This window comes from Heptranchias perlo, chromosome 17 (genome assembly GCF_035084215.1).
Source record: "Heptranchias perlo isolate sHepPer1 chromosome 17, sHepPer1.hap1, whole genome shotgun sequence".
NCBI lineage: Eukaryota > Metazoa > Chordata > Chondrichthyes > Hexanchiformes > Hexanchidae > Heptranchias > Heptranchias perlo.
The window spans coordinates 43,661,102-43,733,190 of record NC_090341.1 but is presented as its reverse complement, the minus strand read 5'-3'; the positions used below and the strand labels follow the sequence as shown (position 1 = coordinate 43,733,190).

General features: G+C 42.6%; 1 protein-coding gene across 1 annotated transcript; it reads left to right on the top strand.

Moving 5' to 3' along the window:
* Window positions 1-27,988: 27,988 nt before the first annotated feature.
* borcs6 (BLOC-1 related complex subunit 6) lies at window positions 27,989-49,303 on the top strand. Its single transcript, XM_067998925.1, has 4 exons — window positions 27,989-28,492; window positions 34,925-35,079; window positions 36,361-36,444; window positions 41,887-49,303. Exons 1-4 carry the CDS (start codon window positions 28,084-28,086, stop codon window positions 42,010-42,012), a joined length of 774 nt encoding a protein of 257 aa, XP_067855026.1. The 5' UTR covers window positions 27,989-28,083; the 3' UTR covers window positions 42,013-49,303.
* The last annotated feature ends 22,786 nt before the right edge of the window (window positions 49,304-72,089 follow it).

Here is a 72,089-nt window from a genome sequence, read left to right as displayed (position 1 = left end):
CTAAAAGTAGTGATGCAGATGAATAGGGCCATGAGAAAGGTAAACCAAGCACTGGGGTTAGTTTCTAGAGGGATAGAATTAAAAAGCAGAGAAGTTATGTAAAACTTGTCTAGAACCTTGGTTAGAGCACATATGGAGTATTGTGCACAGTTCTGGTCTTCATATTATAAAAAAGGTTATACAGGCATTGGAGAAGGTGCAAAAATGATTCACAAGGATGGTGCCAAACTGAGAGGATATATTTATCAGGAAAGACTAAACAGGTTGGTGCTCTTTTCATCAGAAAAGAGAAGGCTGAGGGGTGACCTGATAGAGGTCTTTAAAATAATGAAAGGGTTTGATAGGGTAGACGTAGAGAAATGTTTCCACTTCTGGAGGAGTCCAATGCTAGAAGTCATCAATATAAGATAGTCGCTAATAAATCCAATAGGGAGTTCAGGAGAAACTTCTTCACCAAAGAGTGGTAAGAATGTGGGACGCGCTACGACAGGGAGTAGTTGAGGCAAATAGCATAGATGCATTTAAAGGGGAGCACACGAGGGAGAAAGGAATAGAAGGGTATGCTGATAGGGTTAGATGAAGGAGAGAGGGGAGGAGCATAAATGTTGACATAGACCAGTTGGGCTGAATGGCTTGTTTTTGTGCTGCAGTCTTGATGATGCAACTATAGCATCCCAATTGCTGCCCTGGCTGAGGTCACCTAACTCAACAGAGACCAGGAATTAAATCTGGAGCCTTCTATTTTTTATGAAACTATTACTTTTCGTAGGTCTACAACATCAAGCAAGCTAATGCAATGAGTCTCCAACTGGCAAACCCTTAAGAGTGCTTGGGAAATGAGTCTGGCCTGACTGGTTATTTTAAAAAGTTTTCACCGCACACATCATAAACGACAACTACTTGCATTTATATAGGGCCTTTAACATAGTAAAACATCCCAAGGCGCTTGAAACAGTAACAAACCATAATATTATCGAAGAGATTTACTAGAATGATTCCAGGGATGATGGACTTTAGTTACTTGCAGAAGCTGGGGTTGTTCTCCTTAGAACAGAGACGGTTGCGAGGAGATTTGATACAGGTATTCAAAATCATGAAGGGTCTAGACAGAGTAGATAGAGAGAAACTGTTCCCATTGGCAGAAGGGTCAAGGACCAGAGGACATAGATTTAAGGTGATTGGCAAAGAACCAAAGGTGACATGAGGAAAAACTTTTTTTTACACAGCGAGTGGTTAAGATCTGGAATGCACTACCCGAGGGAATGGTGGAGGCAGATTCAATTATGGCCTTGAAAAGGGAATTGGATAAGTACTTGAAAAGAAAAAAATTGCATGGCTACGGGGAAAGGGCAGGAGAGTGGGACTAGCTAGATTGCTTTTGCATAGAGCCGGCGCAGACTCGATGGTTCGAATGGCCTCCTTTTGTGCTGTAACCTTTCTATGATTCTGTTATAAAGCTCCTGAAACATCAGGACCAGCTTTATTACAACAACTTGCATTTGTACAGCGTTCATGTGCAGGAGATATCTCAGCCCTTTAAAAAACAAAAAGGATTCATTCCATAAGCATGGGGAAATTGGAAGGGAATAGTGGCTAGGATGGAGAACAGAAGACAGGGTCAGAGAGAGGATTTTGAAAGTAGGTAGGGAGGTGGCAAGGTGGAGGGGATTAGATTGAGAATTCCAGAGGGCAGAAGCGTAGTGGCTGAATGAGCAGCTACCAATGGTGGAGTGGTGAGAGTAGGGGGTGAGTGCAGTGTTAGAGGAGCAGAAGGTGTAAGCAGTGACACAAGGCAGGAAGAGATCACTAAGGTAGGATGGGGGTGAGACCATAAAGAGATTTGGAAACAACGATGAGAATTTTGAAATGGACTCTCTGGGACATGGAGTGCCAATGGAACTTGGAGAATGGGAATAATGAGATTGAGAACACAGGCTGTGACATTTTGGATGAGTTTAAGGCTATGGTAGGTCGATGGGATCAGATCAGTTAAAAGGGCATTGGTGAAGGTATGCCTTGAAAGCCAAACTACAAATATAAACACTTCAAACATTATTTTAAATAAACAATTTGCTCACTCTATCTTCACATTTCCATGCCGTTTTCTCCTCTTCTCCATTTTTTCTCCTGCCTTCTAGCCCCCACTCTCCACTTTTGCTTGCTTTTTTCAGGCAAGTGTCAGCCTTACCTCAGAGGTAGCACTCTTGCCTAGGACAATATGTCAAGGAACCAACTAGGGAACAGACTATTTTAGATCTTGTATTGTGTAATGAGGCAGAGTTAATTAGTAATCTCACAGTAAAGGATCCTCTGGGGAAGAGTGATCATAATACGATAGAATTTCACATTGAGTTTGATAGTGACCTACTTAAGTCCAAAACTAGAATCTTAAACTTAAATAAAGTCAATTACATAGGTAGGAGGGGCAAGTTGGCTAAAGTAGATTGGGAAATTAGATTAAAAGATATGACAGTAGATAAACAATGGCAAATATTTAAAGAAATATTTCAATATTCCCAATGAATATACATTCCATTGAGAAATAAAAACGCCACGGGAAAAGTGATTCATCCGTTGCTAACTAAAGAAGTTAAGGATAGTATTAGATTAAAAGAAGAGGCCTATAATGTTGCGAAGGAGAGTAGTAAGCCTTAGGATTGGGAGAGTTTTAGAAACCAGCAATGGACGACCAAAAAATTGATAAAAAGGGATAAAATAGAATATGAAAGTAAACTAGCAAGAAATATAAAAACGGATTGTAAGAGCTTCTACAAGGATGTAAAAATGAAGAGAGTAGCAAAAGTAAACGTTGATCCCTTGGAGGCTGAGACAGGAGACATTATAATGGGGAATAAGGAAATGGCAGAGATGTTAAACAAATATTTTATATCTGTCTTCACAGTAGAAGACACAAAAAGTGTACCAGAAATAGTAGGGAATCAAGAGGCTAATGAGTGAGAAACTTAAAAGTAATTAATATCAGTAGAGAAAAAGTACTGGAGAAACTAATGGGAATAAAGCTGATAAATCCCCTGGACCTGATGTCCTACATCCTAGGGTCCTAAAAGAGCTGGCTGCAGAGATAGTGGATGCATTGGTTATGATCTTCCAAAATTCCATATATTCTAGAACAGTGCCAGCGGATTAGAAGGTAGCAAATATAACCCCGCTATTCAAGAAAGGAGGGAGAGAGAAAACAGGGAACTACAGGCCAGTTAGCATGACATCAGTCGTTGGGAAAATGCTGGAATCTATTATTAAGGAAGTGGTAACAGGGCACTTAGAAATTCATAATATGATTAGGCAAAGTCAACACAGTTTTATGAAAGGGAAATCATGTTTGACAAATTTATTAGAGTTTTTTGAGGATGTAACTAGCAGGGTAGATAAAGGAGAACCAGTGGATGAAGTATATTTGGATTTTCAAAAGGCATTCAAAAAGGTGCCACATAAAAGGTTGTTACGCAAGATAAGAGCTCATGGAGTTGGGGGTAATATATTAGCATTGATAGACGATTGGTTAACGGGCAGAAAACAGAGAGTAGGGATAAACAGGTCATTTTCAGGTTGGCAGGCTGTAAGTAATGGAATGCCGCAAAGATCAGTGCTTGTGCCTCAGCTATTTACAATCTATGTTAATGACTTAGATGAAGAGACCGAGTGTAATGTATCCAAGTTTGCTGATGATACAAAGCTAGGTGGGCAAGTAAGCTGTGAGGAGGACACAAAGAGTCTGCAAAGGGTTAGGTGAGTGGGCAAGAAGGTGGCAGTTGGAGTATAATGTGGGGAAATGTGAGGTTATTCACTTGGGAAGAAGAATAGAAAAACAGAATATTTTTTAAATGTTGAGAAACTAGTAAATGTTCGTGTTCAGAGAGATTTGGGTGTCCTCGTACAAGAAACAAAAAGTTAGCATGCAAGCAATTAGGAAGGCAAATGGCATTTATTGCAAGGGCATAGGAGTACAAGAGTAAGGAAATCTTACTACAGTTGTACAGGGCTTTGGTGAGACCTTACCTGGAGTACTGTGTACAGTTTTGGTTTCCTTATCTAAGGAAGGATATACTTACCTTGGAGGTGGTGCATCAAAGGTTCACAAGATTGATTCCTGGGATGAGAGGGTTGTCCTATGAGGAGAGATTGATTAGAATGAGCCTATACTCTCTGGAGTTTAGAAGAATGAGAAGTGATCTCATTGAAACATACAAGATTTTGAGGGGACTTGACAGGGTAAATGGTGAGAGGTTGTTTCCCCTGGCTGGAGAGTCTAGAACTAGAGGTCATAGTCTCAGGATAAGGGGTCAGCCATTTAAGATTGAGATGAGGAAGAATTTCTTCACTCAGAGGGTTGTGAATCTTTGGAATTCTCTACTCCAGAGGGCTGTGGATGCTGAGTCGTTGAATATCTATCTCTTGAACAGTTCAAGGCTGAGATAGATAGATTTTTGGACTCTAGGGGAAATCAAGGGATATGGGGTTCAGGCGGGAAAGTGGAGTTGAGGCCGAAGATCAACCATGATCTTACTGAATGGCGGAGCAGACTCGAGGGGCCGTATGGCCTACTCCGACATCTATTTATGTTCTTATGTTGCCTCTGAGTCAAAGGTTGTGTGTTTAAGAGACAAGAGCATATAATCTAGGCTGCCATTTCATTGCAATACTGAAAGAATGCTGCATTGTCAGAGGTGTCACTTTTTGGATGAAATGTGAAACCGAGGCTACGCCTGCTCTCCCAGGTGGACTAAAAGATTCGATGGCACTATTTGAAGAAGAGCAGGCGACATTTCAGTGCCCTGGCTGTCTAGAACTCACCCACCCCTCTCCTTGCCTGAGTCACAATGTTGCAGAGACAAAGAGACAGAGGTAGAAGCAGAAGATGATTAAATCATACATGACCTACCCACTGGTCGTGCCACATAAATGCTGCCCAGTACTCAAAAAGATTGGACATCCCTACAGTTGGTCGGCACTTCTGCTGAATAAGCACTGAAGATGTATATTTCATTAACATGTCAGCACATCTAAATATTTAATCATCGTAGGGTCACAGAATTTTACATCATCGAGAGGCCATTCAGCCTATCATGCCCGTGCTAGGTTTCTGATGGAGCTATCCACTTTGTTCCATTCCTATGCCCTTTAATTTTTTCTTTTTCAAATATTTATCCACTTCGCTTTTTAAAGCTATTATGAATTCTGCTTCCATCACTATTTTTGGTAGAGTATCCCATTTCCGAACAACCCTCTGCCTTAAAAAAAATCTCCTACCCCTCCCTTTGTCCTTTGGTGATCTTCAATGTATGCCCTCTAGTAGATCTACAGACCAGATTTACTTTATAAACCGATCATAATTTTGAACACCTTTGTTAAATTTCCTCATAATCTTCTTTGTTCTAATGGAAAGAACCCCAATTTCACTAGACTTTCCTCATAATTAAAGTCTCTCATCTCAGTAACATCTTATCTGAACCCTCTCCATGGTCTTGACATCCTTCCAAAAGTAGGACAACCAAAAATGAATATAATATTCTTACTGTGGACTAACCAATAATTTGTATAGATTTGGCATAATACTTTCCTTTTGTACACTATGTACAATTTTGTACACTATTTATAAAACCTAGTATCCAATGTTTTTTTTCCAGAGCTTTATCAACTTGTCATCCCACTTTTAAACATTTATGTATCTGAACCCTTAAGTCTCTCTGCTCCTCTACTCCTTTTAAGTTTTGCCATTTAAGTGTATATGTCCTGTTATTATTCTCCTTCATGTGTCCTTCCTAATGTATCACCTCATGTTAAATTTCATTTTCATCTATCTGCCCAATCTACCACGCTTATTTCTGTACTGTTTGCAAATTTTGATATCATGCCCCATGTGTGGAATATAAGTCCTGTGAGTTATCTATTTTATGGGTTTTGGCTTTAATCAAAAAGGCTGCAAGGTGTTTTGTTTCAAAGTATAATAGCTTAATTAAGATGTTATAATAAGTAACGAACATGTTAAAATATAAGAGTACAATTAAACATACAACCTGCAAAGTACAAGAGTACAATTAACAACGACGACTTGCATTTATATAGTGCCTTTAGTGTAGTAAAACATCCCAAGGCGCTTCATAGGAGCGATTATCAAACAAAATTTGACACCGAACCATATAAGGAGATATTAGGACACCAAAAGCTTGGTCAAAGAGGTAGATTTTAAGGAGCGCTGTAAAGAAGGAGAGAGAGGTCGAGAGGTTTGGGGAGGGATTTCCAGAGCTAAGGGCTTAGGCAATTGAAGGCGTGGCTGCCAATTGTGCAGCAATTAAAATGCGGGATGCGCAAGAGGCAAGAATTGGAGGAGCGCAGAGATCGCGGAAGGTTGTAGGGTTGCAGGAGGTTACAGAGATAGGGAAGAGCGAAGCCATGAAGGGATCTGAAAATAAGGGTGAAAATTTTAAAAATCGAGATGTTCCCGGATCGGGAGCCAATGTAGGTCAGCGAGCACAGGGTGATGGGTGAATGGGACTTGGTGCTAGTTACGATATGGGCAACAGAGTTTTGGATGAGCTCAAGTTTATGGAGGATGGAAGATGGGAGGCCGGCCAGGAGAACATTGAAAAGTCTAGAGGTAACAAAGACATGGATGAGGGTTTCAGCAGCAGATGAGCTGAGGCGGAGCAAAGATGGGCGGCCTTAGTGATGGAGCAGATATGCGATCAGAAGCTCATCTCAGGGTCAAATAGGACGCCAAGGTTGCGAATGGTCTGGTTCAGCCTCAGACAGTGGCCAGCGAGAGAGATGGAGTTGGTGGTTAGGGAACGGAATTTGTGGCGGGGACCAGACAATGGCTTTGGTCTTCCCAATATTTAGTTGGAGGAAATTTTTGCTCATCCAGTACTGGATGTTGGACAAGCAGCATGACAAATCAGAAGACAGTGGAGGGATTGAGAGAAATGCTGGTGAGGTAAAGCTGGGTATCATCAGTGTACATGTGGAACCTGACGTCGTGTTTTCGGATGATGTTGCCGAGGGGCAGCATGTAGATGAGAAATAGGAGGGGGGGCCAAGGATAGATCCTTGGGGGACTCCAGAGGTAACAGTGCGGGAGCTGGAAGAGAAGCCATTGCAGGTGATTCTTTGGCTATGACTGGATAGATAAGAATTAAACATACAACCTGTAAAGTTTATCACCTTACAAGGCTTTGAGGTGCACCTCTCGAAGGTCTTTGATATTAATTCAGTGGTCCAGCCTTGCTACGAGAATGTTCTAATCAATACAGAGATGTAAGAACATAAGAAATAGGAGCAGGAGTAGGCCATATGGCGCCTCAAGCTTGCTCCGCCATTCAATAGGATCATGGCTGATCTTCTACTTCAACTGTTTTCCTGCACAATCCCCATATCCCTTGATTCCCTTAGTGTCCAAAAATCTATCGATCTCAGTCTTGAATATACTCAACGACTGAGCATCCAAAGACCTCTGGGGTAGAGAAGTCCAAAGATTCACAACCCTCTGAGTGAAGAAATTTTTCCTCATCCCGGTCCTAAACGGCCGACCGCTTATCTTGAGACTATGACCCCTAGTTCTAGACTCTCCAGCCAGGGGAAACAGCCTCTCAGCAACTACCCTGTCAAGCCCTCTAAGAATTTTACACTGAGATCACCTCTCATTCTTCTAAACTCCAGAGAACATAGGCAACTTATATACGTTTTTAGACACATCAGGGGTGATTTTAGGAGGCAATTGCGGGTGCATTGGGGCGGGCGGCTCCGAAAATCGTGGAAATCCAGTTTGGGTTCAGAAGTCGGCTCCAACCAACCGACTTCTGAGTTTCCCAGGGACCCACCTGTGTGCGCAGGCGACCCGAAAACGGAAGTCCCGCCGGCAATTAAAGCTGGCGGGATGATAGTTGAAGAGCCAAATGTACCTTGTTGAGGTACTTAAGGCGCTTTACCTGTGATAGATGAATTAATTAGAAAGATTTTTTTTTAAACTTACCTGGGTGGCTTGCTCACCGCTTCTGAAGGGCCGGATCAAGCAAGAAGAAACTAAATAAATTAAATTAAAAAACATGGAAGGAAGTGAAAACACTAAATGAACCTACCTTTGAAACCTGCTCCGATGTCAGATGTCCAATGTGCCCCTCTTCATTCCCCCGATGTCCCCTCATCACCCCCCCCCCCCCCCCGATCTTCTCCTCTCCCCCCCCTCCTCCGGTCTTCCAGTCCAGCCTCTGATCTTCCATTCCCCACTCCCACCCGGTCGTCCAGTCCAGCGCCAGATGACGTCTCGCTCTCTTTCCTTCTCGCGTCCCCCGCGTTGCAGCTCCTGATGGCAGCCAGCCTGTCAATCAGGCTCGCTGCCGGGCACGAAACCCGAAGAGGACGTTAATCACTATCTATCAACGTGCGATCATGTCAGAAACGGTAAGTGTTGTTCGTGCGTGTTTGTCACGCGCACCTACACCGCCCCCCCCTCGCCACCGCCCGCTGCCAACCCGCCACCAAAGTAAAAAATGGGTGGGTTGGGGGTGGAGGGACATTGAAAATTGCCACCATTTCAGACCCGCCCCCCAACCTGCCCATTTCCAGTTTTCACCGGGGCTGGAAGAGGGGTACGGTGACCAACCCGCTCCCAGGAGGCAGGTCAAGCCTTAAAACTGTTCAAAGAGGCTTCAAGCCTCCATTTTTCTCGAATTCCCGATTTCAACCCTGGGAGGGGCGGGATTCCAGGGCCTTCTGTTTTACACCTCGTGAAAGGAGGCAAGAAGGCCCGAGACTAACAGGTAGGTACCAAGAAAGGACAGCTTATGGGCTCGAGTGAGCAGGAGTGCTTCTTCCAGGCCCAACTAGCCTACCTGCACCGGTAACCCCCATCACGGAAGCCCCCCGGTCGCAGACCCTCCCCCCAATCACGGACCCCCCCCTCCCGATCCTCCCCCCTCTGATCCCCCGACCTCGTTCCTCCCCCCCCCACTCCGATCCTCCGACCCCCGATACTCCCCCTCAATGATCGGGGACCCCCGTAATGATCCATGATACCAACACCCCCATCCCCCGTGACTGACCCCCGATCCCACCCCCCATGACTCACGACCCCCGTGCCAACCTATGTCCACCCATGCCAACCTATGCCCACCCGTGCCACCCCCTCCCCCCAATCCATATAAACAAAGACTTACCTGAACACGTCCTCTCCCTGGCTGGTCTCCCATTCGACTGAGACCAGCCTGTCAATCAGGCCAGTCAGTTGGACTGGAAATCGACAAAAAAAAAAGACGTCCTAACCGGGTTTGCTGACCTCAATTTAACCCCCTCGCCCCTTCCTGGCTCACTTTTAAAATTGAGCTCATTAGCTCTATATGGGCTACCCATCAAACATCCTCTCTGTCTCATACCATCCGTCCTACTCCTTTATGCACATATCTGACTTTACCACCTCCCTCATGATTAGTTACCTCCGAGTCATCAAGAAGTCTTGTCTTTGTCCAAGGCATTTCGCACTCCTACCAAAGAATGGATAACTCCCTTTACCCATCTTATGAGCAGGAGATGAGAATGACACCAGATGCTCATTACTCAAAGGGGCCCTCCCTGCGCAAGGTCATAAAAAGCTTGTATTGGATGAACAGAAAACCTTTGCTCACAGGGAAAACTAACATAATGCTTTTCCCTAACAAGGTTAGCAATATTATAGAAAGCTTGTATTTTCTTACAAGTCCCATCACTCACCCAACTCTCGTGTTTTAATGAAAAAAAAGTACTCTTAAAGATCATGACATAGAAAAGTATTTTTTAGACTCAACTGTATTAAGTCTCTTTGTTGCTGTATTTTGAGATTGAGTTTGTTTTCTGTGATCTCTGTACAAAACAAAAATTTCTTTGATAAAGAAACATGGGAGGATTGAGCGGTACGGAGCAAGCAATAAAGAGAAAATGCTAGAAACACACATCTGAAAAGAAAAAACAGGTTCAAACAAATGATTTATACCTCAAAATTGTAATCTCTCTTTTTTTCTCTTCAGATGCTGAGACCTGCTGTGTATTTTCAGCATTTTCTGTTTTATTTCATATTTTCAGAATTTGCATTTTTGTTTCTTTTTATTAGACGATTCATTGGCACTGCTCTTACCAGAATGCCAGCCTTGAAGAAGTTCTGTTCCACTCTTCATCATGATCTCCATTTATCTCTTTTGTCATGTTCACTGTCATTGTTATCTCTTTTCCTGGTTGTGATTGTCATATTTCTTTTTTCAGCACCTGGATCAGGTTCTGACTCAATCCCTATGGATTCCAGCTGAACTTTCACCTTTCTTCTTTCAGGTCATGATCACCAATAATTGATATTCAAAGTTACTCTGAACACCGCTCTCACCCTTTTATGCAATTCACCCTCTTTACCCACTCCCTCGGTTCACATCATCTTTTGTCTCACCTGTTTCAACAAACTTTTTTTTCTTTCCAATAGCAAGGACCAGGAGGTGAAGCATCTTCTGAATGCCAGAAGAACCCACGAGTTATTTTCCCCTTCACCTTCTTCTGGATCAATCTTCCTTTCTAATCCCACTCCTTTTCAGAAACTTCTTTCCCAGATTTTCACTATCCTCTGCAATCTATCCCTATTGGACTCGGAACAATCTATTATCATGAAGTGACTGTTCCATCCCGAGCCTCCAAATCAACAAATTCCGAGCTTGAAATGATGCTGAGCTCTTCTTTCACCAGCTTTGTCCCAGTATTTTCTTCTGTGCTCCCCACTGGGATTATGATCCCTTCTCCTCTGAGCTTCCCAATCCTTCTGGCATCTTTTAATTTCAAACTGCAGTCATTTGAGTTTCTCCATTCCCCATCTCACTTAGTATGTCTCCCACTGAACTTCTAGCTCTCAATTCTCTTAGTTCCAACACCGTTAGTTGTTGTGATCAAACCTGCTAATGATCATGTCATTGTTGTGTGGTGCAAACAGCAACTATCTGAATCCTCTTACCTCCCTGTGGCCAAAAGAGGGTGCTGTCAGACAACGAGTGAAGAATGAGTGAATACCATATAATAAAATATAAACCATCCACAATTCTGCCAATAAACAAATAGAAATGAAAAGCAGTAGATTTAGCAAATTTTATTCAATAAAGAGAAAACTTTTGAGAAGCAGTATGATCTTTGTTACAAACAAAAAAAGGTTTTGAAAACTTTGAATAAATCATTCCCCTTAAAGGACTATTCCTACAAAAGTTCATCGCAGTTTTCATAAGTAGAGATAAACTGAGTATATATTACAGTATATTACAACTTTAACATTATCTATGAAAATTAATGCTTTTGCTTACCTGACAGCTCAGTGGATCTACACAGTAACTGAGCTCTACAGGCCAGGATTGTCCCAGGTTTAATGGCCAGACTGTACTGAGTTTGCTGATCTGAACCAGGGCAGCAGTAGAGACACTACATTTCACCCCACTATCCTGCGTTAGATAGAGGAAAATCATCCATGGTTCCCACTCATGAGTGGTTGTCACCGACTTCTGCTAAAAGAATGCTTGTTTTGATGCTGGTTAAGGGCTGCGATGCCTCCTGCAACTGATTGGCTTGTGACACTGCTAAGACTCACACGTGAATAATAGCCAGTTAAGAAATTAGTGGCCGTGAAATAGTTGACCAGCAAGGAGTCAATGCCTTTAAGAGAGCAGCAGAGGGAAGGAAGTTGGCAAGGAGAAAGAATTTCATGCCTCCACTGCCTGTGATGAATATAGGAACATAGGAACAGGAGTAGGCCATTCAGCCCCTCGTGCCTGCTCCGCCATTTGATAAGATCATGGCTGATCTGTGATCTAGCTCCATATACCTGCCTTTGGCCCATATCCCTTGATACCTTTGGTTGCCAAAAAGCTATCTATCTCACATTTAAATTTAGCAATTGAGCTAGTATCAATTGCCATTTGCGGAAGAGAGTTCCAAACTTCTACCACCCTTTGTGTGTAGAAATGTTTTCTAATCTCGCTCCTGAAAGGTCTGGCTCTAATTTTTAGACTGTGCCCCCTACTCCTCGAATCCCCAACCAGTGGAAATAGTTTCTCTCTATCCACCCTATCTGTTCCCCTTAATATCTTATAAACTTCGATCAGATCACCCCTTAACCTTCTTAACTCTAGAGAATACAACCCCAATTTGTGTAATCTCTCCTCGTAACTTAATCCTTGAAGTCCGGGTATCATTCTAGTAAACCTGCGCTGCACTCCCTCCAAGGCCAATATGTTGACGAACCGGATTCTTTCCCCTCAGTCTGGTTCAGCAAGAACTGATTCGAGTACACCGTAAAGTTCAACACAACTTTAATAGCAGATCTTAGTCTGTAGCTTCAATTCAGATTCCTGAGAGAATCCGAACGATTCATACCTAAAGACTCATACCTTTATACAAATCAATAGGGGTTGGAACATCATTAACACAAGAGTCAACACCAATCATAAGCCGGGCACAGGTTGCCATGCGGGGTTACATTATTTCCGGCCAATCATAGACAATCCATGTGCTGACCATGTTGCTATTAGACATCAAAGGGGATACTTCCTCACCTTCCAACTTGGAATGTTCTTCCCTGTTCCTTCTGTTCCTTATCTCCCAACCTGGAATGTCTTTCAACTTTGGCTAAGCTCGTTACCTATATTGATCTGCCATAAACATGGAGACATTCAGACCAGTCCTTGACTCACATCAAAGACCTATCATTGATAAGACAATACAGGCCTGCTGACTAAGCAAACATATGGCCCAGCAGGAGGGCCAGGCCACCTGTATCAATCTCAGTTACTAACTAATTAACCCTTTCTAACCATTTTGCATTCTGCTTCTTTGCCACGTAGGCATTTTAACATTTTACCAAAAACTGACCCCGTAGGGATTCTCAATGTCATTCCGAAGGTGCGGTGCCCAGAACTGCTCACAGTACTCCAGGTGCGATCTAACCAGGGTTTTGTATAGCTGCAGCATAACTTCTGCCCCCTTGTACTCTAGTCCTCTAGATATAAAGGCCAGCATTCCATTTGCCTTCTTGATTATTTTCTGCACCTGTTCATGACACTTCAATGATCTATGTACCTGAACCCCGAAGTCCCTTTGGACATCCACTGTTTTTAACTTTTTACCATTTAGAAAGTACCCTGTTCTATCCTTTTTTGATCCAAAGTGGATGACCTCACATTTGCCTACATTGAATTCCATTTGCCACAGTTCTGCCCATTCACGTAATCTATCAATATCGCTTTGTAATTTTATGTTTCCATCTACACTGCTTACAATGCCACCAATCTTTGTGTCATCGGCAAACTAAGATATGAGACTTTCTATGCCTTCATCTAAGTCGTTAATAAATATTGTGAATAATTGAGGCCCCAAGACAGATCCCTGCGGGACTCCACTAGTCACATCCTGCCAATGTGAATACTTACCCATTATCCCTACTCTCTGTCGCCTTTCGCTCAGCCAATTTCCTAACCAAGTCCGTACTTTTCCCTCGATTCCATGGGCTTCTAACTTAGCTAACAGTCTCTTATGTGGGACCTTATCAAATGCCTTCTGGAAGTCCATATAAATAACATCCATTGATATTCCCCTGTCCACTACTTTAGTCACCTCTTCAAAAAGTTCAATCAAGTTTGTCAGGCACGACCTACCTTTCACAAATCCATGCTGGCTCTCTCTGATTAACTGAAAATTCTCAAGGTATTCAGTCATCCTATCCTTAATTATAGACTCCAGCAATTTCCCCACAACAGATGTTAGGCTAACTGGTCTATAATTCCCTGGTTTCCCTCTCTCTCCTTTCTTAAAAAGTGGAGTGACATGTGCAATTTTCCAATCTCGAGGGACAGTTCCTGAATCTAGAGAGCTTTGAAAGCATGGAGAGCAGAAGCTGCACATTTCCTTCTCCAACCACCTCCACCTAACATGTTTCCCTAGTTCAAAGTATCAAGTAAGGTCATATGCAATAGTTACATATTTCAAGGTCAGAAGACTGGCCCTCTAACCTCAAACGCTGAGCTCCTCCTGTGCCCGATGTCCGTTTTTGCCAGGAAAAAGTGGGCCTCATTGTAGGCCTGTGGAAAAAATTATTTGCATAAGGAAATTATTTAAGTGAGATCCCACTGTGAATGTTTCAACTTTGGGCATCTGCAGAGAGTTGCTTGTCCATATAAAATAGATGCACCTTTGTGAAAATAACATCAAACAAATCACAGGCATCTTGTTTGCCTGGGGCAGCACCTTCACCAGTCTTCAAGGGGTAAGGACTCAATAGCTTGAAAGGGATAATGATTTTTTTTGGAGTTAGGAGGGATTCCATAACTTTTGCATGTCATTGATAGAACCCAGGTGGTCATCAGAGCTCCACATTAGAATGTTTTCATGAACAAGAAGGGTTTCCACTCTATAACTGTGCAGGTGATTAGTGATCAGAGAAATACAATCCTACATGTTAATGCTCATTTCCCAGAAAGCAGCCATGACATGTTTATTCTGTGGCAGTCCACCGTGTTACAACTCTTTGAGGGGACCTGAACATTAATTGTTAGGCTTTTAGGAGACCATGGCTATACTTTGCTGTCCAGGCTCAAGACATCAATCAAGAATCCCCACACAGACACAGAGGCTCATGCCAGCACCAAAGTTAGTATTGGCAGAGAATGACCAGAGAGCTGATGCCTCCCAGGAAGAGGAAGAGGAAGAAGCAGACTACTTCGAGGGAACTTAGGAACAGGAGTAGGACATTCAGCCCCTTAAGCCTGTTCTGATATTCATTTAGATCATGGCTGTTCTGTACCTCAACTACATTTACCTGCCTTTGATACCATTACGTAATAAAAATCTGATGATCTGAGTCTTGAAAATTTCAATTGATCCAGTATCCACAGCCTTTTGGGAGTGAGAATTCCAGATTTTCATTACCCTTTGTGAAAAAATGCTTCCTGATTTCATTCCTAAATGGCCTAGCTAATTTTAAGATTATACCCCCTTGTTCTGGATTTGCCCACCAGAGGAAATGTATCTACTCTGTCGAATAATCATCTACTCTGTCGAATCCTTTTATCATTTTAAACATCTCAATTAGATCACTTCTCAATCTTCTAAACTCATGGGAATACAAGCCAAGTTTATGGAACCTCATAATTTAACGTTTTAAGCCCTGGTATCATTCTAGTAAATCTGCCTCTCCAAGACCAATATATCCTTCCTGAGATATGGTGCCCAAAACTAAACGCAGTATTCCAGATGGGATCTGACCAAGTCTCTGTACAACTGCAGCATAACAGCTTCCCCTGTGTATTCCAGCCGCTTGAGATAAAGGCAAACATTCCATTAGCCTTTTTGATTACCTTTCTTACCTGTGCACCAGCTTTTACCCAGGTTCCTTTGCTCCACCACAGTTCCTGTCTCTTGCCATTAAGAAAATATTTTGATTTGTCTTTCTTGGATCCAAAGTGGATGACCTTACTTCTCCACATTGATTTCCATTTGCCACAGTTTTGCCCATTCATTTAATCTGTCTATGCTTCTTTTTAACTTCCTGCTCCCATCAACACAACTTACTGTACCTCCTAACTGAGTGAGCTGATGTCCAGGCAGGCTGAATGCAGTGAAACTCCTCAATTGCCAACTACTTTCAGTGAAGGACAGCCTTTGGCTTTGTGCAATTGTGGGTCAGCAATTAAAGCACATATTCCAACTCGCGTGAAAACAGCACAAATTCCATCCGTTCAGACTGATTTACTCTGGTCCTGCCTATGCTATCTTTAAGAACCTTTCTAACACCAACCCCAAAAAGCTCACCATATGCAACTAAGAATTAAAATGAATCTATTGCTGTCTTCCCACAATCCCCAATATTCTCCAAGCTCTATGCCTCTGCTTCTCTTTAGTACCCTTATAAGGTGTGTCCGTTCTACCTTAAGACCATTACAAAGTGCTCCCCGAGTGAGATAAAACAATTGTAGAGGTAGATTGTTCTGGGGAGCTGCGAGACTGTTCCAGTGGCTGTGGCCTAGACCCTCTGGGTGCAGGGTCATGTGATGTCCTTGCATTAGCTATACCACATGCAATGATGCAGTGGCTGCCTGCTTTGACTAGTTCTCAATTTTTCCAAAGCCCTGGCTGAAGAAGGAATCACAGGATTCATAGAACTCTGTGCCATGCTTGGTCTCTCAGTGCAGAGGAACATGAAGATATTACATACTCCATGGTACTTTGCATTTGATTAAGTCCCTCCTATAGAATTGCAGTGATGTCAGAAGTGCACTTCTACAAATTTGCTGATGCCTGCTGCAGGCTGATGAGGATGAACTCAAAGAATGTTCTTCATGCAGAAGCAGAAAGCTTTAATACTCTTCTGAAGACAGGGCCAGTAAGATACCAATTTCTTGCCCTTGCTGCTGATTGCATGGGCTTGCAGCCTGGCCAGCTCGTTCATCTTCCTCTCCTGCTACTTTCACTTGCTCCTCCTTGCTTGTGTATTGTGCTTCACCTGCTGCTCCTTCCTCTAACTCACTAACTATACTTTCCAAAGTTCTAGTACGTGCTAATGCTAAGGGCAGGTGGAGTGTTTGTCACAACATTCTGTGAGGTGCTAGTGACACCATTCCCTCTGGGCTTCTTATTTTGGGAATGACTTACAGGAAAACAAAAGGAGTATTATTTAGAATGCATTCTCCAGACAATGGGTTGCAAGACAGGTAAGTTGATATTACTTCAGTGCTTCATATGGATGAGTGATATGTGTGGGCCCTGCTGTGAAGATTGGGCAGGACAGTGACAATAGGAAGCATCATAACATATGAAGGATACTTGCTGGGTGGTGCCACCTCCACCTCCACCTCAAACTAGCCACATCGAATACACTCCATAGCTTCCTTGTCACATAGGTGAGTGCTGTCTCTTCGTAGGTGGTCAACTGCTTCATTATGGCTGAGCTATCTTCTGTTCCTTTCCTATTGTTGGAAATAAAGCATATTGATGCACGTTTATGAATGAGAATTTATCCTGTCTATGATTGGATGGTAATTAATCTCCATTCTGGTCCTAACTGTAAGCATGCTGTGCAGTAGATTCATACTGCATAGCAGTTGGGGATTATGTTTAGAAGAATGAGAGTTTTGATATATCAACTATAATAGCAACTTTCAAAAGGGAATTGGATATATACTTGAAAAGGAAAAAAATGCAAGGCTATGGGGAAAGAGCAGGGGTGTGGCTAGCTCTTTCAAAGAGCCGGCACAGACAATGGGCTGAATGGCCTCCTTCTGTGCTGTATAATTCCATGAATAGTTAGTTTGTGAATGAGCAACGGAAAAAGCATCCTTGTGTATTCAGTACTTCCTGTGCGGTCCAGATTTCACCCAGTAATTTACATCCTGTTTTAACTGACAGTTCTTTTGTGGGTAACCTGTGAAGAGCTCTGTGCATAGAAGTCTGTGTCCTCATATCAATGTGCTATGCAACTTCAATAGAATGAAGGTGGGTGGCATAAAAAAGGCAACGAGTGTGGAACCTTTACAGCTGCATTCGAAGAGGATATAGCCAATGGACAATTTTAAATATTCAGTTGATTGTTGTCTTAATTTTCAAAGGGAATTAAAAAGTTTTTCTTCTTCAAGGACAGAATACCCTTCCACTGCCCCAAACAAAGTTTACACATATGCTGCCTAGAAATTAGCTCAGTATTATTATTTTTTTTAAATCTGCTGTTTTGAGTGGAAAACAAATTGTTCCCTGGATAATTCTGCTGCGAAGGGAGCATTTATAACAGAGCCTAGGGGAGGCAAACAATTAATAATGAACAACCATTTCAGCTGTTCTCCTCAAGGTGACAATCTACTTAGAATCAAAGAAACATATAGCATAGAGGGAGGCCATTCAGCCCATCATGTCTGTGCCAGCTCTTTGTAAGAGCTATCCCACTCCTCTGCTCTTTACCCATAGCCCTGCAAATTTATCTTTTTCAAGTATATATCCAATTCCCTTTTGAAAGTTTTAATGAATCTGCTTCCACCATCCCTTCAGGTAGTGCATTCCAGATTGTAACAACTCGCTGCGTAAAAACATTTCTCCTCATTTCCCCCCTGGATTTTTTACCAATAATTATTAAATCTGTGCTCCTTTGGTTACCAACCCACTTGACAGTGGAAACAGTTTCTCCCCATCTACTCAATCAAAACCCCTCATAATTTTGAACACCTCTATTAAGTCTCCCCTAACCTTCTCTGCTCTAAGAAGAACAATACCAGCCTCTCTAGTCTCTCCACATAACTGAAGTCCCTCATCCCTGGTACCATTCCAGTAAATTTCCTCTGCACCCTCTCCAAGGCCTTGACATCCTTCCTGAAGTATGGTTAGCAGAAGTCTTTGACTTGGGCTTTCTCTTTTTTGTAGATTAGGTATTGTAGGGTATAACTTGACACAACTCTAACAAGGAAGGTTTACAAATTTGACTCTGCTAGTTGCTGGGAACACTTAACTCTTTTCTGCTGGGGAGTCATGCTTCCTTTTCAACGGTCTTTGTAAAGCTGCAGAACACAACACCTTTTTTTGTTCACAGGGCAGTAAATGTAGATCAGACTCCCATCAGAAGTGGTTAGTTTTTTTAATAAATAACTCCTTTAAAAGAAACTGGAGGAATAGCTTGTGACAAAACAGATTAGGATATAGGGATAAGTACAAAGACAACCAAATACAAGCATTTTGGTTTGGATGCTGATAAGGCCACGGGATTACAATTTGTTAGCTCTGAGTATAAGAAATTTTGATTTTTACTCTTGGATGTGAATAATCACAATTAAAGCTTCCATTACAAGATTAAGAACATAAGAAATAGGAGCAGGAGTGGGTTATATGGCCCCTTGAGCCTGATCTGCCATTTAATAAGATCATGGCTGATATTCAACCTCAACTCCACTTTCCCACCTGATCCCCATATCCCTTGATTCCCTTTGAGCCCAAAAATCTATCGATCTCAGTCTTGAATATACTCAATGATTGAGCTTCCACTGCCCTCTGGGTTAGAGAATTCCAAAGATTCACAACCCTCTGAATGATAAGAACATAGGGCAAATTGAGGAAAGACCATGATGCAATGCACATTTTAAAAATGTCATGAGTATATGATTAAAGTGGAATAAATGTTTACTATTACAGTTAATCATCAGTGGCATTACCATGGACAAACAAAAATTCTCTCTTCCAATAACGGCCTTTGCTTCTTTCCCAATCTCTAATTCTTTTCTCATCCCTTTCCTGGTCTTCCACTCTGATTATCATGCACTTCCCTCACTGTTGCGTCTGTGTAATTCTTTTTTTCACAGTTTTTCACTCACTCTTTGTGATTGCTCAGATACATGCCAGATTTCTGCAGTCTCTTTTTCAACGCCTCCAATATCTCTATATTGCTCTCACATAGTTCCCTTTTACTGATGTACACAATGTATATTCCAATTTTTTATTTTCAGGTGTGGTGGGATAAGGCTGTCTTTATATACAATTGACAAGGAAAGTGGGCTTGCGGAGGGACCGGATGGGTGCAGCTAGGAGGAAGCAAGAAGTTGGAGTTTGACTGGGTTACATGGGCCGTAACCTGGGGGCGGGGGGGTTAGACATAGGAGTAATCATGAGTGGTGGGATCTGGGAATACCCAGTGGGTTGCAGTGTGAAGTCAATACATGCGAGGGAGGAGCGGGCAGTAATTCTCTGCAAGCTTCAGGACCCGACCTCCACTTCATCCACTCTCTTACGACTGAAATACTAATTCCCCTCCCACATGCCCACACATTACTCCCAATCCAAGGGATGTCCCTTCCACTACTCATGGATCCCCATACCTGATCTTCCATAACCCAAAAGCACCTTCTCCACCTCTACAAACCACACTGGTAAATTTTTTCATGCCTTGAAAACCATCCTAGATACCTAAATCCTTTTTTTTATTATTCGTTCATGGGATGTGGGCGTCGCTGGCAAGGCCAGCATTTATTGCCCATCCTTAATCGCCCCTGAGAAGGTGGTGGTGAGCCGCCTTCTTGAACCGCTGCAGTCTGTGTGGTGAAGGTTCTCCCACAGTGCTGTTAGGTAGGAAGTTCCAGGATTTTGACCCAGCGACAATGAAGGAACGGCGATATATATCCAAGTCGGGATGGTGTGAGACTGGAGGGGAACGTGCAGGTGGTGTTGTTCCCATGTGCCTGCTGCCCTTGTCCTTCTAGGTGGTAGAGGTTGCGGGCTTGAGAGATGCTGTTGAAGAATCCTTGGCGAGTTGCTGCAGTGCATCCTGTGGATGGTACACTCTGCAGCCACGTTGAGCCAGTAGTGAAGGGAGTGAATGTTTAGGGTGGTGGATGGGGTGCCAATCAAGCAGCCTGCTTTGTGCTGGATGGTGTCGAGCTTCTTGAGTGTTGTTGGAGCTGCACTCATCCAAGCAAGTGGAGAGTATTCCATCTCACTCCTGACTTGTGCCTTGTAGATGGTGGAAAGATTTTGGGGAGTCAGGAGGTGAGTCACTCACCGCAGAATACCCAGCCTCTGACCTGATCTTGTAGCCACAGTATTTATGTGGCTGGTCCAGTTAAGTTTCTGGTCAATGGTGACCCCTAGGATGTTGATGGTAGGGGATTCGGCGATGGTAACGCCGTTGAATGACATGGGGAGGTGGTTAGACTCTCTTGTTGGAGATGGTCATTGCCTGGCACTTGTCTGGCACGAATGTTATTTGCCACTTATCAGCCCAAGCCTGGATGTTGTCCAGGTCTTGCTGCATGCGGGCACAGACTGCTTCATTATCTGAGGGGTTGCGAATGGAACTGAACACTGTGCAATCATCAGCGAACATCCCCATTTCTGACCTTATGATGGAGGGAAGGTCATTGATGAAGCAATGACGAATCCTGCAACTCCCTTTTCGAGTGCATACATGTTTGTTTTTTTTAAAAAATCCTCCACACATTATCCTTCAGTATTCCCTCCACTGCCATCCTAAATGCTGTCTTCACACTTGCAGCTCTCCCCAACAATCTTTAATGCTCACTACCAAACTCCCAGCAACTCCTAAATTCTAACCTCTTTCATCCACTAATCTTTCAGCCACCCCGGTCCCTCAACCCGAACACCCTTTTTTCTAACCACTAATCTCTCTGTAGCCACATTCTGTCTTGCTCTTTTGTCCCCACAGCACAAACATCCCACCTGTACTCCCTCTGCTTTTCACAAATCAAATGTCACCCACACACAAGGAACTCAAAAGTAACCGCATCCCCTTTGGAAACAAATCTTCCTCTTCCACAAATGGGGCAGATTTTATAATAGAACACTCTGGGCTCGGAACTTCATACAATGGCAGTGCTAATCAGACTATCAAGCACCATAGTTAGTAGCTCAATTCATGGTTCACTTGAATTTCCAGCCATTGGGTGAGCTGCATAGCAGCTCCACTAATCTTTGTGCCCAATGTTCTGAGTCATATTCTTGGTGCACAATTCTCCTTGCCAGGCACATTCCTCGGAAGATCTTCCCCATGCCAACTTCATGACGCCCACTGTTAAGACACTCACTAACACAACTTTAACCACCAAAACATAATATGACACACAAATGTAAAATTTCATGAATATCTTTATTTTATCCATATACAAAATGCCCCATACAAATTATATTAGATACACACAAATTATGCCTGCTCACCGATAGTCAGTTTGGGTTTAAGAGTGCGCAGGCAGAGAGGGAATGGGTGACCGCCAAACAGACAAGGAGGACCAGGCAGGTAGTGCAGGAGTCCTCTGAGTGCATCTCACTCTCTAACCGGTATTCTGAATACTGGTGAGGGCAATGGTTCCTCTGGGGAGTACAGTCAGAGCGAAGTCCACGGCACCATGGGTGGTGCAACCGTATTGGGGTGGGGGAAGAGGAAGGTCAGGAAAGCATTAGTGACGGGATTCCGACGTGATTCCAGGATGGTATGTTGCCTCCCTGGTGCCAGGGTCAAGCATGTCACTGAGCGGCTGCAGAACGTTCTGAGGGGGGAGGGTAAACAGCCAGAGGTCGTGGTCCATATCGGTACCAATGACGTAGGAAGAAAAACGGATGAGGTACTGCAGGCAGATTTTAGGGAGTAGGAAAGAGATTAATAAGGAAGACCTCAAAGGTAGTAATCTCCCAGTGCCATGCGCTAGCGAGTACAGAAATAGGAAGATCGTGCAGATGAATGCGTGGCTGGAGAGATGGTGCAGGAGGGAGGGCTTTAAATTCCTGGGGCATTGGGACTGGTTCTGCGGGAGGTGGGACCTGTACAAGCCGGATGGGTTGCACCTAAACAAGCCTGGGACCAATATCATCCGGGGAGGTTTGCTAGTGCTGTTGGGGAGGGTTTAAATTAGCTTGGCAGGGGGATGGGAACCTGAGTGTAGATTCAGTAGAGAAAAGCAGAGCTGGAAATGGAAGGCAGGAAATTAGTAAGCAAGTTTGGAAGACAGAGGAAACAAAGGCTAGAAAATAGACAACAAAGGAGTTTGGCAGTGCTAAATGATGTATACTTCAATGGAAAGAGTCTAGTGAATACGGCAGATGAGCTGAGGGCACAGATAGACACGTGGAAGTATGATGATATAGCTATTACTGAACCATGGCTTAAAAAAAGGGCAGGAATGGCAGCTCAACATTCCTGGTTACAGGGTTTTCAGACAAGATAGAGAGGGGGATAAAAAAGGAGGGGGTGTTGCAATATTGGTTAAGGAAACAATTGCAGCTGTAAGGAGGGATGATATATGCTAGGACGATCAACTGAGGCCATATGGGTTGAACTGAAGAACAAAACAGGGGCAATCACACTGCTGGGAGTGTACTAAAGATCCCCGAACAGTTAGAGGGAGATAGAACAGCAAATATGTAGGCAAATTTCTGAGAAATGCAAAAACAATAGGGCAGTAATAATTGGGGATTTCAACTACCCTAATATTAACTGGGACACAATCAGTGTAAAAGGTATAGGGGGCGCAGAATTCATAAAATGCATTCAGAACTTTTTTAGCCATTACATAGCAAGCCCAACATGAGAGGAGGCAGTTCCGGACTTAGTTTTAGGGAATGAAGCTGGGCAGGTGGAAGGGGTATCAGTGGGAGAGCATTTTGGTGGCAGTGATCATAATTCAGTTAGATTTAGCATAGTTATGGAAAAGGACAAAGACAAACAGGAGTAAAAGTTCTCAATTGGGGAAAGGCCAATTTTACTAAGCTGAGATGTGATTCAGCAAAAACGGACTGGGAACAGCTACTTGAAGGTGAATCAGTGTAAGAGCAGTGGGAGGCAGTCAAGGAGGAGATAGTGAAGCTTCTAAGCAAATATGTTCTCACAAGGAAAAAGACTGGGACTCCCAAATCTAGAGCCCCCTGGATGTCAAGGAGCATATAGAGTAGATAAGGCAAAAAAGGGAAGCTTATGTCAGATGCTGTGAGCTCAATACTGCAGAAAGCCTAGCGGAGTATAGAAAGTGCAGGGGTGAAATTAAAAAGGAAATTAGGAAAGCAAAGAGAGGGCATGAAAAAATATTGGCAAGTAAAATCAAGGAAAACCCAAAGATGTTTTATATATACATAAAGAGCAGGAGGATAACAAAGGAAAGGTTAGGACCTATTGGAGACCAAAAGGGTAACAAGGACAGTCAACATGGATTTGTTAAGGAAACGTCATGTCTGACTAACTTGATTCAATTTTTTGAGGAGGTAACAAGGAGGATCGATGAGGGTAGCGCAATTGATGTAGTCTACATTTATTTTAGCAAGGCTTTTGACATGGTCCCACTTGGCAGACTGGTCAGAAAAGTAAAAGCCTGCGGGATCCAAGGGAGAGTGGCAAGTTGGATCCAGAATTGGTTCAGTGGCAGGAAGCAAAGGGCAATGGTCGACGGGTGTTTGTGTGACTGGAAGTGTGTTTCCAGTGGGGTTCCACAGGGCTCAGTACTAGGTCCATTGCTTTTTGTGGTATATATCAATGATTTAGACTTAAATGTAAGGGGCATGATTGGGAAGTTTGCAGATGATACAAAAATTGGCCGTGTGGTGAACAGTGAGGAAGAAAGCTGTAAATTGCAGGAAGATATCATTGGACTGGTCAGGTGGGCAGAAAGGTGGCAAATGGAATTCAATCCAGAGAAGTGTGAGGTAATGCATTTGGGGAGGGCAAACAAGGGAATATATGATAAATGGGAGGATACTGAGAAATGTAGAGGAACAGAAGGACCTTGGATTGCATGTCCACAGATCCCTGAAGGTAGCAGGACAGATAGATAAGGTGCTTAAGAAGGCATACAGGATACTTTCCTTTATTAGCCGAGGCACAGAATATAAGAACTGGGAGGTTATGCTAGAACTGTATAAAACGCTGGTTAAGCCACAGCTAGAGTACTGTTTACAGTTCTCGTCTCCACATTACAGGAAAGATGCGATTGCACTAGAGAGAGTACAGAGGAGATCTACGAGGATGTTGCCAGGACTGAAGAATTTTAGCTATTTGGAAAGATTGGATAGGCTGGGGTTGTTTTCTTTGGAACAAAGGCGGCTGAGTGGAGATTTAATTGAGGTGTATAAAATTATGAGGGCCTAGATAGAGTGAATAGGGAGGACCTATTTCTCTTAGCAGAGAGGTCAATAACCAGGGGGCATAGATTTAAAGTAATTGGTAGAAGGATCAGAGGGGAGTTGAGGAGAAACTTTTTCACCCAGTAGTGGGGGTCTGGAACTCACTGCCTGAAAGGATAGTTGAGAGGAGGAATCCTCGTCGCATTTAAAAAGTACTTGGATATTCACTTGAAGTGCCGCAGCCTACAAGGCTACGCACCAAGAGCTGGAAGTGGGATTAGGCTGGATGGCTCTTTTTCAGCCGGCAGACAGAATGCGCCGAATGGCCTCCTTCTGTGCCATAAATTTGTACAGTTCTATGATTCCACCAGGACTACTCGGCTCCAGATCCTATTACAGCCTTATTCCAAACATGGTCATAACAGCCGAATTCCAGAGGTGAGGTGGGAGTGACTGCCCATAACATCAAGGTAACATTCAACCAAGTGTGGCACCAAGGAGCCCCAGTAATAACAAGACAATGGGGATCAGGGAGAAAACTCTCCAGTAGCTGGTGTCATACCTGGCATAAAGGAAGATAGGTGTTGGAGGCAAATCATCTCCACCCTTAGGACGTCGCTGCAGAAGTTCCTCAGGGCAGTGTCCTGGGCCGAAATATCATCAGCTGCTTCATCAATGACGTTCCCTCCACCATAAAGTCAGAAGTGGGGCTGTTCACTGATTATTTCCCAACTCCATTCGCAATTCCTCAGATAATGAAGCAGTCCATGTCCACATGCAGCAAGACCTGGACAACATTCAGGCTTGGGCCGATAAGAAGTAATATTCCCGCCACACTCGTGCCAGACAATGACCATCTCCATTAAAAGAAAGAGAGCCTAACCACCGCCGAGTCATCCAGCATCACATCCTGGGGGTCACCACTGACCAGAAACTAGACCAGCCATGGCTACTAGATTCGGTCAGAGACTGGATATTCTGCAGCGAGTGGCTTACCTTGACTCCCGAAAGCCTCTCCACCACCTACAAGGCACAAGTCAGGAGTGTGATAGAAGGCTCTCCATTTGCCTGCATGGGTGCAGCTGAAACACTCAAGCTGGACACTATCCAGGACAAAGCAGTCCACTTGATGAGCATCTCATCCACTACCACTAGCCTAAACATCCACCCCCTCCACCACCAGTGTACCATGGCTGCAGTGCGTACTATCTATGGGACGCACTCCAGCCAGCAACTTGCCAAGGATTCTTTGGCAGCAACTCCCAAACCCATGACCTCTACCACTAAGAAGAACAAGAGCAGCAATGTCATGGGAACACCACCAGCTCTAAGTTCCCCTCTATCACAATCCATCCCGAGTTGCATATAATGCCATTCCTTCATCGTCGCTGGGTCAAAATCCTGGACCTTGCTACCTCAGTATTGTGGGAGCTGCTTCATTGCACTGACTGCAACAGTTCAATAAGGCAGCCCACCACCACCGTCTCAGTGCAACTAGGGATGGGCAATATACGCCAGCCTCATCAGAAGCCTTCACATCTCAAGGATGAGTTTTTAAAAATTAGAATACGCACGTTATATAAAATATTTATACATACAACTCACACGTGTCCAAACATTTGTGTTCGTGGGCTGTAAAGTTGGGTATCATAAGGCATCGGGAGCCACGTGTAATATTTCTTCCATCTTTCCAGTAATTTCTATATATCTCAATTCCTGACATTAAGAGATAGTGGAAGTTCTGGTTGAAGATTTTGTGTTAAAAACAGCATTCTGCAAACCTCCAGGCCCACAAAATTCAAACAAGCCAGCAGCTAAGAAATACAAGCCCAGATGGACCGAGTTATCTGGGCCTCAAGTGCTGAATTGCCAGGATTCAGGGTTGCATATAGCCTTTGGGCTGCAGGTTGGACATCCATGCACAAGGAAAGATCTCATATTGTGGAAACGCCTGGCCCCTTGCTCATACACATACCAGGGTCACCCTCAATGCTCTTACTCCTAAACTCCAAGGACTCTGTAGTCCTTCAAAATCTCACTACAATGTTGCCAACGTCCAGCACCCCCAACCCGGTTCTACCCAAATCCAGGACCTCCTGATGCCAAAACCCACAACCTCCTACAGTACCTCAGACTCAATGATCCTGCCGTCCAGCCAGATCACAGCATCCTCTGCCCAGTACTCCCTAACCCCACAGCATGCCCCCCTCCCCGCTGCCAGATTACAACAACCCCATTGTTACCACATTCCTTAATTCTCCTCCCCGAATACTACACCAAGCTCCACTCCTACCAAACCCAGAATCACCCCCAGCACTACCACACCAGTCTTCCCAAGCCCAATACATGCCTATCTTCCTGCAACAGCTTGCCTTGCTGTATTCTCTATTTAAAAATGGTAAAAGTAAATTGAGTATATAGCAAAAAATAAAATAAACTCATTTTCAAATTTATCAGGGCCACTGATTAATGGTGAACCCATATTTGGGGGGGGGGGGGTGAATCCCATGAGTAGGTGGAAATACCCAGCTGCTTTCAAAATTCAACCCCGAAACAGAGGCAACACTCCCAGAATACTACCTAACAAAAATACCATTTCACCCGATTCAGTCACCTCTGCTGACCCTGATAATAACAACAACAGGCTGGACTACAGTGCAGGGATACCCTTGTTTCTACAAAACAGCGTATCTTCCAACTCTGGCAGGGCAAACGCCACAGAGATCCTCTATACATAGGTGTGTGTGAAACAGAAACTGCTGGAGATACACAACAGGTCTAGTATGCCTTTTCTTAAATAAAACCTATAAGGAGACCAGTGTCATCAAACAAAAGTGCCCCCCTCCCTTTAGAGGGGCACAGCCATTAAAGATCTAAACCACAAAAAAAACTTCTAAAATGAAATGATATTACGCCTGGTATCCAGTATGCAAGTCTGGTATGTGTTTAGACTCCACAGGAAATAATCCCCGTCCCTCCCTATGAAAAAAAGCGGGTGGAACGACTGTGAAGCCAGTGTTATGATTCGCTAGCCGGGAGTTTATGCTCAGATCCAAGTTGGCGGCTCGTACCATGGCAGAGGGTAGGTAGCGCTCGCGCTTTCTCCTTTCACTTTACTCTTCGACAAACTATCTCGTCTTTTCACCCCAGAGCGCCTCTCGCGCTCGCAGCCTGCGGTTTATTTTCCGAATCTCTCCTTCACTGCTATCGGCTGCTGAAGGGCCGGAAAATGGTTTCCTGCTCATTTTTCTTAATTGAAAGAGAGACAAAAGTCACTCCGCGCTTCTTTGCCCGCATTCAAAATGGCGTCTCCGGCTTCTGTTCCGGGGGGGGGGAATCACGTGATCCCGTTCTGCTCGGAGGTCGCGGGGCGACTCACTGCGCGTGTGCCGGCTAACGGATCTTGCGCGCGCCCTGGTTCGGTTGCCAAGGGTAGGAGTGAGCGCGGCCGAGGCTGGAGTGCGAGTCGGAGCAGGTGGTTGCTCCCCCTCATCCATGGCAGAGGCCGAAGTGGAAGCAACTGTCGGCAATCCGCCTTCCGAGACCTCGGAGAGCGGGGAGGAGACTTCGGAAAGCGGCGCCGAATCGTCAGAATGCGCTGAAGGGCCAGCGCCGCCGCTGCAGTCGTCGTCGGGTCCGTGCCGCAACAAACCAGCGGCCAATCCGGCAGCCCGAGAGCGGGTGTGCGGCCGCCTGCAGGACAGTAAAAGCCTGGACGGGATCAGCGAGGTGTTGCGCGGCATCCGAGGCCGGGATAGCAAGCTGGAAGGGCGGAGGGCGACCATTTCAAGTGCACTGGAGCTGGAGGGCACGATTAGCCACGACGGGGACCTCACCCACTTCGTGGCGAACAACCTGCAGCATAAGATCAAGATGAGCTCGAGGCAAAGCCTGGACCTGGACTGTGAGTACCGGGGGCTTCCTCAAACATACGGCCTCCGCATCCGAGTAAGCAAGCGGCACTGGGCATCACTTGCGACGTTGCATGCCTCCAGTTTTGTTTTTTGCAAAACATATGCACACCCGAGGGACTTCCACAATGCAGCAAGTTAGCGCCTCATCCACTTACATGGGGCGACCAGCCAACACTGATGGGGTTTGTAAGCGGCTCAGTAAGTGTGCCAATTCCAGGTGGCTTAGTAACATTAAGAGATGGCCCAGTACTGAGAGAGTTTCACTGTAAGTGGTACGTACCATCTTTAGAATGAGATGTAAAAGATCCCTTGGCAGTATTCGAAGAAGAGCAGGGGAATTCTTTCGGGTTCCGGCCAATATTTATCCCTCAACTGACATCACTAAACAGATTATCATCTCATTACTGTTTGTGGGACCTTGATGTGTGCAAATTGACGGCGTTTGCTACATTACCACAGTGATTACACTTAAAAAAAAGTTTTTCATTGGCTGTATAGCCCATTGAGAGGTTGTGAAAAGTGCTATGAAGTGCAAGTCTTTTTTTACCCTTCTCGCACCTTTTTTTAATATATAGGATAGTCTGGAATTTGCAGCAGCTTTTTCTGGTGGGTGGGTGCTTTTTTTTTTCAGTGCCACTGGCTAAGTTGACACCTGTAATTAGAGTCCTCTCTGCGTTTGAACAATTTCACTTGGTGCCAGAATTGTCCCCCTTTTCCTGTAGGAGGGATTCAGCAGGAAAACTGCAGTTCTCACGTATGCGGTTTATGCAAATCGCCTTTTGGCTAAGACTGGAACCTTCCCCGTTACAGGTAGGATGAGAGGTTAGACCACCTGTGGCCCAAAATAGAGCTCTGGCAATAAGTGTTTTGGTAACTGTGGTTTATGTTTACTGTGGGTGGCACTTCCTGTCAGAGAGAGGGCATAAGTGCCTTCAATGTCATGAGCAGTGAGTTGTTTATACTGCAGTGTTGCCTCACTCAGCAGTCCTGCTGTCAGATGCAACTTGTATAAAGTAGTGTATTGGATAGCTGTGAGGATAACTAATTTGGAAAGTAGGAATGTCACACTGGTACTGTAGAATTTGTTGTAAGGTCAGAGCAAAGTTTTCATCCTTTTTAGAATCATAGAAATTTACAGCACAGAAGGAGGCCTATCGTGTCTGTACCGGCAGAAAAAGAGCTATGCAGCCTAATCCCACTTTCCAGCTCTTGGTCTGTAGCCTTGTAGGTTACGGCACTTCAAGTGCATATCCAAGTACTTCTTAAATGTGATGAGGGTTTCTGCCTCTACCACCCTTTCAGGCATCGAATTCCAGACCCCCACCACCCTATGGGTGAAAAAATTTCTCCTCAACTCCCCTCTAATCCTTCGATCAATTACTTTAAATCTATGCCCCCGGTTATTGACCTCTGCTAAGAGAAATAGGTCCTTCCTATTCACTCTATCTAGGCCCCTCATAATTTTATACACCTCAATTAAATCACCCCTCAGCCTCCTTGGTTCCAAAGAAAACAACCCCAGCCTGTCCAATTTTTCCTCATAACTAAAATTCTATGGTCCTGGCAACATCCTCGTAAACCTCCTCTGAACTCTCTCCACATCTTTCCTGTAATGTGGAGACCAGAACTGTATGCAGTACTCCAGTTGTGGCCTAACGAGTGATTTATACAGTTCTAGCATAACCTTTCTGCTCTTATATTCTATGTCTCAGCTAATAAAGGTAAGTATCTTGTATGCCTCCTTAACCACCTTATCTACCTGCCCTGATACCTCAGGGATCTGTGGACATGCATTCCAAGGTCCCTCTCTTCCTCTACACTTTCAGTATCCTACCATTTATTGTATATTCCCTTGCCTTGTTTGCCCTCCCCAAATGCATTACCTCAAACGTTTCTGCATTGAATTCCATTTGCCACCTGACCATTCCATTGATATCTTCCTGCAGTCTACAACTTTCTTCCTCACTATCAACCACATGGCCAATTTTTGTATCATCTGCAAACTTCTTAATCATGCCCCCTATGTTTAAGTCCACATCATTTATATAAACCACAAAAAGCAAGGGACCTAGCACTGAGCTCTGTGGAACCCCACTGGAAACAGCCTTCCAGTCAAAAACACTCATCGACCATTACCCATTGATTTCTGCCACTGAGCCAATTTTGGATCCAACTTGCCGCTTTCCCTTGGGTTCCATGGGCTTTTACTTTTCTGACCAGTCTGCCGTGTGGGTCCTGGCCAAAAGCCTTGCCAAAATTCATGTCGACTACATCAAACGCACTACCCTCATCGACTTTCCTTGTTACCTTCTCAAAAAATTCAATCCAGTTAGTCAGACATGACCTTCCCTTAAAAAATCCATGCTGACTGTCCTTGATTAATCCGTGCCTTTCTAAATGACTATTCATACTGTCCCTCAGAATTTTTTCCAATAATTTGCCCACCACCGAGGTTAGGCTGACTGGTCAGAGTCTCTGCTATTTCTTCCCTTGCCTCTCTTAGTCTGGGATACATTTCATCCGGGTCTGGCGATTTATCTACTTTCAAAGATGCTAAACTCCTTAATTCTTCCTCTCTCACTATGTTTATCCCATCCAATATTTCACACTCCTCCTCCTTAACTACAATGTCTGCATCGTCCCCCTCTTTTGTGAAGACAGACGCAAAGTACTCATTAAGAACCATATTCACGTCTTCCGCCTCCATACGCAGGTTACCTTTTTGGTCTCTAATAGGCCCTACTCTTTCCTTAGTTATCCTCTTGCTCTTTATGTATTTATAAAACATCTTTGGGTTTTCCTTGCCAATATTTTTTCATGGCCTCTATTTGCTTTCCCAATTTCCTTCTTAATTTCACCCCTATACTTTCTATACTCCTGAAGGCTTTCTGCAGTATTGAGCTCTCGGTATCTGACATAAGTTTCCCTTTTTTGCCTTATCTACCCTTTCTGCTCCGTGACATCTAGTGGGCTCGAGATTTGGGAGTCCCACCCTTTTTCTTTGAGAGAGCATATTTGCTCAGAACCTTCACTATCTCCTCCTTGACTGCTTCCCACTGCTCTGACACTGATTTACCTTCAAGTAGTTGCCTCCAGTCCACATTCGCTAAATCACACCTCAGCTTAGTAAAATTGGCCTTTCCCCAATTGAGAAATTTTACTCCGAGTTTATCTTTGTCCTTTTCCATAACTACGCGAAATCTAACTGAATTATGATCACTACCACCAAAATGCTCTCCCACTGATACCCCTTCCACCTCCCAGCTTCATTCCCTAAAACTGAGTCCAGTATTTCCCCCTGTCTTGGGCTTGCTATGTACTGGTTAAAAATGTTCTCCTGAATGCATTTTTAGAATTCTGTGCCTTCTTTACATAGAACGTTCTCCAGAGGAGGAATATTTAAATGAAGATCCATGACCTCTATGTGCATTACTCATTTACTGTTCTTCCACGCTCCAATCAAATTCTGAGACCTGCAATTTCAATCGCTGAAGAGAGAATCCAGCTCTATGCTTTCGAACATATGAATTAAGAGCAGGAGTAGGCCATTCGGCCCCTCGAGCCTGCTTTGCCATTTGATAAGATCATGGCTGATCTGATTGTGACCTCAACCCTACTTTCTCGTCTACTTACTATAACCTTTGACTCCTTTGTTAATCAGGAAACTATCTAACTCGGCCTTAAAAATATTCAATGACCCTGCCTCCACCGCTTTCTGGGGAAAGGAGTTCCACAGGCTCCACGACCCTTAGAGAGAAAAAATTCCTCCTCGTCATCATCTTAAATGGGAGACCCCTTATTTTTAAACTGTGGCCCCTAGTTCTGGTCTCTCCCACAAGGGGAAACATCCCCTCAGCATCAACCCTTTCTAGTCCTCTCAGGATCTTATAATATCTTCAATAAGATCACCTCTCATTCTTCTAAACTCCAGTGTATACAGGCTCAACTTGTCCAACCGTTTCTCATAAGATAACCCCCTCATCCCAGGAATCAGTCGAGTGAACCTTCTCTGAACCACCTCCAAAGCAATTATGTCCTTTCTTAAATAAGGACTGTACACTGTATTCTAGATGAGGTCTCAACAATGCCCTGTACAACTGTAGCAAAACATCTCTGCTTTTATATTCCATTTGCCTTCCTAATCACTTGCTGTACCTGCATACTAGCTTTTTGTGAGTCATGTACTAGGGCACCCAGATCCCTCTGTACCTCAGAGTTCTGCAATCTCTCTCCATTTAAATAATATACTGTTTTTCAGTTCCTCCTGCCAAAGTAGACAAGTTCACATTTTCCCACATTATACTCCATCTGCCAATTTTTTACCCACTCACTTAACCTATCTATATCCCTTTGCAAACTCCTTACGACCTCTTCACAACTTACTTTCCTAGCTGCCTTTGAGTCATCAGCAAATTTAACAACCATACATTCGGTCCCTCCATCCAAGTTAATTATATAGATTGTAAATAGTTGAGGCCCAAGCACTGATCCCTGTGGCACTCCACTCGTTGCATCTTGCCAACCTGAAAATGTCCCATTTATGCCTAGTCTTGTTTCCTGTTAGCTAACCAATCCTTTATCCATGCTAATATGTTACCCCCTACACCATGAGCTCTTATTTTGTGTAGTAGCTTATTTTTCAGCTATTTGGGGACCCAACCACACAGGAGCATGTTTAATCAAGGATCTGTATTGATTTTATTGTAGGCAGTTCTGCATAGGTCAGTGCTGTTGAGAATGCCAAGAGGACCACTGAATGTGACAGTATAATATCTTTAGCACTTACCTCAAGCTAGGAGCCAGTGGTTGGCTTTGAGGGAATATTTTTGCTTGACATTTTCACTAGTTGCAGTCGTGGTCAGGTGTTTGGGGAGTTGTGAGCCAGCAAATCAGCTGCTGCAGCACCAGCTAATTTTGCTGATGGAAGTAATGGAGGTAAGTGCTGCTGGAGAAGACTGAGGTGAATTGGAAATGCAAGGCATCATAATTAGTAGTGTGTATTAGGACATTCAATTATCTGTCATCTAGAAGAGGTAAGAATCATCTCCATAGTGGTGGATAATTGAGTTTCCACTATAATTTGTTTTACACTTAACCTTAACATTGAACCCTATTTTCCATGTGTGCCTAATTTCTTTATGTTTAATTAATTGGGTTAGTTTGAGTTTATTCCAGGTTGGCCAAACGTTGTATATATTGCTACGGCATGCGCATGAAAAAATAACTTCACTACCCTGCCAGCACAATTGTAATTGCTCAGTCATCTGAACTGGGGACGTTGAAGAATGCAAGCTCAGTACCAAGTGCGTACTGTCCTTTCCAACTAGCATGATATTTTTCTTTTGTAATGTTCAGTCATTGGAATGATACCTGTTCAGTGGGTATTGTTAGCATTAAGATCCATCCTTTGTCCTCCTATAATTTTTGAAGTAGATTTCATTTATTTTAGTCTTTTATCAGTAATTGTCCCAGTTTTCTATTTGTGGCTGTTTTGAAAGTGTGAATAGACCTACCACAACTAGTGGATCTTGCATGGCATTCATCACAGACTTACGGATTGTGATACTTGTAGTGTGGTGATGCGTGTTGTGGGGGGGGGTTGGTTGGCAGGAAATAATGCTATGGGGCTGCCTCCAAAAAAAAATGGTAGTGGGAACTGGCTGATACAAAATAGTCAGATATGAGCAGGACCAAGTAAATAAGAGCTGCCAATGGTGGAAATAGGTTGGGGTGGGGTAGAGTTAAGGAAAACACAGGAAACAACTAATTTGAGAAGGGGGAATTATTTCTTCGATGTGGTCAGAGACTGAAGTTAGTGTAATCTTTTTTATTGGTTCTTGTCCAATGGATGAAATAGATGCAGAACTTTTTTACAGCTAGATAGAAGATGGGGACCATTTTACATTGGCATTTAGACTGTAACCCCAAGAGAATGATACACATTTCTTGCAAATGTAATCTTTGTGTAACATTATGGTTGCAGTGGAAATGCCCAAAAGTCAGATGCACATTGTATTTATTTATTTTTACCAATACAAAGACAGATGTATGTTATATTTGATAAGATATGGGTTATATTCTGTTGTTTCACAAGTAGCATGTTTTACTAGGTTTGGGTAGCTCCAGGTTGGGCTTTAGGCTAATCCAAAGTTATGGCCCCCATTTCACCAAAGCAGCCTAGCAGGGAGGAGACCTGATATTTTGGGTCTCTGGGAAGTGAGACATTTGACTTGTTTTTAAAAAGTCAGTTTAATAGTAAGTAGAATGTACACAAAATCTACTCTTATGAATGTGAGTATGGGTTCCATTCAAACTTGGTTAAGTGAATAAACTGTTTTACAGTTGCCATAGCCAGCTGGGCATTTTAAAAATTTTTAATGAGGCATTGGAGACTTAGCACTTTTTTCTTTTATCTTTCCTAGCTGGAAGCAACGTGAAAACCAGAAATATGCAGAGGTTAAAATCAGACATTCCTCCAATAGATCCTGGGGTACTGCTAGATCTGGAGAGAGATGCAAAGGAGGTGGCACAGAAAGTCGATCAGATGATGAAAAGCCTAAATGCCACCATCCAGAATGTATGTATGAATTGGTTCTTGATGATCTGGATCTATCCATGAAAAGTGGTTTCTAATCATGCTGAAATCCTCGGATGAATGTTTATAACTTTCAACACTGATCAAGAATTTTACAGTACATTATGATTCCACTCAGGGTTCCATTCGTCCCATGTCTGTGCTGGCTCTTTGAAAGAGTTGCCCAATGAGTCCCTTTCCCCATACCTATGAAAAGTTTTCCTTTTTGAGATATTTATCTGCATCCATTTATAAAGCTGTTTTGGATTCCTTTTCTGATAGACCATTCCATGTCTTAACAACGCTCTATAAAATAAATAGTAATTAATTCTCTGAACCTCTTTGTTCTTTTTGGAGATAATAAATCTATGCCCTCAAGTGAACAACTTACCAACCAATGGAAATAGTTTTTATCAAAATCCCTTGTAATTTTGAGCATCTATATCAGATCTCTTCTTAACTCTTCTGTTACAGTGAAAAGAGGCCTGGTTTTTCTTTTTTATAGTTAAAGCACCTCATCCCTGGTATTGTCATAATAAATCTCTTCTGTACTTGCTCCTAAAGCAAGGTGCCCAAAACTGGACACAATATTCTTACGGTAGTCTAACCTGTGCTATGGACCTTAATGTGTACCTTCTGCAGTTTGAATGTTAACCTCCAAGAGATATCGGGAAGTGGGGGAAGCTATGGGAAATGGACTTATTGTGGCATTTGGAATTCGGTTTTATGGATTGTAAAACACAATTTGAGAGATCTGTTGGACCGTTACAATATCTTTGAAATGAAACTTGTATTTTGCTTTACATATACACGAGATGTTGAAATCTGTCTGTAGTACGTTCATTCAAAGATTCTGTTTAATCTGATGCCCGAATTCAAATCACCTGATGTTGATGCGCACTTGTTGAATTAGTCGGTAGAAGTGATATGAGACCTATTGAGTACAACAGTTCCTGGGTTCACTAGAAACTCGGCTGTATTATATAGCAATGATCTAATGTCACTTATAATCAAAGAAGGTTACAGCACAGAAGGAGGCTATTCGGCCCATCGAGTCCGCGCCAGCTCTATGCATGAGCAATCCAGTTAGTCCCACTGCCCTGCCCTATCCCCTTAGCCCTGCACTTACCATTGGGTACTGTTTTGTATCTTGAAAGTGAGTAGTCAAACATTGCAGTCCACTTGATAATGTACTTAGCTATTTATCTCAATTGTTAGTCGAATATTTAAATTCAGGAGCTTACAGCTATATTTCCAGTACTGACATGATTTTTTAAAATCCAGATGACAGCACTAAGCGTGGGCTACATTCAAACGTATCGAGATTCAGTAGACAGTCTTGGAGAGTCGGTGGATATGAGTATAAAGGTGAGGGCATGGAAACAAATAAAAACTACTAGTTTAGTTCTTTACTGATTATTCTAATCCAGTGTTATTTTCTGAGTCAACCACTGGCAACCATTAGCAACTGTTTAACTGCAGTCAGGATCTTAACTTTATATTATTGCACATGTGTATTTACAATATTCATGTTAGCTTCTTTATTCCATTCTGATTTTGTATTTGTTCCCTGATTGCCTTTTTTAAAATTTGCTTACAGTTGTACAAATTGCCACAGACTATATTGTGTTCTTCTGTCAAATAAGTGTGACATGTCAGTATAATAGTACTGTGGCAAAAGATGTTGACGATTATTGGGTATCCCTGTAGTTTCTATGCTAGATTATTGGATAGTAAATTAAACCTGAATTTGAATCCCAGCTTTGTCTGGCATTTGCATCAGAACCCCCTAAGATGAGTTTGCCAATCTGAAATGGGGACAGAAAACTTGACCCGATCAGCATCAATGCAGGCACCCCACCGCCACCACACCCCTCCACCCCCCCCCCCCCCCCCCCCACCTTTGCTGGCTAACCAAAGACAGTCCATGAATATGTTTATAGGCAGCCTTATCCTTAACAAGAATAACATGGGGAGTGGGGTAAGCAGAAAAGTCAGACATCCGGAAATTCTGAAAAAATTGTGACTTGTGTAATACAGCTTGAAGTATGCAAAGCATTTTAAAACTGCAGGATCTTGTCCCTTCTCCTTGGCCTGGCCTGCCATTGTCCGTTGAGTTGTCTGGCTAGAAATTGTCTGTTGAATTAGATGATAACTTGGGAAGCTGCAAGGCTGTTACTTGGGGTATTGAAAGAAAAACCAGGGAAGGCTCCTGTACCTCATTGCTATCCAATAAGTCTTGCTAGAAGTGTGTATGAATTTTGAGTGAGGACAGAAATAGACTTGCCTGTGATGTCTTACTTCCCTCACCTTTGCCCCCCCCAGTTCAGGTAGCCACTGACAAATAATGGTCATTTGGATGAGGTGATGGGAGGCAATTGATGCTCTTGCAACTGTGCCTCAGCAAAGAATCAATGCCTTCTGGCGAGAAGAAAAGTTGTGTGGGTTGGAAGGAATTTCAGACTCCTCCTTTTAATTTATACTGCATAACAAAAATGTAATACCTGTAATTTGGCAGAACTACAGGACTTCTCTCTCGGTAATAAACATCAACAATTGTACATGTTTTAAAATTATATTTTCTCATATACCTTGGATGCCTTTTCTGGCTATTTATAATTGGACATTAATATAAAATATTACATTTATAGTAGAAGAACATGTTGCTGTGAAATTGGGATTCTCTTGTTACTCCAGCATAAACATGGTGTGTCTGGATAGGGTCACTGACTTCCATTTTAGGGATAAGGGGAAAGAAGAAAGGAGGTCTTATCCTACGGGCCATTTAGAGGCCAAGTAGCATAAATCAGACGATGGACTTGCCCATTGAATTTCTGATCACTTTGATTTTTTTTCCAAAAGTTTGTTTAGGCTTTTTTTTATTTTAGTGGACCAATACAGAGAAAGAAGGCTGGCCATAAGGCAAAGTAGAAATGGGACTGCTGGTGCTTTCTGGTTTTAGAGTAGTTGCCCAGCAGTATACAGTATGCTGGTCCACTGCAATGGGAGATGCCAACTTCAGATGATGTGGCATGTTTATAGCTCTAGAGCTCTTTTCCACTTTTATCTTAGAGACTGATCAATGACAGTTTGCACAGCAGGACTCCTCTTTGTGGTGGTGGCATCAGTATGTTTGTTAAAATCAAAATAGCTGTGCTTGTTTAGCAGTGGAACATTTTTCTGAAGAATTACTGGAATTTATGTGGAAACTCCAAACCTTGTTCTTTCGTGTGTATGGTGGCCTAGTGGTTATGGTACTGGATTGGCAACCTAGAGGAAGGGAGTTTAAATCCCAACATGACAAATTATGAAGAAAAAGCATACAACATGGCAAAGATTACTGGTAAGCCCGAAGATTGGGATAACTTCAAAAACCAGCAAAGGATGACTAAAAGAATAATAAAGAGGGAGAAAATAAATTGAGAGTAAACTAGCAAGAAATATAAAAACTGACAGTAAAAGCTTCTACAAGTATATAAAAAGGAAGAGGGTATCTAAAGTAAACATTGGTCCCTTAGAGGATGAGACTGGGGAAATAATAATGGAAAACAAGGAAATGGCAGAGGAATTGAACAAATATTTTGTATCTGTCTTCACAGTAGAAGACACTAATAACATACCAATAATAGTAGATAATTAAGGGGCAAAGGGGAGGGAGGAACTAAAAACAATCACTATCACTAGAGAAAAAGTACTAGGTAAACTAATGGGTCTAAAGGCTGACAAGTCCCCTGGACCTGATGGCTTGCATCCGTGGGTCTTAAAGGAAGTGGCTACAGAGATAGTGGATGCATTGGTTGTAATCTTCCAGAATTCACTAGATTCTGGAAAGGTCCCAGCGGATTGGAAAACCGCAAATGTAACACCCCTATTCAAGAAGGGAGTGAGACAGAAAGCAGATAACTATAGACCTGTCAATGGGAAAATGCTAGAATCCATTATTAAGGAAGTAGTAGCAGGACATTTGGAGACTCATAATACAATCAAGGAGAGTCAACATGGTTTTATGCAGGGGAAATCGTGTCTGACAAATTTATTAGAGTTCTGAGGAAGTAACAGGCAGGGTGGATAAATGGATGCAGTATATTTGGATTTCCAAAAGGCATTCAATAAGGTGCCACATAAAATATTACTGCACAAGATAAGAACTCATGGTGTTGGAGGTAATATACTGTCATGGATAGAGGATTGGCTAACTAACAGAAAACAAACAGTCGGGATGAAAGGATCATTTTCAAAATGGCAATCTATAACTAGTGGGGTGCTGCAGGGCTCAGTGCTGGGGCCTCAACTATTTACAATATATATCAATGACTTGGATGAAGGAACAGAGTGTCTTGTGGCCACATTTGCTAATGATACAAAGATAGGTGGAAAAGCAAGTTGTGAGGAGGGCACAAAGAGTCTGCAAAGGGATATTGACAGGTTAAGCGAATGGGCAAAAATTTGGCAGTTGGAATATAATGTGGGAAAATTTGAAGTCATCCACTTTGGGAGGAAAAATAAAGAAGCAAAATATTATTTGAATGGAGAAATACTGCAAAATGCTGCGGTACAGAGGGATCTGGGTGTCCTCGTACGTGAAACACAAAAAGTCAATTTACAGGTGCAGCAGGTAATCCGGAAGGCAAACGGAATATTGGCCTTTATTTCTAGGGGGATGGAGTATAAAACAGGGATGTCATGCTACAACTGTACAGGATGCTGGTGAGACCACACCTGGAGTACTGCGTACAGTTCTGGTGCCCTTATTTAAGGAAGGACATACTTGCATTGGAGGCAGTTCAGAGAAGGTTCACTAGGTTGATTCCGGGTATGGAAGGGTTGTCTTATGAGGAAAGATTGAACAGGTTGGGTCTATACTCATTGGAGTTTAGAAGAATGAGAGGAGATCTTATTGAAACATACAAGATTCTGAGGGGACTCGATAGGGTAGATGCTGAGAGGATGTTACCCCTCATGGGGGAATCTAAAACTAGGGGGCGGGGTCGCCAATTTAAGATGGAAATGCGGAGGAATTTCTTCTCCCAGAGGCTCGTGAATCTTTGGAATTCTTTACCCCAAAAAGCTGTGGAGGCTGAGTCGTTGAATACATTCCAGGCTGAGTTAGACAAATTTTTGATCAGCAAGGGAATCAAAGGATATGGGGAAAGGGCGAGAAAGTGGAGTTGAGTTAAAAATCAGATCAGCCATGATCTCATTAAATGGCGGAGCAGGCTCGAGAGGCTGAATGGCCTACTCCTGCTCCTATCTCTTATGGTCTTATGGAAACTGAATTCAATAAATCTGGTAAATTGTGGGCGAGTACCAGAAAATGGCCATGAAAGCTGTCAGATTGCAATAAAACTCCAACTGGTTCACTAATGTACTTCATGGATGGGAGAGTGAGGCAGAGCCAAATGAGGAACTGAAATGGAGCACCTTGCTCAGAGAGCAAACCTCCCAGCTGGGCAAGCCCAGAATCTGGGAAGGAGGAGGAAAAGAAAAAGAAATAGTGACAAACTGTTACATAAATTTTGGATGATATTGTCGAATGTTTGCAGTAATTCCAGAAATCGTGTGGTTCTATTTAATATTATTTGAGATGGTATCTGCTGCACTGCTTTGTTTATTGATAGAGAAGTTAAAAAAAGGGAATTAAGTTGAATGTTAAAAATTGAGAAAGAAAATTTGAGCATTAAGTGGAAACATTAGAAAGAAATTTTGAGAAACGAAGCAATCAATAAAAGAGGAAGTAAAAAGGGGAAGGATGTTGTCTTTTTTTAAAGGGTAGACGTATAAATAATGGTGATTAAATATTTGTGAAGTCTGTTCCCAGAATTGTAATTTTTTAAGTTCTCTAAAAAGATGGGGGTTAGCACTACTAACATTAATAAAGAAGCTATGCTTATGGATTAGATTAACCAGAAAAAAGAGTTGTATTTTCATATTGACTATGAAAATCTTGCTACAAAGTCACACTGTAGTCAGTGGGTGGAATTGGGAATAATACGATATCATTCAAATTCGCTATCACAGCGCCACCTACTTCTGTTACAGATACCTCATGGAATATTGCCATCAACCTTCCATTTTTAATAGATATTTTAAAATATCTCAATGTGAATGTTTGAAGATGCCAAAAATGTGCTATATCTCTGGATTCTCACCACCACCCACTTAATGCCTCAAATTTTATAAAGATAAAATCCGAGTCCCAGACCCCATCACTTTATCTTCCTTTATTTTGAGTGCTAGACTGTCGAGAATGAAGTGCTAAAAGAGATGTGTGACCTCCGAGTGAGGCCCTCTGCTTTTTGCTTTACCAGCGTCCCATCGGTATCTATTTACATTATTGGAGAATGACTAGGAAGGTGCCCTGCATTTTCTACACCTCAGACAGTTACTGTTGGGATCTTTGAAACTGCAGTTTCTGGATACAATTAGAATTGCAGAGTTGCCTCATTTACAGAGATACAACACTTTGTGATTGGAAGACTGATGCCTACCGCTGATGGCACTTATCGATTATAAAGTCACATTAGTGAGCATTCTTTATTGGCAAGAGGCTGATGGTGTCATTTGTTGCTGGAGTAACAAACAACTGGTAGATAATGCAGCAAGCTTCCATGAAAGTTTATGCTGTCCTTTTAAAGAAATGCTAACGAATTTTGAGATGTGAAACGTTCATTTATGCACTATCCAGTAAACAGTAGTGTTCCTTTGCCTAAGTAAGATCTTTTATAATCATGGAGGCAGTCAGTATTGTTGAAGGCTTGTGTACTATTTTTCATCACCATTAGCCTAATACTATTTTGATTGTGTTCTCAGGGCATGTATACACTAATGGCCCGCTGTGAAGAGCTGGACAGATCTATGCAGCCCATTCTTGTGCTGGCTAAACAGATCCGTGAGGTGAAAAGAACTCTGGAAACGTTTGAAACACTCTGCAAATAACCCTGGCTCTGTTGATATGGTCGAATAATTGAGCATTTTTTTGTTGAAATATTTTTGCTGACTTGTTGGATGTCTGGAACTGCTGCACTAGAGTAACAATCCAACTCTGAGGGTAAGGAGACAGAACTGCATAGAAAAACAAGCCTATTGAATTCCCACAATTGGCAGCATTTGATACTTGGGACACTGGTAATGGCATCTGCAAATCCGTCAAAGCCTGATTGTTATGCTGCTAAACAAAACTCCATGCAGTTGGCTTAGCAAATTTGTTTACAAGCACCTTGAGGTTTACATTGTGACCAACCAGAAGGAAATTTACATGCAAACAGTTCATTACCCTCACTCCTTCTTCAAAGTGAAGGCCTGGAGCTTTTGGATTGATTGAGTTAGCAAGCTGGATTGACCAACCCATGTATTTTCTGAGTCAAAGATGGAAGGAGCAGCACGTTCAGGACAACAGGTCTTGAATAACAGTGCAGACGGACAGCACCGTAAACCCGCCTTGTCTATTGACTGGGAAGCACAAAGTCTGGGAAAATGTAATATTTACCATAAAATGCACTTACGACAATGAATTTGTACGGAAAAATTACAAGGGCATGTGACAAAGCAGTAACACAATGAGGACTTGCACTGAAAGCATTTGAACTCAGGCATGTAACTGCCTTGAAACGCATTCCTATTTGTTGAAATTACAAGCATATTTACAAAAGCTATTCGGATATGGAGACATTAGTTAATCAGTACCAGACAAAGATAAATCATGCTTTTGATTCAAACTAAAATTATCTGATATTTGTTTTGTAACTGCCTATTAAAAGAAAATAGTGTCTAGAATCTATTTCTAAGGCAGCAACTCTGCTCTTGATTTAGATTTGACCACACAGTCAATGTGGTCAAATCTAAAGTCTTGATTGCTTTGTTATTAAACAATTTCTGGGACCTACAGGTCCTAATAGTCATAAGGCTTCTATTTGAATCTGGTAGCCAATTTAAAAGCCATGATGTTCTTTGCTAATTAATAAAACCTGTCTGAACCACAAGTGGGAAGGGTAAAATAACAATGATGCAATGCATCATGAATGTCAGCTTAGTTCAGTGGTAGCATCTTATCTGAGTTAGAAGATTGTGGGTTCAAGTCCTGCCTCAGAATTAGAGCACATAATGTAGAATGGCACTTGAGCGCCATACTGAGGGAGTGTTGCATTATTGGAAACACTGTTCTTCAGTTGAGATGCTAAACTGAGGCCCTGCCTGCCTGTTAAGGTGATCGTAAAAGATCCAGTGGTACTTTTTTTGAAGAAGAAGAGCAGGGAGTTTTCCTGCTATCCTGGCCAGTATTCATCCCTCAATCAACACTACCATTACAGATGAACTGGTCATTGATCTAATTGGCTACTGTGTTCGCCCCTATAACAACAATGACTGTACTTCAAAAAGTAATTAATTGACTGTTAAATGCTTTGGAACACCCTGAAGCTGTGAAAGGCGTTATATAAATGCAAATCTGTCTTTCCATGTTCTTTGATTCTGGTGATTGTTACTGATGTGAAGAGAAGGAAACTACAGGAATGCAACCACTGCTGGAAGTATTTTGTGTTGTAATTATTGCTATCTTGTCTACTCACAAAAACTATTAGAGCTTCTCATTAGGACCCAGAAGATGTTTGTTCCCTACAGGAAAAAAGATTTTGGTGTTATCAGCTACAAGCATCTGCATTAAGCAAATGCATGACTCAGTATTTGCTCTACTTTCAGACTGATCAGAACCAATTTTAAAATGTGTTTCACTAAATCCTTACAAATGTGCTGGGTTTAAATTAATTCTGAAAATCAACCCGTTTGAAAGACTTTTAACCGAAACATGTCCTTCATTCCATACATGTCTTTACAAATACCCTAGTCTTTAGGTTTAAAAGCAAATCCCAAGTGTTTTGCAAAGGTAGCATTTTACTGGTTACAGTTTTGTACTGTGACTCTTGCATACTGTATGTAAATCGGGTTTCCTTCAGCACATTAGGGACTCTACATTGAAAATTGGCCAAATATGTATCTAAAGGCATTTTAATTTTTAAATACTTGTTATGTATAAGATCCTACCATTAATCATCTTAACTCTGGAGCAAAGTCTGAAGTACTGGGTAAGTCATCAGTACTTTGAGTTGGTTTGTAGGAGTGAGATTTTACTGATGGTGATTCTAGAATTGTTCTCAATTGGTACTTGAAACAGATCACAAGGGAGCATGAGATCCTGTTATTTAACAGGCCATTTTAGTGACCTATTTTGCCCCCTGCTGTTTGCAAAGTAATTAACAGCTCAAACTGGAAATAAGAGTATTTGTTTTAAGTGCTTATTTGCTCGACAGAAAATCGTGGAGTCAAACCCCAATACTGTGTAACAATCCAGATCACCTACCTCAGTTGAGAGGGCTTTGTAGATTGTCCTTTTAGCCCCCTTCCCTTCAAGGGAGTAGGTTATTCACCTTCAAAGGAGAATAAAACCTATTGATCTGTCTCGTTTTCATAACTTTTGTGCAGTACGGTGACAGTGAATGTTCCCTACAGCTGTCCCTGAATTTTGATGAGCCAGCACTTAATTTATTAGAATGTTGCAGATCAGAATTTAGAAAGGAAAGAAATAATCAAACTGGAAATATATTTATATGAGCATTCCAGCTGATTATTCTTGAATCCCTGACTATATCACACATGTATAGCAATGGTTTCCTGCATCTAAAGGTTTATGCAGTTAACTTTTTGGTAGATGAAGGTAATGAGACTAGCTGATGCTTGTTTTCCTGACACAAGAAAATTGTTCTACTTGTTTTGATGGTCTGACTGTTAAATAGCAGATTAATTCAATATACCTTGCATCCTCTTTGATTTGATACAGTAAGGATTTGAAGTGAGCATCTTTTTAGGTAAAGCCATCCTGGTAGTCATGTGACTGTATTCTTTGGTATGGAAAAAATAATGACCCTGAAAGAGGAAGAAAAACTCAATCTGTGTCTAGTTTTTTGACAAGCTTATGATCCCTGTTCAAATCTGATGGGTCACTTCACTTGCAATAGATCATACAGAAGACCTGGCTGGGGCTTAACTAACAGCAGCAGTGGGATAATGCATTGATGTTAATTTGACTTTTTTTAGTAGCTGTTTTTCAATTTAAAAAAAAATCTATGAATTACTGCTTTCCTGTGTACAACATTATGGATTTAAGTTTGTATTTTGTATTCAAAAAATGGATTTCATAGCTCCTGCTGTAGATCCACTTAGGTAATTTGTTACAGGCATATTCAACTATGTTGGGTAAGTTAATGCCATTGGAGCAAGGATGCTAAGAACTGTTGGTGGCAGTGTTTTCAATCTTTTGCTATAGTACTTGCTATAGTCCCACATACTGTACAGAGGAAAAACCCACAGCCTATTTATGAGCACACTGTCAACCAGCTAGAGGTATAGATAACATTTACAGGTCAAGGGAATGGTTGTTTTCTGCAAAATAATCCCAGAATGGTTGTTTGAATGAATCATTGCAGGTAGGTGCTTTGAATGTTAGACTGTCAGCAATACCACCATGCAGTATTGAACTTTAAACACTTGGTGTTTGTTACAGGGAAGCACCAAACTAAAGAGCAAGCCAAAATCGTTGTTCTAGGTTCTTTGGACCCTGGCACGTTGAATCTAGCCCTTTGACAGTTTCATCTGAAAGGACCGATATTCATATTAGTGATGTTAGGGACTCTACCAGCAATTCAAATGTCAGAGAAACATCAACTCAACATTACCTGCAATTCAAGTGTCCCTGCTTTGTCACCCACCAGAAAATATAAGGCCATCAACCTATTGTGAACTACAAAATCAATTGCTTTAAAAAGATGTTCAACATGGTCCACCCCTACCATTGTTCAGTCTTTTTGTATAGATAACTGCATTGTAGGCTGTGATTTTAACTCTGGGTGGGATTGGTGCTTGGAGGTCCTGAAATGGGCAGCGCACCTGGAAATGTGAAAGCTGGTGATGCCCATCCGATTTTAACGGCCGGGGCTTATTTACATTTGATTGGGGGCAGGTCGGCCGATTACGCCGGCAGTGGGCCACCATGCAGTTTCCATCGGGAATCCCGGGCCACTATTTAACAGTTGAATATGCCTCTTAAACGTGAACCTTGCTTTTGGCAATTTGTTTTCTGCAAGAAGAGGCTGCAAAGAGGGGTAAGGTTGACCCTAGGTTTTCTGGAGGTGATGCTTGCAGCATTGAGGGCCAGGAAGGAAGTGATGTTCCTACAGAGTGGCAGGAGAAAGTCAAACTGTCACCAGGAAAGCCTGGTTGGAGGTGGCAAAGGAAGTTCACAGCAGGAGCATCACTCTGAGGACCTAGATATGGTGCCGCAAGAGATTCAATGACATCACTAGATCAGAAATGGTCAGTACACCTCTCTTCCCGATTGCTTGCACTACACCTGCTCAGTCCCTTTCTTCCCAGCTCCATCATCCTAACCAATCGCCACTCCTGCATCACTTTCACAACCAATCACAAAATCTTGTACCTTCATATAATCGCTCATGTGCGTCACGCATTTTTCTTTTAATGGCCAGACCCCAGAGGTCCGCATCTCTGTCCCACTGAGCAGAGGTAGGAGAGCACAGCTCTCTGAGTTGTCTTCTGGGTTGTCCCCAGTACCTGGTCCTGCTCACTTATGCTGTTTCACCAGGTGCACGCCACTCTGACTTACTATACGCCCCCCAGGGTGCTAATGTCTGCGCTGGTGCTTGGAAGAGATGCATCGCGTGATGGGTCCTCTGGAGGGATTTGTCCTCTGAGGTTTCTCCAAATTACATCATAGGTCTCTGATTCACATGGTATTTGTGAGGCTAAATGCGAGGAGCTGATATTGCAGTTAGCTGTTAGGTCATCAATCAATTTTCTTGGTATCATTAGGTCTAGTTGTGTGTATTACATTTTTGGATCTTTACTACTATAGATTATTTCAGCTTTCACATCTTGGATCACCGCATTGGTGAGTTTCAGCTCCCTGTGTCTACCCTGGCCTTGCAATCCAGGTACGGTTTCAGTAACGAACCTGGATAATTAAACAAAGCCATCTGGTAATTATTTTTAGCGACTGAACCTCTTCAGTGGGTAAATGGAGCTTCACACCTTCAGACCTTGGTTTAAGTTTAAAGCCATGAAGCAAATTCATTTAACAAAAGATTACCAAGTGAATGAGTAATGGCCAGAGTAATGTGTTTATAGGGGGATTCCTTCCACCTGACTTCTTGAATGGAAAAACAATAGAAGGGCTGCAACTTTAAAGTAAAGCTAACCTCTTGTAAGCAAATTTCTCACCATTGTTGGAGCCTGTACAAAGCTAAACTATTGCAAGTTTCAGACCAATATTATTTTCCCCTTCAAGTTTCAACCTGAATTCTAACAGAACTTTTCCAGGATATAAAAGCTTATCAGGATTTCCTGGAGTTTGAATAATTGAACACTCAGTTCCTTTTAAAAAATTTATCAGTCATATAAACTGAACCAATCAACATAGCATTATTTAAATTTGAATTATTCCTCTTAATTCTGTAACCAAAAAATGCACCATTGTATCAAGAAGGGCTCAGTAAAAGAATTTGAACAAATTTGCTTGAAAATTTTTTTTTGTTCATTCATGGGATGAGGGCGTCATTGGCAAGACCAGCATTTATTGCCCATCCCCAATTGCCCTTGAGAAGGTGGTGGTGAGCCACCTTGAACTGCTGCAGTCGGTGTGATGAAGGTTCTCCCACAGTGCTGTTAGGAAGGGAGTTCCAGGATTTTGACCAGCGATATATTTCCAAGTCGGGATGGTGTGTGACTTGGAGGGGAATGTGCAGATGATGGTATTCCCGTGTGCCTGCAGCCCTTGTCCTTCTAGGTGGTAGAGGTCGCAGGTTTGGGCAGTGCTGTCGAAGTGTTAGCGAGTTGCTGCAGTGCATCTTGTAGATGGTACATACTGCAGGCACAATGCGTCGGTGGTGGAGGGAGTGAATGTTTAAGGTGGTGGATGGGGTGCCAATCAAGCGAGCTGCTTTGTCCTGGATGGTGTTGAGCATCTTGAGTGTTATTGGAGCTGCGCTCATCCAGGCAAGTGGAGAGTATTCCATCAACTCCTGACTTGTGCCTTGTAGATGGTGGGAGGCTTTGGGTAGTCAGGAGGTGAGTCACTCCCAACAGAAAACCCAGCCTCTGACCTGCTCTTGTAGCCACAGTATTTATGTGGTTGGTCCAGTTTAGTTTCTGGTCAATGGTGACCCTCAGGATGTTGATGGTGGGGGATTCGGTGATGGTAATGTCGTTGAATGTCTAGAGTTAGACTCCCTCTTGTTGCCTGGCACTTGTACTATGATTTTAAGGAACGGACACCTAATCCAAGCTAAACAAAAATACATCACACGTCACCCAGATAAGATTTTTTTTGTCATTTGATCAACTTTCATCTGCATGTAGGAATTGACTTATGGGTGGGAGAGAATCAATTTCCAATATTGTCTCTAAGAAAATCTGCTCTGGATGTTGCATGATCTTTCAATCTGACGAAGAGCTTCAGTACTTTGCTCCCATTTCTGGGATCAGAACTATTGTCTCCCACACCAGAAAAGGTTTCCTCACCATTTACTAGTTTTCTTTCAACACCATCCCCTCCACTATTGGTTACAAACTGGCTTAAACTTAGGGTATAGCCACAAGACCATAATTGGTCAATGATAACAATCAAATGAACAAGATAACCCAGCCTATGATTGACACCCAGGCAATTGTATTAACATCATCCATACATCCTTCTGCAGTGTCCAGAACAAAACTTTGCTTTCACTAACTATTGATCCATCAACCCTATCTATAACATAAAAAGCACAACAGTAAAGAGCTGATCATTGATTCATTTTATGATCTTAGTCACCAAGACCTTTATTTAGATTTGTGCCCCAGCCAGGACCATCTCATAGAGCCTTGGCCCAGTTACTAGTCGGAGTGGGAGGAGTAACGCTGTAGCTGAATTGCTTGAAGTAAGCAGTAGAGGAACTGTTTATTTTCCTTCCTTGAGGGATTTCAGACTGCTAACATAGTACAGATACCTTTCGATGAGAACAATAACCAGATTGCCTTATAGCTAAGGTCCACAAGCACCATCATGTCGTATAGGGTTTGTAGAGTATATCTTCTAGGAGTTCCTATACCGATGTAATTAAGTTTAGAGACTTTTTCAAAAAGTGGAAATCTGAAATAAAAACATAAATATTGGCAATACAAACCAGTCTCTCAGTCTGAAAAGAGCAAAGATAACATTTTTTCAAGCAACCTGTTATTGGAACTGGAAGACAAGGACCTTTTTATAGAACTAAATAAAATACTGCAAGTGGGGAGGAACAAGTAATAGTCAAGAAACAATAACACAAAATAATGAAGAGTCAGCAGGTCAGGCAGTTTCTGGAAAGAGCAGAGAAATTAACATTTCAAGTGTGGTCCCTTTGTCAAAATTGGAATATATTACAGATGAACAGTATTTTAAAAGGAATACAGCAAACGGAAGGAAAAAACATACCTGAGAAAATAAATAAAATGACCCGTAAAGTGCTTGTGGAAAGCAGGGGGTGGCTAAATGGCAAAAATTATATTGGCATAAGACAATAGGAAGGATAATGAGAGAAATAAAAGAAACAAAGTAACGAGAACAGCTGAAGGAGTGGGGATGAGGCAAATTAAACTGCAAGGATGAAAAACAGGCAAAGCAAACAGACTTAAGGAGCCTGGTAGAAGAAAAATGCAGGTTGACAGCAAGGGTTCAGACCACCTCGCCAGCATGTGTTCAGAGGATCCTCACCCCATGGTATTTTCAGCATTTTCTGTTTTGTTTCAGATTTTCAGCATCTGCAGCTTTTTCACTCCTGTCCGTATAGGAAAAAGTTAAGAGTGAGGTATGGTCGTCACTAACACAAGGAAGCAGTTTCAGAGTCTCCAAACAGGATTTTAAAAAGGTCAAAAAGTGTGCATTATACAAAGATCATCGCAGTTATTTAGTGGAAAAACATATGGCAGAAGGGACCAAACTGGAAGATGATAGAGATAAAACAGTAGTGAAAGTTGGATGGGAGAGAGAGGCAGGGAATTGGGAAGGCAGCTATTGTTTGAGATTAGTAAAATCAATGTTCATCTTCGGGGACTGCAAAGGAGGAAGATGAGAGTGTGTTCCTGAAGTTTCCATTGGAACAGTGGAGGACAAAGACAGAAAGGTCGAGTGGAAATAAATGGAATGGAGAATTGATGAGTCACTGGAGGTCAGGATAATGCTGCACAAAGAATGGAGAAGTTTGGCAAAATGGTCACCCAAAGTAAATAGAAATACATAGAAGTTACAACATGGAACTAGGCAATTTGGTCCATTCAGCCGTGTTGGTGTTTACCACAAGCAAATAAACCTAATCATGTTTACCCATCTATTCCTCCTATTCCCTCATCCACCTATCCAATGTAATCTTGAATGTTGACATAGTTTCTGCCTCAACCACTAATCCTGGAAGTGAATTCCACAACTCTGTAAAGAAATTTCTGCTGCCCTCGTTTCTAAATCCCTTGTATCTCTTTAATCTTGTATTTAAAACCGCTTGTTTTTAGACCACTACTGTATTGGAAGCTGTCTGCTTCTATCTACCTTGTCCCATCCATTCATAATTAGAAACACTTCTGTCACATTGCCTGTAATTTGCATTGTTCTAACCAAGAAGACCCATCTTTCAAGTCTTCTGTCATATTTGTAATTCTTCATACCAGATAGCATCCTAGTGAATTTGCATTGTACCCTCTCTAAAGCCTCCTATAGTGTGGAGCCCAATACTTCACATAGCATGCTTTGAGGTCTTATTAAAGTTTTATTTTGGCTCATAATTACCTCTTGGTTTCTATAACCTCTTCTGATAAAACCTCGACTTCCATTTGCTTTTTTTTTTACAGCTTTATCAACCTGAAGTGTGCCCTTTAATTTTTTCTGAACTCCCAAAATCTCTCTGCTCTTCCACAGCACCAAGCCTATTTCCATTCAGACTGTAATTAATGCTGTAATATATATTTTTTTAACCAAAATGTATCACCTCACACTTACTGAAACTGAATTCCATCTGTCATTTTTTAGCCCATTTCCCTATCTTTTCAATTCCTTTTTGCAGTTTCCTTTGATCTTCAAAAGAATTAACTATACCTCCTATTTTGGTCATATGCAAATTTCAACATGACTCCCTCTAAGCTTACACCTAAACTATTGATATACACAATGAACAGAAATGGACCCAGGACTGAACCATGTGGGACACCTCTACCCACTTACAATTACTCTGAAAAACTGCCCTTGACTCTTATTCTATGTTTTGTCCCTTCTAACCAATGTTGAATCCAGATTGCTATCCTTTCCCTAAGTTTACACTCCTTAGTCTTCTCGGGTAATCTCCCACATGGCACTTTATCAAAGATTTTCCTAAAGCTCATGTACACCAAATCCATTGCATTTCCTCCATCTACGATGTCTGTTACCTCAAAGAATTCTTTGAGGTTTGTCAAGTATGTTCGTCTCTTTTGAAATCTGTGCTGTCTAGTTCTAACTATTCTCTTTTTATCCTGATATGTGGTAATTTCATCCTTAACTGAAGACTCAAATTTTCCCTACTACAGATGTTAAACTAACTGGCCTGTAATTACCCGGATTAACTTTATCTCCCTTTTTAAAAGTGTACTACATTGATTAATCTCTAATCCTCTGGCATTGCCGTTGCACAAATTAATCCTTGCTGTACATTCTTCATGGCTCAAAACAGCCCTGAAATATAATTTCTAGGGCCTTGACAATTTCCACCCTCAGGATCCTAGGATGTATCCTGTCGGGGCCCTGGTGCTTTGTCTTCCTTTAGCCTAACTAACTTAGCCAAAATTTTCCTTTTATGCATCATAATATTGCTCAACTTACTTTCAACCACTTCAGGATTCACCTCCTCCCCAACATCCTGTTTAATAAAAATCGATATTAAGTACTTATTAAATACCTCTGCCATTTTTTGACCATTATCTACAAATTGGATAATGCTCTCCTCTTAGGGGTCCTACCTCACTTTTACAATTCCCTTTTCACTGATATTTTAAAAATACTTTACTGTTCCTTTTAATTTTTGAAATTTTTTCCTCGTATTCCCTCTTAGCTTTCTTTACCCTGCTCTTAACCTCTTATTGCCTCATATTCTCCTTTAGTTTTTTTTCATCATTGTTATTATAGTGCTCATAGACCCCCTTCAATTTTAATTTGGTCTCCCCATGTAGAAGAGAGCACACCATGAGCCACTAGTTTCTGGACTCTGGGGGTGGGGGAAGATAATTGCTCCATTCAACTGATCTACAGTAAACCTCAGAAGCTTGGAATGGGACAGTGGTTCCTCACTGCTTTGTTCTTTATTAAGCAACATAAAAGCTCAGCGGACATACTTGGAAATGAAATAAGAGTGGCTGATCAGCATATTTAAACAGGAATACTACAAAACTCAATGACAGATCGGGTGTGATGTTTGGGGGTTCACTCATCTGAAGTCAGAGTGAGAGAAAGTGTATACCAACTCAAGACAATGGTGTATGCTAACAAGTCGTCAATTCCCCCTCCCATCTAGACCATTGTGCTCCAGTTTCTGCACATCAATGGTGCTCTCTGCTGGTTTGCAGTGAGAATTCCAGGTTATACTAAAATAGATGGCCTGTTATACTACATTACCAGCCTATAGGGCATAAGTAAGATTCATTGACTCCAAACACAATGTACAATGACTATGTTAATTCTCACAAAGATTGGAACCTCTTGCCTCCTGGTGCAATTAAACTGTAGGATAGTCTTTGGTGACATCACTAGGAAACTTCTGCAACTAGTGCTGGGAACTAGCAATATCCCTCAACATTGTTAATGACTGATGGTTAGTCATTAGATTAATATTGCTGTTGGAAGAGGGGTGCAGCAGCAGGATGTGTGGCAGTCAGTACTATTCTTGGACATCTCTCGAGTGGGGAGGAGAAACAAGTACAATACAACATTGGGAATGAGTTAGGAAAGGGTGGATAGCCCCGAGAGGGGAGTAGTTGTGCAGAATGATGGGGAAAAATAATTTTTGTTTTTGAAAGGGCAACATTTTATGTATAGGTAAACCTTGCTCTTCTTAGAATTCTTATTAAGTAAAGTACATTGTATTAACATAGTCATTGTACATTGTGTTTGGAGTCAATGAATCTTACTTATGCCCTACAGGCTGGTAATGTAGTATAACAGGCCATCTATTTTAGTATAACCTGGAATTCTCACTGCAAACCAGCAGAGAGCACCATTGATGTGCAGAAACTGGACCACAATAGTCTAGATGGGAGGGGGAATTGACGACTTGTTAGCATACACCAGCTGAGGATGCTGACGAATGTACACCGCAGGCGAATTCTCACAAAGATTGGAACCTCCTGCCTCCTGGTGCAATTAAACTGTAGGATAGTCTTTGGTAACATCACTAGGAAACTTCTGCAGCTAGTGCTGGGATCTAGCAACATCCCTGAACATTGTTAATGACTGATGGTTAGTCATTAGATTAATATTGCTGTTGGAAGAGGGGCGCAGCAGCAGTAAAACATCAGAAATGAAGAATGTACAGCAAGGATTAATTTGTGCAACGGCAATTGAACCCCAGGAGACAAACCAAGTAACCATACCTGTCAATCTGTATCTCCAATAAACACAGGCAACAGTGATTAAGTCCATTGACCTAATGAATTCAAAGCAAAGGTGTAATGGAATAAAAAAGCACGTCCTACAGAATTTTTACAGTACGAATTCAATTTTCACAGCGAGTTTCCAACTGAAACAACATTCTCACATTGTCAATGGGGGGAGGGAAAGATGTTGAAAATAATTCAAATGTGTTTCCCGTAGATTAGGTTAACAGAAACTGTCCCACAGCTACTCAGGAAAACTTACGACACCTAAATGTACCGTTAATCAGTTAAATACTGATTACATTTCATAAACTTTAAAAATAGGAACAATTCATATTTAAAGAGGCACTACCTTCATGAAAAAGCATCTGGCAGATTTTTTTTGTTTGTGGAGAAGAGGCACACAACTTAACCATTATTTTCACGATGATGCAACCACACACAAATGTAATCTACAGCACGTGTGTTTGTATACAAAGGAAAAATGGTTTGCAAAACACTCGTTCTAGAGACAGTGGCCCTTTACCACTTGATTTTCTGTGGAGTTTTTTCCTTCTCCAACTTTAATTTCTCCTCCCCTGCAGGCAGTACTCAGTGGAATATCGAGGGTGCCAGCCTAGAGAGTAATTGCCAATAGACAAAATGACTGTGCAGGGACTGGCTGAGGAGATCAAAACCAAGTTGCACCCTGTCCTTGCCCAGCATTTAAGCACACACTTTCCAGCAAGGGTCACGGCTTAACAATCAGGAGCAAGAACTCTGATAATTTTTTTTTATTCCCCTCCCCAGCCTGGGGACTCTGAAACCAATTATAACTCAGAACTACACTGACTGAAATCAGCTACCTCAGCACACCTAACATTAAGTTTCTATAGGAGAGATGTTGGAATTCAATTTCTCAATTAATTTACTGCCTTTTTTACTTCTTATTGTTCTGCTGAGCGTAAGGCTCCCTTGACAGGACAGGCCGTTGATTTAGTACCAGGCCTCTGCTAATGTTACTTTAGAACGTTCAGGCTAACATGCTCTGAATTGCACAAAACACTGGAGGAGCAAGACTGAGCCACACTGCTTGCAGCATAGTTCAGGAGAGCATATGCACAGTTTAAGATCAAGGGATTTAAATTTTCCTTGATCCTGCAAGCCACAGTGACTGATGGGATGGCTTGCCATATCCCACAAAATTTTCAATCTGTTTAGTTAATTGCAAACATGGATAAGCAGGGCACCAATAGCAAGGTCTGGAAATGAGGTGAATGTGCTTGCCCCCAAGTGAGTCAGAGACAATCGTCTCAGATACTCTTCGCCTCTCTAGGAGCAGCTTGTTGCTGGAACTTGCTGCCTGAAGGACCATGTTTGCAAATTCCTCTGAGAGCTGCCCTGTTCTTCATTGGGAAATTTGAGTCTACTGACTTAACTGGACAAGAGGACAATTAGGCAGCCAGCCAGCAAGTTTCAGCAACGAGTTGTCCTGAGCAAAGGGGGACAAAGGCATCCCACTGGGGAAGCAGATGCTCCTCCTAAAGCAGCACCGAGGGGCATGCTCAGAATTGTGCAAGAATGGCTTGGGGTGACTCGCCATTCCTTGTTCCTCAAGTGAAACCTTCTGGTAATCATTCAGCAGTGTCCCCCATTGATATGGATGAGATGAGGAACTCCCTGTGTGACAACACCACTTGCGTTAAAGGAGCAACCAAATTCACAGATTATTTCACTCTTCACTGTAAACCAAGAGTATATTGGCAATTGTCCCCATGTAGTAGATATATTTTTTACTTTGGTGCAGAAACACAAGCACAACACCCTTTGTCATACTCCCCCGCCCCCCCAAACACTGATATACCATGACCCCTGATATAACATACATTGTTTATGGTTCTCATGAACAAATAATAACAACAACTTGCATTTATATAGTAACTTAATGTAGAAAAGCATCCAAAGGTGTCTCAGAGATGTAATAAAAAAAAGGGGTGAGAGCATAAAGGGATTTGAATATCAGGATGAGAATTTTAAATTTAAGGTGCTGGGGGCCTGTGAGCCAATGTAGGTCAGCGAGCACAGGTGTGATGAGTAAGCAGAACTTGGTCTGGGATAGGACGTCCCAAAGCGCAATGAAGTACTTTTAAAGAGTAGTCATTGTTGTAATGTAGGAAACACGGCAGACAATTTGTGCACAGCAAGCTCCCACAAACTGCAATGTGATAATGACCAGATAATCTGTTTTAGTGATGTTGGTGGAGGGGTAAATGTCGGCCAGGACATCGGGGAGAACTCCCCTGCTCTTTTTAGAAATAGCCATGGGATCTTTTACATCCACCTACATCTAATCCGAAAAATGGCACCTCCGACAGTGCAACATTCCCTCAGTACTGTACTGGAGTGTCAGCCTTGATTATACAGTGCCTTTAGCATAGTAAAACATCCCATGGTGCTTCACAAGAGTGTTAGCAAACAAAATTTGATGCCAAGCCACATAACGAGACACTAGAACAGGTGATCTTGGTCAAAGAGATAGGTTTTAAGGAGTGTCTTATAGGAGGAGAGAGAGGTAGAGAGGTTTAGGGAGGGAATTCCAGAGCTTGGGGCCTAGGCAGCTGAAGGCCGCCAATAGTGGAGTGATGAAAATTGGAGATGCATAAGAGGCCAGAATTGGAGGAGCGCAGACATCTCCCAGGGTTGTAGTGCTGGAGGAGGTTACGGAGATAGGGAGGGATGAGGTCATGGAGGGCATAACATGTTTTTCAGTGTAAAGGGCTCTGATATATCTTATTATTTACAGCTTTCTCTCTAATGGAGTGGCAGGGATGCACCCATGATGTATCACACAATAACTTCATTGTGGGGAAATGCCAAATCGAAGCCAGCCGCTTCCCCGTAGAGAAGGCAAGAAAAACTGAAGAGGCCATTACACCAGGTTGTTCTTAAGAACCTCCCAGTAGCCAGTTATAGAGTGGCACAGGCAAAGATATCTGAGAGTAGGCCACTTGCCTGCCCTTGCAGTCAAGAATGGCGTATGTCCAGGGGAGACTAGATAGATATAAAGGGGGAAAAAAAATGGCATACAAATATTAGTTAAAATATAATAAGAACTTTGCAGTATTGGAGCTGAAGGCTGTGAAAGAATGGGCCAGAATTTGCTGTCAAAATAACAGTGAGGCTAATGGTGCTTTCCGTTATTTATGCGTAAACGGTATAGCAACTTCAGGCAAGGGGTGGATGTGCGGTTAGACGTGGATATCCAAAAGTTGCTGTCCGAGTTGCGCCACTTTGCGAAAATGGCATCTCATTGAAATGCATTGAACAATGTGAAGTTGCTGTATTTGTGAGGTAGATACGAACTAAATTCGCCATAAAAAGTTAAGTAATTTCAAGTCTAAGTGTCCTTTTAATGATGTGATAAGTGTTAATTACTGCCAATCAACTTTCCGGCACTGAAAATTAACTATTACAAGTGTGGAGTTTCATTCCTTCAGGCTTTAATTGTTGGAGCTTGTAAAAATGTAAAATTTTAATTTTTTTTTTTACTTTTCCTTTCTGTCTCTTTTTTTCTCTCTCTCTTAATCCAATCTTTCTTTCCCTTTATTTCTCTTTCTGTACCTGATTTGACATTGAATTCACCAACTCTAATTTACACTTCCTTCTCCGTTGCGCTGTTAATTTTGCAATCCTTCAATCTGATTGGTTAAGGAGATACCCTGTTGCTTGCCTTGTTCACTCAGGTCCCAGATGCCCTGTTTCCCTCACTGCCCCGTTATCAGCTCACACTTTCAGCAACTTGCCACGCAAAAAAATTTAAAAACCTAAACGTGCAAGGGCAAGTCTAACTAACGGCAGATGCCCCGCTGCAGCAAATTATGGCCCATCATACTGTTGAGATTAATATCAGTATTTAACCTATGTAACAGGTCAGGTAACAGCAACAATTTGTTATAGTCAACATTTCTTTCTGTAAAAGGACATATTGAACTGCTGATGGGGCTTGTAAATGTATATTTGAAAGCTCCCTAATAGCTCAATTGGTAAAGACAATATGGAGTTGAGTCATGGAGACCAGAAATGTTCCAGGTTCAATTCCTAAGTTAGCTGATTTTAGTCAGGTGGCAATAGAGGCATTGCAACTAGTCTCAATTCCCCTAGATCAGACAGGGGAAAAAATCAGCCAGGGTTCTTGCTCCTTATTGCTATCCAGTAATTCCTGTTGGAGAATGTGTGTGAATGTTGAGTGAGGACAGGATTGGAATATTCTGACAACACTCAAACCTTGATTTTCCACTCAGTATTATGTTAATGCTGCTGTTAATCATTTATTTTAAATGAGTTAAAGAAAGCATTAAAACTAATGATAATTGGAAAATTTAGGGCTCTCTGTATAGGTTCATACATAGCTACTTTGTCCATTACCAAATGTTGCGTGCAGCCTGGAATTGTACCCCAGTAGGAGAGGAAGGAGGACAAAATTGACGAAAGGTAAAAAAAAAAAAAATTGAAGTGCTACTGAATTATCCATCCCCTGCCCCAGCGTTACTTCAGATTAATGACTGTTTGACTTACGTTACTGACACTACAGTAATGTATTTTGACAGCAGAAAGATTGACATATTATTGTCATGAATAGGTTGATTGGCTAAGGCTCCCCCATTCTTACAGAAACACATCAAACACCCTCTCTGCAATCCTGTCTGATTTATCACAACCTCCTCAAGCATGGTAGCATATTGTGCTGCTAAAAATAAACCTTTGTATTTATTAATTTGGGAAGCAGCAGGAGACGGATTGCAAATACATATCTCGTGCTGCTATAAAACAGGCAGGCAGATAAGACACTGGATTGCGATTCAGCATATTCTAGGTAGCATTTTAAATAAAGAGAAGTGAAATGAACAGTTGAGAGCAGTGCTGGCTGTGAGGCAGTCCAGAACTGGAAGGTTGAACAGGATTGTATAATTAAGAGGAGTTCTGTAGGTGAGTCGGTTGAATTAGGCAACTGATGATGAGGGGAACAGAAGGATCCAATGGATATGGATATGAGAGAAAAAGGAAGAAGATGCAAAAAAAAAATCCCAGCTGTAGTGCTGAAGACTTGTGCTCCAGAACTAGCTGCGCCTCTAGCCAAGCTGTTCCAGTACAGCTACAACACTGGCATCTACCCGACAATGTGGAAAATTGCCCAGGTATGTCCTGTCCACAAAAAGCAGGACAAATCCAATCCGGCCAATTACCGCCCCATCAGTCTACTCTCAATCATCAGCAAAGTGATGGAAGGAGTCGCCGACAGTGCTATCAAGCGGCACTTACTCACCAATAACCTGCTCACCGATGCTCAGTTTGGGTTCCGCCAGGACCACTCGGCTCCAGACCTCATTACAGCCTTGGTCCAAACATGGACAAAAGAGCTGAATTCCAGAGGTGAGGTGAGAGTGACTGCCCTTGACATCAAGGCAGCATTTGACAGAATGTGGCACCAAGGAGCCCTCGTAAAATTGAAGTCAATGGGAATCAAGGGGAAAACTCTCCAGTGGCTAGTCATATCTAGCACAAAGGAAGATGATAGTGGTTGTTGGAGGCTAATCATCTCAGCCCCAGGACATTGCTGCAGGAGTTCCTCAGGGCAGTGTCCTAGGCCCAACCATCTTCAGCTGCTTCATCAATGACCTTCCCTCCATCATAAGGTCAGAAATGGGGATGTTCGCTGATGACTGCACAGTGTTCAGTTCCATTCGCAACCCCTCAAATAATGAAGCAGTCCGAGCCCACATGCAGCAAGACCTGGACAACATCCAGGCTTGGGCTCATAAGTGGCAAGAAACATTCGTGCCAGATAAGTGCCAGGCAATGACCATCTCCAACAAGAGAGAGTCTAACCACCTCCCCTTGACATTCAACGGCATTACCATCGCCGAATCCCCCACCATGAACATCCTGGGGGTCACCATTGACCAGAAACTTAACTGGACCAGCCATATAAATACTGTGGCTACGAGAGCAGGTCAGAGGCTGGGTATTCTGCGGCGAGTGACTCACCTCCTGACTCCCCAAAGCCTTTCCACCATCTACAAGGCACAAGTCAGGAGCGTGATGGAGTACTCTCCACTTGCTTGGATGAGTGCAGCTCCAACAACACTCAAGAAGCTCGACACCATCCAAGATAAAGCAGCCCGCTTGATTGGCACCCCATCCACCACCCTAAACATTCACTCCCTTCACCACCGGCGCACAGTGGCTGCAGTGTGTACCATCCACAGGATGCACTGCAGCAACTCGCCAAGGCTTCTTCGACAGCACCTCCCAAACCCGCGACCTCTACCACCTAGAAGGACAAGAGCAGCAGGCACATGGGAACAACAACACCTGCACGTTCCCCTCCAAGTCACACACCATCCCAACTTGGAAATATATTGCCGTTTCTTCATTGTCGCTGGGTCAAAATCCGGGAACTTCCTTCCTAACAGCACTGTGGGAGAACCGTCACCACACGGACTGCAGCGGTTCAAGAAGGTGGCTCACCACCACCTTCTCGAGGGCAATTAGGGATGGGTAATAAATGCTGGCTTTGCCAGCGACGCCCACATCCCGTGAACGAATAAAAAAATATATATTCCCAAATGTTACAACGTGCTGCTACCACATGAAGGAGAGTTCCACACAAAATTCCTACTGCCTCTAACCAGCAGTTCTAAAACACAATGTAGGGTAATGAGGGGTAGCTGAAAGAAGTTGGTGTCTCTAATATTTTCCTTAATATTTAGTGACAAATTTGTCAGATTGACTTCGCTTTTAAGCCAGTTTGGTGCACAGTGTATGGGAGAACTAATTTGTCTCAATCCAAAGTTCCAGGACAATGGCTCTTTTCCAGTTCCCTTTATTTAACTAAACAGATCTTGTTGACCTTAAATGGTTTCTGTTTAGATATCATCCTATGTGTATTTATATATATATAGGATCATGAAATAATTGTGACAAGGGATGGGTGTTGTTTGAAACGAAGAGATGTGCAATAAAGCCTGCAGGAGTCTGGAGAAAGGGAAAGACAAGCTGTTGATTGAAGCAGAGATGTGACAGTTTTCAAGCTTTTCTTGAAGTTGGGAAACAAGGATGTTGCTGAGGCAGATGGACCCAGGGATCAGGTTTTATATTAATCTCTCCAGACTGCCATAGCTAGCTTGAAGAGTTCATTCAACCTGTTTCTAAGTTTTATTCTGTCAATCAATTTCTTTCCCCCTTTGCTTTCTCTTATTCGTCAATCACTGACCAATCATTAGTCAAATTCAAAGTGATTGCATTAGTAACTTATACTGGGATTTACTTTAATGAAAACAATATGTTAAATAAGAACTTGAACAAATAAGTTTCAGCTACACTCTAATTTTGCAACTATGTAGGGAAGTATGTAATCGAACTTGAGTATTGTAAGATATTAGCACAAGGGCAGAGGGGTGATGGTGGGGGGACGGGGTCCTGAGAAGCCATTGTTTTATAAGTTATTCCTTTTTTAAACAAATCTTTAGAAAAGAATTCTATACTTTTCCTTCCACTTTCTTAAGTATTAGAATCCATTGCTCAAGATTTACTTGGAAGAGTGGCAGTGGATGCAGGACACTCTAGCTAAGAGAATTTTCTGATTGTCAACCTAAATTATTTGCACAGGGCTTGAGGACACATTGGCCTGGAAATTGCTCATGAAATAATGGCGAGGCTAACAGGGCTCACTGTTATTTCAGGGCAAATAGAAGAGCAAGTTCCGGCGAGTGCACATGCGTAGTCAAACGCGGAAATCCAGAAATTGCTCTACCCATTTAACCTCGTTTGAAAGTGCGTGGGAAGGACTGCTCGCCGGCTAAATGAATGAACCAGCGTGAACATGCTGCACTGCCCAGCTGGAAATGAACTAATCTCTCTATTAAAAAAAGGTACGCTGATTTTTTAGGTCTAAACTAACTTTTAACATCTTGATGACTGCCAAACAATTTCTCTAGCATGAAAATTAACTTTTAAAAATGTGGAGTCTCATTACTTCAGATTTTAATTGTTGGACATTGATTAAAAGAAATATTTTTTAACTTTTTCTTTCTGTCTCTTTTATCTGTCTTTTAATTCGATATTTCTTACCCTCTTTATTTTACTTTCTCTAACTGACTTTACAATGAATTCCCTGTTGTAGCTTTCACTTCCTGGTTCTGACTGTGCGACTTGTCAAGGATGCTTCAAGCTGATTGGTTGAGGGGAGAGAGAGAGATCCTTTCCCCGCTCTCACAGCTCACAGAGCCTGGGAAAAGACGCTGCACTTTTTGGAGCTCACCATTGAAGCAAGTTGGTGCGCAGAAGCCCGCAAATAGTTAGTGGGTGAGTTTATAACTAACCAACGGTTCGTTCGCCACTCAGCTAAATTTCCGGGCCAATGTATGTGACATTTCAGCTCAACACTGAGACTGCTGCATTGTCGTAGGTGTTGTCTTTTGGATGAGACGTTAAACCGCCACCCAGTCTGCACGTTCAGGTTTTGAGTCTTCTACCCATTTACTATGAATTATTTCAGCTCTTGTATCTTAAATCATTTTCTTAGGCAAGTCTTAATTCCCCATACCTTTGAGAGTACTGTGAAATCTGTATAAACAGACACTCCCCAAAAACGGACACCTGCAAAAAACGGATACTTATTGTCAGTCCCAAATAACTTACATTGTAACAGACACAAGAGGCACACTGAAACCAAGGACACTCACAAATTACGAACTACAGACAGCATTCAATGCACCAAACCTTTATACACCTTAAAACATGGGACACATGACATCACACTTTAAAACGTTCTGTATCTGTGTCTGAAGATTGTGATGACTGATGGATGGTCACTGGATTCCTTTTGTTTATTGCCAGTATCTGGGGTTTGAATCACCCCTGCAGCAGCTGTCCCTGCCAGTATCCGCGTTTGAATCAACCATGGAACAGCTGTCAGTACATACAATGACCATTTTGAAAATAAGGACACCTGGAAAAAAGGATAGCTGATGCCAGTCCCTTTTGGTTGAGACATTAAACCGACACCCAGTCTGCATGTTCAGGTGGTCATAAAAGATCCTATAGCACTGAAGTGTCAGCCTAGATTTTGTGTTCAAGTTCCTGGAGTGGAGCTTGAACTAATGACTTTCTGAATCAAAAATGAGCGTGCTACCAGTGGACTAAACTGACACTTTAGAATAGTATAGGTGTCAGCCATGGCTTAGTGGTAGCACTCAGCCCCACTCCAGAGACTTGAGCATATAATCTAGGCTGACACTCCAGTGCAGTACTGAGGCAGTGCTGCACTGTCGGAGGTGCCGTCTTTTGGATGAGATGATAAACTGAGTCCCCATCTGTCCTCTTAGATGAACGTAAAAGATCTCATGGCACTATTAGAAGAAGAGCAGGGGAGTTCTCCTGGTATCCCGGCGAACATTTATCCCTCAACCAACATCACTAAAACAGTTTAATTGCTCATTTATCTCATTGTGGTTTGTGAGACCTTGCTGTGCTCAAATTAGCAGCTGTGCTTCTCTACAACAGTGACTACACTACAAAAGTACTTCATTGGCTGGGAAGCTATTTGGGACGTCCTGAGGTCATGAAAGGTGCTATATAAATGCACGTTCTTTCTTTCTTATTAGTATTGTGTTAGTGTGTGCATATGTGGAATATTTTTCAAGCATCTTTCTTACATTCTCTTTTCTTTCTCTTTGTCTTTGGCACATGGACTTTGGGGAAGCATACCCCATAGTTGTTTTGGAGCAGATAGTTATTGACATAATGAATGTGTCACATCTGCCCCGTTATACATTTTAGGGTGAGTCCTTACATGTTATAATAATAAACTCTTGCTATCCCTGCGCCTTTAGCCAGGGTAAATGGGTTCTCATTAGCCCTTTAATAGTATAAATTGACTAGCCAAGAAAATGTGCTTGATGCAAACTTAAAATGATTGATAGCATTTAATTGTATTTTCCATATTTGCAAAATGAAGTATGAAAGGAGTTCAGTGGTGCAATAAGTTGATGACCCAACATGTTGCTTTATTAAATGATGGGATATAGGCTCTATCTGCGTCACCTCTTTTTCTACCCCCTGCCCCCACCACCACCCCCCACCCCGCCAAACAACATGTGATTCCTCATATGAAAATGTCTGATTTTAATCAGGTTGCTGAATTAGGAGAGTCTCCTCAAAAGGAGGTAAAAAATAAGTATAATAACCCACCGCACCCCTGTGCACCACGTACAGTGGGAAAAAATTATCCGAGTAAGGTAAAGTGAGGCCTTGCAGGGATTTGAAAATGAGGCCAAGGATCTTTAAGTCAATTTGCTGTGACACAGGTAGCAGTGGAACGATGAGATCACGGGGGCCTTGAAAGTGGGTCATTTAAGTGAGGCAATGGAGTGTTCAACAGTGTCAAAAGAGATTAGGGAGGAACAGCAAGTTGCGAGCACTGTCATACCGGTGACTTTGTCCAGGATGGACTTGGTTGTATGGGCAGACTGGCAACTTGATTAGAGGGTCTTGAACAGCGAATAGTGGGAGAGGTTAACACTCTTATGTTTTTGAGTCTTTCCTACTTGTTTCCTATAAATTATTTAAGCTCTTGTATCATAGATCATTTTCTTAAGGCAAATCCATCTCCCCATACATTTGAGAGTATTTATCCTAGCCTTGAGATCTAGGTAAGCTTTCAGTAACACACCTAGGACAACAAAACACAAACCTTGTCTGGTAATTATTTTTAGCTATTGGACCTATGTTTTCATAGGATCTGTCTCTTTCTTTGAAGATCTTGGGCTCGAATTTAGCAGGCCTGCGGGTTCCCAGCGGGTGGTCCTCCGGGAGCGTCGAAAACGCGGACGGCGAAATTAGTGGGTTGCCCACGCGATCGTAGCAGGCAACCCACTAATAGGAATCAATTACCTGCTCCTCCGGGGTCCACGGCGCTGGCCTGCGCGTCGGTCGGGCTGCGCATGCGCAGTACGATCTGTCAGCTGGAGGCTCTCTAGTTAAAGGGGCAGTCCTCCACTGACAGATGCTGCAACCAATGGAACAAATTGCAGCATGGAGCAGCCCAGGGGGAAGGCTGCTCCCAGTTTAATGATGCCTCACCCCAGGTATCATCAGATGGGGTGAGGAGGAGGGGGAGGACACAGATCTTCCCCCCGGCGGGCGGGAGGAAGCGGCCTGCCTCTGCCACCAAGAAGGCCTGGCTCAAGGTGGCAGAGGGGGTCACCTGCGCCACCAACATATGGCCCACCTGCATACAGTGCAGGAGGCGCTGCAATGACCGCAGTAGGTCAACTGCAGTGAGAACACGAAGTCTTTCCCCTACACTCCGTCTGCCACAACACTGCCCCCACCCCAAATCTCCTTCGGCACCGCCAACACTATTCTGTCACATCACCCTTCATACCCACTCACACCCCATCCTCATCTTACCTCCACCTACTCACCTCACCAGTACTCATCCTGCCACTAACACGCAACCCAATCCTCATACAATCTCATGGCTCCATCCCATACTCACCCTCTCGTGCATCTCCCTCACGGCCAGCCTCACTCAACCTGCCACCACCTGTGCTGCAGCCACAGGGCATGCATCACATATGTGCAGTAGGCAGCGTAAGGCAAACGTCTCGTCAGCATGAAGGGGGTGCACAAGGGTGTCTGAGGGTTTGTCATGGGTGTTACCCATATTGAATTTCAGAGCAACAAACAGCACACATTACATTGACACCACCACTGCCATGTCTCCGCGAATCCTGTCCGTTGTGTCCAATAATGCCCGCTCCTGGGTATCACTATGAGGACCCATCACTGATGCCACCCATCGTGTTACTGCAGAGTAGGTGCAGGTGTATTTGCAGGGCTCGTCCGCGCAGACGACTGAGAGACATCGGCGGTGTAGCCGGCTGCACCCTGGAAGGATACGGAGGAGAAGGTGTGGTGGGCAGTGGTGACTTTGCCAGCGACAGGTAAGCAGTTGGTGCTGGGGCCAGCCAGGAGCAGCTCGGCATGAAAGAGGCTGCAGATCTCCACGACTACATGTCGAGCGAATCTGCGCCTCCCTGTGCACTGCTGCTCGGAGAGGTCCGGGGAGCTGCGCCTCGGTCTGTGGACCCTGTGACGAGGGTAGTGCCCTCTGCGACGCGTCTCTCTCTGCGGTAGCCCTCCCTCCTGCTGTGCAGGTGGGCGTGCAACAACACCGTGTTGGGGGGATCCACGTCTCTGCGGCGGACGGCGTGGACTGCGAGGCTGCTGGTGCTGGTCATGCTCTTCGTCCTCCGAGGGTCTCCACACACCACCCAACTGGCAGGTGTTGGTCTGAGGGGTTGTGCAGGGTAGGTGTGTGGTTCCTTGGACTGGGGCTGCGGTTTCGTGTCGGTCTGTCCTCTGGCTTGGCGGGGGGTGGTGGAGGGCAGGGGTTGCCCTATGTGATGCGGTGGCCTCCTGCGTGGGTGAGGGCTCTCCCCCGTGGAGCGCACCTTGGCACCTGCCACAGGCTGCTGGCTGCAACACGCCTGGTTGGAGGGAGACTGTTTCCCCCAGTGTGGGAAACTCACTGCCTTGAACCTAAAATCCCACACTTCCTCTTTTGACAGCTGCTTCAGCTCATTAACTGACCACAACGAGCAAGGTAAGTACTCTCAAGTGGAACCCCGCTGGCTTTAATTGCCTGCGGGATTCCCACCAGCGGGGCTTGCGCGCGCAGCCCCGCACGTCAGCGCGGTACCCGGAAGTGGCCGGGATTTCGTCGCGATCCGGTCACGTGACCGGAGATCGGGATTTTCGGGGCCACCCCGCTGGTAACCCGCCGGAAACACGCTCCTAAAATCGAGCCCCTTATCTCATACAGCTTGAATACTCAAGGATATCACTTCCTGTGTCAATAGAAATCCATGCTGAGTACAGAAAGCTGTGTGTATTCACCTAGGCTAACTTTATTTACCCATGATGCTTCCCGCTCATGTCAAGTTATCCTAATTTAGCCATTTTCTATGTACAGATTCCAACAGCGTTCCTTCTTACAAAGATTTTTAAATTGATTCATTCTGTTTCGCAAAGATTTTCAAACTGACCCAAATTCAAACAGAACAGTTCTTTTTAAACTCCACTTAAAAGTTACCAGGACTTCCTGGATTTTGAATAATTTAGTCAAATTTAAAAAGGAACTGTCACTCATTCGCAAACCGGACCAATCATATAACCTGTAACCAACAAAATTTGGAATATGTCAAGTTATGTTTAGCACAGAAGTCTGAATTGCAAAATGTTTTTAAACTGCTCATGTACTACGATTTAAAGGAACAGCCACCAAAGCAAACTGGACAAGCAAAAATACAAAGTGTTTGTCACAAGCACATAGTTGCATTGCAATAATGTGTTCACGGATTTTGGAGAGAAAAGGCGGTAGTTTGTAAGGCCTGTGGGCTCAAAGGTGAGCTTTTTAAAGAAAAGGGAAAGATGGTTTTAAAATGTGTGGGAACAATATCTAAAGAAATTGAGAAGTTGACAATGTCACCATGTATAGAGCCAAAAAGAGAAAAGTGGATGGTCAGGAGCTCGGTTGGAAGGACATAGGGGAGAAACCACAGGGTGGAGGGGGCTGGATTGGAAAAAGAGCTTAGAGGAAGTGGAGTTCAGAGGAGAAGTCAGGACAGGGGGCAGAGACGATGCCTCTATTTTGAACTTCTCAAAGGTGGGAAGATGCCGTTAGTAACAGTGAAGAGAAGCTTGGGGCTGTCCTTGGCCACCAAAGTTATCTGGGAGTGAGGAGGTTTTGGCTAAGAAGAGAGAGAAGCGGAACTGCTTGAGGTGATGAAGCCGTATCAAGTACTGGACAGTATATGCCAAGTCTAGTATCCAGCCCAGGGACTTGCAGTCACAGAGCTGGCTTTTGTACCGGGGGAGTGGTAGGGGTACAATACTGTCTGGGATCTGCAGAGGACTATGGCATTGAAGATAGAGGGAAACCAGTTATTGAGCAGATAGAGAGAGATGTTGATATTAGTGCAGGTAATGGGTGAGAGGAGAGGGAATTGTGAGTTAGAGATGGCACTGTGAGGGAATTGGGGAAGTTTATCCTGGGCCAGAAGGGTTCGAACAATGAAAAAAAAACCCTAGCTAAGTATAGTTACAATATTTTGCTAAATAGTATAGCAATATAATACTTTCATCCAGTTTGATCTGGATATATAGCATTAATCTACGTGGGCATTGAAAATCACTGATTTTGTAATTCTTAATATCCTGCACATCTTTTTTCATACACTTGTAATGTCCTGGGCTTTTCTTTTAATATGCATGATTGCGTTCACAAAGGTGACAAGATTCAGTGTTGGGGAATAGAATACTTTTCATTTTAGCCATGTCAATATTAAGCTCAGGCTACACTACTGCATTTGTGTGACATGTTCCATTTACCATACCAGCCAGCCCGTGGCCTATCTGAGTGAAATTGCCAATTATTGCCAAATTATGAGCAGTTCTGTGCTGTGGGTCATGCCCACTAGGAACTTCATTGCTTTAACTCATTTCATATAGGACCTTTACAGCCAGCAGAGCAGATTTTCATCCTATTAGTCTGGGCTGGATTTGAACCCTAGGGATTGAGAGGCCAATATCTCATCACTGAGCCACCCAGTTCATTTTTTGCAATGCCCCAGTTTTCAAATTATTGCAAAATGTTCTTGGACTATTACTGTCGATACCTATACAGTTAAATGTCCCTGTAAATTTGCTTATCGTGCTGTGTAATATACATACAAGTGCTACATAATGTACTATAAACCAATCACTATTGATTTTCCTTATATTAACACAAATTGTATCTTCTGATGTAAAGATTTTCAATGCCTGTGGGAACCTTCATTTAATTGTAAAATATACTGAGCTTCCCACAAGCCAAAGACAAGATTTCCCTCATCAATACGTATCTACTAATGGGAATATATATTTTTTTCAAATCAACTTCTTTCTATTTATAAATGATTCTGCACAAAAAGGATTGGTGTGAAAAAGACACTTAATTTGCAGCAAATTTGAACTCTCAGTGAATGAAGAAGGATTTGCTCTGCATGTAAATAAGAAATGGGTTGCTAGGTAACCAAGCTGCTGGATTTTAAGGTGCTGGGTAAAGGCACTGCTGACAGCAGATAAATGAGCTTTAGGACACTTTTCTCATCATATCAAATTTTATAAATGTCTCTGGGAAGCTCAAACAAAAAAAATCTATAATTTTTTCTTTGCTTTTAACTTTTACGTCATATCAATGCAAATGTATAAACTGTGGAACGTTTCATTAAAATGGCTAACCATGATTCCTAAAGTATAGAATGATTCAATATATATTCTGTAACTGATGTCTAAGTGAATGTTATTCATGGAATAATTGTTCAGTTGGAGTGGGTTACACAAAGGATAACACACAGTCTGGAGTCTGAGGATAATACATGGAGGATAGTACAGAGGATGGAACATATTACATGCAGGATAATGCACAGATTGAAGTGCTATACATATTGGGCAGATTTTCCAATATTGGTGAAGTTTACACCCAAAGGTTGAAACATGTGTTGCAGTCATGTGAAATGAAGTGTGCTGCTTTCACCCAATTTTCCGTGGTCAGTTCAGTTATCATATTTATGAATACTTTCAGATGTTTGGATATCTGCTGGGAGTACACTAATGGTGGGTACAGAAAATTGCAGTGCAGGTGAAATTTAAAGGGAATTGTAAAAATAGGGGACAAAAACCCTTACAGCCTCAGTGAAGGCTCAGAAGGCATTTCAACTCATTGGCTGGCTTTGCCAAGGCTAAAAGGGGAGAGGGCTAAGATGAGACAGGCAAAAATGAAGTGAAAGGATTCTCAGGTGCAGGCATGAACCAAGCAAGCAACGATGCAGCCCAGATCTCAACCCACAATTTGATGGCTGCTGAAGTGGACATGGTGCTTCTTGAGGTGGCTGCATTTATAATGAAAGAGAAACAGAACTTGCATTCATATAGTGCCCTTTATGACCTCAGGACATCCCAAAGTGCTTTACAGCCAATTAAGTACTTTTGAAGTGAACACGGCAGCCAATTTGTGCACAGCCAAGTCCCACAAACAGCAATGAGATAATGACCAAATAATCTGTTTTAGTGATGTTGTTTGAGGGATAAATATTGGCCAGGACACTGGGAGAACTCTTGTGTTCTTCTTTGAATAGTGCCGTGGGATCCTTTAAATCTCAATCGAAAGACGGTACCTCCGACAGTGCAGCACTCTCTTAGTACTGCACTGAAGTATCAACCATGATTAAATGGCTCAAGTCTCTGGAGTGGGACTTGAACCCACAGCCTTCTGCGTCATTCCTTCCTCAAGCTTTTAAAACCCAGACTTGGCATCAACCATTGCTTCCTGATTTACCTAGTCTTCTCTTTTACGCTTTTCAGCCTTGGGGCACGATGGGTTTTGGCCCTTCACCTTGTTTTCTCAATAGAAAAGTGAGAGTGGAAAACATTCAGTGTTTTTTTTTAGATGTTTATAATTTGAAATGTAATATTAAGTTTAGTGCTTTATATATACTGGACAACATTCAAAGTGGCTAGAAAAATAGATAGTATTCAGTAATCCGAAAAGAGATGAATCAATATTCATACACCATGTGTAGCTCAGGAAATACATATATAATTAAATAGTGAATAATGGAAAGTAGAAGTGATTAGAAGGCAGCAATCTCATTGAGAGATTTAAATAGTGCCATAAGATGCAGAATTGAAGCTCAAATGATTCAGCACTGTCATTTCAACCCTGAGATTAGATTAGTGCTTTGAAATTACTCCAGAGGTACCTGTCTTTTTATAGCGGGAATGTGTGTTGCAATGGGTTAGACACTGACCTTACACTCCTGGGACCTAGTTTGGATTCAGCCCAGACTGATGGGGATGAAAGTTTCCTCTATCTATTGCTGTAAGGATGCTGCATGAAATGAGTTTGGCCAGTAAAAAAACATTTGCTATTGACCTTAAGCCCATAGCGCAAATCTGCCGTGATGTGGCACCAAAGTGGCAATTTCAGTCAGAATTAAGATTATTTTCCCCAGTATTTTTATTTGTGCATTTGTTTAAACAAAGTTGTAAATATCAGTATCTGCATATTACAGCTGATTTGTGCATTAATATGTAGTAATTTGGTGGGTTAGTATTAACAGAGCAATAATGATTTTTGCTCACAGTCCCAAAATTCCATTCAGAACACAGCTGGATTAACAGAAATCGATGCACAATGTGGCATTAACAGGTTTTTTTTATTTATTAAGAGATTGTTAAGCACCAATTAAAGGTGTGCATGCAAATTTGTTCATGCTTGTCTTCCAGAACACATCGCATTAATGGCACAAACTATAAAGTTAGCATTAAGGCAGCAGAGAAATTGGCAAAGGTTCAGCTTGGAGCAATGTAGGATTCAAGCCCCAATCCAGACTTGAGCACATAATCTAGGCTGACACTTCAGTGCTGTACTGAGGAAATGCTGCACAGTCGTAGGTGCCATCTTTCAGATGGGATGTTAAACTGAGCCCCTATCTGCCCTCTTGCATGGATGTAATTGATCCCATGGCACTGACGGGACATCAATTTAACATCTCATCTGAAAGACGGCCCCTCCGACTATGCAGCACTCCCTCAGTACTGCACTGAAGTGTCAGGCTAGATTACGTATTTAAGTCTCTTGAGTGGGGGTTGAATCCTTGACCTTCTGACGCAGAGGCAAGAATGCTATCACTATGCTAAGGCTGCACTATGATTTTTGATGCTGCTTCACAAAGTGACCAAAGCAGTTCTCCCCATTGTTGCCAGTTCTTAAATCTGAAATTAGAAACCAAAAAGTCTTATTTTGGTTTTTAGATCATACAATATTTTAAGGGGGGATTTTCTGTTTTGGTGCTCCTGATACAGAACTGCACCTGTCGGGAGTGCATATCGGGAAATTGCATACACTTAGCCCAATGATTCCCCATCCATTAGAATTAATGGATAGAAAATCAGAGGCTAGCAATGGACAATTTCCCAATATACATTCCTGATGGGCACAGTTGTACACCAGACCAGGAGCACCAAAACAGAAAATCTCTCCTAATCTGAAGCTATTACTATTTGATCAGCATATATACCTGTGATGATATGCCAGGTGTTGCACTGAAAAATATTTGCATCATATAAATGATATAATCAGTGTAACTAACTATCTCAGACTGAAGTGTAGATAACTATAATTAATCACATTTTATTTTTCTATTCAACATTGCTAAATTATTAAGCTGTAG

Excerpts from the sequence above, each read along its gene's own strand:
- borcs6 (XM_067998925.1), top strand. The coding sequence starts at position 28,084 with ATGGCAGAGGCCGAAGTGGAAGCAACTGTCGGCAATCCGCCTTCCGAG. Across the intron at positions 28,493-34,924 it reads GCAAAGCCTGGACCTGGACT|CTGGAAGCAACGTGAAAACC; the intron begins GTGAGTACCGGG and ends TATCTTTCCTAG. Across the intron at positions 36,445-41,886 it reads CGGTGGATATGAGTATAAAG|GGCATGTATACACTAATGGC; the intron begins GTGAGGGCATGG and ends TTGTGTTCTCAG.